Source organism: Athene cunicularia (genome assembly GCF_003259725.1).
Source record: "Athene cunicularia isolate RWA chromosome 13 unlocalized genomic scaffold, athCun1 chr13_part1, whole genome shotgun sequence".
NCBI lineage: Eukaryota > Metazoa > Chordata > Aves > Strigiformes > Strigidae > Athene > Athene cunicularia.
In genome coordinates this window covers 3,679,106-3,751,194 of record NW_020799117.1, presented here as the reverse complement: position 1 = coordinate 3,751,194, position 72,089 = coordinate 3,679,106, and the positions used below count along the sequence as shown (strand labels likewise).

The window sequence follows — 72,089 nt, the reverse complement described above, 5'->3', positions numbered from 1 at the left end:
GTCACTAAGAGACATTTCCAGTAGCACAGTTCCAGCTAAGCCTTAATCAGTCTAAAGCTCTACTGTTTAAATGCAATTTAAACTCCACCTGCTGGCTGAGCTCCTTAATGGCATCATGTCTTCACATAGAGATGGTAAAGGTGCTTAAGGATGCTTCCCTTTCAGTGGTAAAGGGCTTAAGAAAGGTCTCATGATACATCCCATTGAGAAGAATATTAAGCAAGACTTTCTAAAGTGATTAATGATCTCTATAGATATGTTTAATAGAAACGTGTCTAAAAGATCTGATTAGCAAAAATCACTAATCCCAGTTGAAAATGTTGGCCACAACAGCCCAGAAATATACTGGAATGCAAATGGGTCTAAGGAAAAGCAACAAATGTCCTCTCAGTTAAAAAGAAAAAAAAAAAGTTCATAAAGAAGGCTTGAGATAGTCGTTTGTGTGAACAGCTGTTGCTTTGTTTGCCAAATCCAGTTTCCACAGATATATTTCAAATAACTGTATAACAATGGACTTAACTAATTGTACATACACATGCAGAACACAACACATATGGGCGGTAACAGGGATAACTGGATTGGTGCAGAAAATGGACATTGACTTCTGTTGGGATTCCTGCATAGCTGCGTTTTTACTAAAGCGTATATTGAAAGAAAATTTGGATTTTGCTTTCTCTTCTTTGTTTTAGTACCTAAAAAGCAACTTCAGTGGAAAAACAATCTGTAGAGCAGCTTAAGAACATGAGGGTGCATTCAGGAGAAATGCTTGTGCGCTCGTAAATGCTTCCATGTGTGGTAAGGGTAATTTAGCATAAAACTACACATCACTTACTTTCTCAGAACTGGACAGACCTTAGAAAAATGTTATGATATTAATGAGACAGAAGCCTCTGAGAATTCGGTGCATAGCATATAGGGAAATCAAAAATTAATTTAAGAGGCATATTCCCAAGCTATGGGGGTCATTCACAATAATCAGTACACTCAGGAAGCCACCAAACACTATTTTCTTCTCAAAATAGGACACAGAAAGGTTTAGATTTTCATTTTGTTTCCTATTCATATTTCATAGTCATTTATTATCCAATAAACAGTTTATGTGACTGCAGTTCTATTGTATGAAATGTTTGGAAAGTATTCACCACAACTATCACCCAGAGAATGCTTTACCTTCCGTAGTTCAATTTGTGGGACAGGTCAACTCACACTCGAGACTAATTCCGCTTGCCAGGTTGATCCACAGGCTTCAGAATGACCCTCTAAGCACTTTCAAACAAATATCCTGGCATATTTCTCACTGATACTCACTGCAGTGCTTTCCATAAGACATTTTTTATGGACAAAAATGTCATCAGGTGAATTAGTGAGAAGCAAGTAGAAGGGAATAACGTATCCCAGAATGAATTGTAGGACACTATGTAAACAGAGCACCAAGGAATATTTGTCCGCAAATAAAAAAGTATCTATGTTACAGACACCTGCCTATTCTTATTGTGCAAAGTGGCATAATCTGAAGATGACAGAAAAAAAGTCTGTCTCACATCTCTAGGCTTTTGTTTGGGTTCAGCACAGTGACTTCTTCCTCCCTCTGTAATGGGTTCCTTCTTCTTCCAGGGACTATGCAGAAGGGTTGGACTGTCAAAGCACAGAAGGATGGGCCTGTTTGCCTGCTGGTATACAGTTAGCTGCGTGCTGGTTACCCCCTCAAAAGCAGCATGTCAGCACAATCATATTGCAAAGCCCGTTAAGGGAAAAAAAAAAAAAAAAAGGCAAAACCCAGCAATAATCATTGAGTTTCTCATTAACACGTGTAAACCCTTTAAAAACACAAGTTCTCAGTGGCTGTCGAGAAACCAAGGCTTTAGTTAGAAATAGTTATGGTTCATTCCCTCAGGATCTGTCTGCTGTCAGCCCACACAGCCCGTCTGGAATCGCAGGGGCGGCTGGCGAGGCTTGGCCCAGCCGCCAGGTCCTGAGCGCTGCAGGAGACTTCAGCAGCCAAGAGCCTGGGGCTGTAGTACCCGCAGAGGGAGATGTTGCTTTGTTTCTTCCTTCTTTGAAAGTTTTTATCTGTCTATGCCACGGGGAAAACTTCATGTGCTCCAGTCATCGCTCAGACACTCCCCAACACGTACATTTTTAAGATGGGCAATTGTCGTTCATGTCTATTACTGAATTAATTTTTTGCCATGATCCTGACTTTTCTTCAGACTACTACTCTACAAAGAGCTAAAAGACAGATTGTCGCAGAGTAACAGGAGTGACTTGGCTGTTGTTGAGCCAGCATTACTAAATTTACAATTCATGACTGTTTTCTTAACCTCTCCTTATAACATTTCCCAAAGAGGGATGGAGATGGAAACTCTTCTTACAAAGCAATCGGGCAGCTACTGCCTTCCCAGCACTCCTCGGGTCCCTCAGCAAAGCCCAGGGTGACCATGTCACCGGGCGCTACTTTTGACAAGAACATGCAGGCACAATTTGTACTTCTGTGTCCACCACAAATAAACCTCCAGCACCATTGTTTCTTCATTCTGTACCCCTCTCTCCACAGAGAGAACACAAACAAGAAATAATGGTCTCTCTGATAGGAGAAGCTGAATTTAAGAAGTTCTGTTTAAACTGAGAGCATGGGCCTCTCGTAAACTCTTGCTTGCTATAGCAGTTGGTGAACTTCGTATCTGTAAGAGAAGTTTTGTTTAATTTAAAGAATAGGGTTTGTCTCGTGAGACGGATACAAAAGCCCCTGATTTCATTGCTGCCTCGTATTATGGTGGACTCTAATTCTCTTGACTCCTTCACGAACTATATTCTATATAATGTCTGTTGTCCAGCACAGGACTTTTTAAATGAATATTCCTCAGAGAGGTGATCTGATTTTGCTTTTGCAGGCAAAGAAATGGGTACACTTTAAAAATAACCTCTTATTTGAAATGATGTATCATAGCGCTCTCATGCAGAACAGCAGTTAGTAAAGTATTCCATAGCAACAGCCACATCTTAATAGAAGATCATCTCCTGGACATCTCCCTCTGCATTTCTGCAATTACCAACTATGTCTCCTACCATCTGCAATTATATAAAATCCCTCTGGCAACTATAGCTCTTGCTTACATGGAAAATTAATGTTGGGGAAGCAATGGGATTTAATAAGTAAAAATAAGAAATATGAGTTATTACTACATGACTCTCCGCCAAGCTTTTCACCAGCTACCAGGAACCATTGAGCAGATCATCATGGGATGTAATTTTGAATCCTGACTTAATAATATAAATCATAGCTCTCAGATTTAATACTTTCTTTGCACAATAACACAGAACTTTCCCCAGCCACTTGACATTAAAAATGCAGCCATGCAAGAGGCCGTTCTGAATACCAGAAGAGAATGAACTGCTTTGCTTAATGCCCAACCTGGAATCAGGTTATGCTCGGAGCAGGAGGCTGACTACACGAGAGGCAGACAAGGGTGCCTGTTCTCTGGATGCTCCAGGCTGCTTCAGTCTTATTTTAGAGCACGCTTCTTCCATATTGCTGGGAAACAAGCATTTATGTTTCCTGATGTCACTGTGTCGTACTGCTGTTGGGCTACGGATTTTATAACTCAAAACAGCATTTAGCGTTTATTTGGAAGAAGCAGGTTTTGAAATGCATTACAGCGGAGGCTAATATTATCCCTAATCTAGAGAATAATTATGATTTTACAGACTTTGGCATTTTTTTGAGTCACAGCATTCATTAGCTGAATGAATGGTTTCACAACCTGGGTTAAAAACTGCAATTATCATAGTGGCTCTCATTTTCCAGATTTAAAATGAAAAAAGTTTGCCCAATTTAAGAAAAACAAAAATTATATTTAATTTAAATTATTTTCAAAGCAGTTGTGCATTTTTTTTGATAGGGGGCATAAGCATTGATAAAAATTTCCATAGTTGATATTTTTCTAGAAGAAAGCAATTCCTAAAACGGCGTACATCTTTGAAAAAGTTGGTTGGCACAAATTTCATTTTTGGAAAAAGTAAGAGGTAGCCTGCCTACAAAAATGTGGAACAAAAGAAGTAAATTATCTGTACTAACTTATCTCTGTCTACCAGCCTGGGAAATTAATCCCAGACATCCACTTCTTGTGCCCTGGAAGTATTAATCTCAGCGTAACATAGCACCAGTTGGCACTTCTGCTACAGAACAACACGCCTGACAATTAATATAGAGTTGACAGTGCCTTGAGAACATCGAGGCAGGAACAAAGAATTGTTTTCCATGTTCAGAAGAGGGGGAATAGCCTCACAATTGTCATGATTTGGATGTCAAAGTGAAGAGTGACTATCTGAAAATGGAATTAATTCTGTTCACCTGCAGTAGATAAAGGCTGAGTGTAAACCAGCAGCTCACTCTGACATCAGCTGCTGTTTTTTGAAATGTGCTGGAAACCAAACTGCAGTTCACTGTTTGTTTAGATAACGAAGATAAAAAGGGATTATTAAGATCAATGGTTTCAACGCTGCACAAAACAGATATCAAAACGCACTGTGGTTCCAGCATCAGTTTGTGGTTGACCTCACTTGCAGAAGCTCCTGATCTTAATGGGCTAATTTTGAATAACAGGGAAGCTGCATAACTTTATGGTGGCTGGAAACCAGAGCGAAGTGAAAGAAAAGTAAAGACCTGTCCCACACACATTCAAGTACTGTAGCACGTAATTTCTCAATACGGTAACAACCACGGTGGATTACAGCAATCTGCAGGAAGGACAGTGTCAGCCCTCTGGAAATCACAGTTAATACTCTGCTGGGACAGACACTCGGTCTGTGTGTTGCATTGAGTGTGATGAGCACTGACTAGATTTGGTATGAGGTCACTGTGTCCTTCTGATGGAGAATGCAAGAATATCAATAGCATTACACATGTACATAGAATCACAGAATCATTCAGGTTGGAGAAGACCCTTGGGATCATCGAGTCCAACCCTCAGCCCGACTCTACCCCACATCCCCCCCACAGCTCATCCAAACGACCCTTAAACACCCACAGGAATGGGGACTCCACCCCCTCCCTGGGCAGCCTGTTCCACTCTCTGACCACTCTTTCTTTTTTTCCTAATGTCCAGCCTGACCCTCCCCTGTGGCAGTTTCAAGCCGTTCCCTCTTCTGTCACTAATTCCCCCTGAGCAGAGCCCAGCCCCAGCCTCTCTGCGATGTCCTTTCAGGGAGCTGCAGAGTGATGAGGTCTCCCCTCAGCCTTCTCCTTCTCAAACTAAACAGTCCCATGTTACAGGTACATTTGTGATTGTAACCTGACCATCAGGAGTTAACTGAAGCATGATTAGTCATATAGTCTGCAAAAAGAGAGGAGTCGAAACAGCTGAAGGAAGTTCAAATAGCCCCTTCAGAGAAGCAGGTCATGCCTGACAAATCTGCACTTTCTTTTGACCATGTGAAGGTGGAAAGAAAAGAGCAGGGATCTGCTGTCTGGGCACACTATATCCTGAAGAGATACTTCAGCAAACTCAGGTGACCTGGGGCATGAATTCTCAATAACCAATAAACACACAATGAGAAATAAACACCAATGACAAATGAGGTGACGCATTCAGAATTAAGATAGCTATCCCAAAGTGAACGCTCTTATCTAAGTTTAAGAGGATTACCATCAGCCACAACCCTTCCCACGCTGCTCTGCCCCCTCGCAAGTAATATTTCCTTCTCCGCCACCTATGCTGCATAAACAAGTTACATGTTTATATTCTCAATCACTCAGAAATATCTTCTGCAAATAGTCCCTTGAGGTTGCTAAAATTGATTACAGAGCCAGGGTGTCAAAATGAAGTAAGAATACAAGAATGTAAGAATATGAACTGTTTATATTAATCATAAAGACGACAGAGCTCTGGAAAGGTGCTGTTTATCATTCTGTATATAAATAAATACATCACTAAACTGGCAAAGGGAAGAAAATCTAAGCCAAAGTTTGTTTTAGCGAGGTAGTTCATGTAGTTGTTTCACAAACTTTTGCAAGCAACACTCCCTTTTAGACATTTGTGACACACTGCATGCTCTCAAAATAGGTTCTCTTTGCAGACCCAGTAGATGTTCAGTATGATACATCTGTGTTTTGTGGGAGGCGAGCCAGTCAATAATATTAAAATGACCAACAGCAGTCTCCATGGTAGCATTCTATTCCATGGACAAATTGTTCAGGCCCTCTGCAAACTCAGGCAGCTCTCACTCCAGAAATTCTCACCAATTGTGTTTCGAAGGCTTTCTTCAAAAGCACAAAATCCAGAGACTCCCCTTAAAAAAAAAAAACAAACAAAAAAACAAAAAAAAAAAAAAACAAAAAAACAGACAAAATGAACAGTGGCAGATGAGCATGGGAAGCAAATTACACTGGTTTCCCAGAGAACTCCTTTTCTCTGCCCTTGTAGGGCATCTCCCTTCACCTTGTAGCCTTGTATCAAGCCCCCTAGATGATTGTTGTGGGTTCTTTAAATTCCACATGGGCCTTTGCAGCTCATCATGTCAACAGAGATATTTGGGGGTTGTTGTTTGGTTGGGTTTGTTTTTTTTTTTTTTTGAAAATATAACTTGTGTGGGTGACAGCAAAACGGAGTGGGAAGAGCCAAGCACTGGAGGACCAGTTCTGTTTGGTGCTCTGCACAGCGCACGGGAGGGGTTACTGTGTGGGCAGCACTACCCGCGAGGAAAAAGGGAGCGGAGCTCCGCTCTGCTGTGAACACGGAGGAGGAGGAGGTGGGAGGGAGGTGGTGTGTGTGGATGCGAACGGGGGGAATGCAGAGTGTGTCCTCGGCTGTGTAGGCAGATGGCCTAGTAAGTACTGTATCCATATCCTCGAGTTAAGGGCAATCAGGGCCTATAGGGTACTTTACTTAGCGGGGAGTCTTTGTTAGGCAAAACTGTGTGTCTCAGTAGCATTCAGGTTACAATTAGCACAGTCAGGCCAAGGCTGCATTTGACCGTGTGCTGCACAGAACCGTAATGAGAGATGTCTTGGGAGCTGCAGAGTTTAGCTGCGTTGAAAAACAGACCAAGCCTGGCCATTTATATGGATGAGAACACAATCATAATGCCCGAGCTCGGCTAATGGAATTGCGCACGACATTGCTTTTGCAGGCCACATGCGCTGCACACAGCCCTGTGCATCCTACGTCTTCTCACCCTTTATTTCAGAAACACTTTTTGAAGGGATATTTCTCAGCCCAGCCACACGTTTTACAAAGGCTGTCCTGTGTATAAGAGACAGCGGCTGGGGGTGTCGAGCCGCGGTTCCTCACGTCTCTCTGCCTTTATATGCCCGCACGGACTCCTTTTTCGTCTTTCCCACCTCGGGTCATCGGGCAAGAGAAGATAATCTAGAGAGACGGCAAAAAGTGCAGGTGCTAAGCAGCAGAATGTGTTTTCAGCGTGTTTCACTTTGGGATGAAGAAACGGTGGCATTAAAGTTACCTGCCACGTGTGAATGACTTAATTAAAACAAAGCCAAATGACATTTTTAAAACTGTGAGCAAAGGCTTCCAAGAGTGGTAAAAATAAATGTTCGGCTAGAAATGGGGCCTCTTATTCTTTTAGAACTGTCACTTCTCGTATCGCCTGCAATATGTCTGCCTGCAGGATTTGAGCAACCTATACGGACTGTCTCTGGGTGTGGGTGTTTCTCATAGGGGACTGCGAGTACTGCAAGACGCAGGTGAATGCAGGTTCTTCAGACGTGGCAGAAGGTATATCACAGGAGCTCCTGGATTTAGACCGATGACTGACATGTTTGTGCGTGTAGGAGACAGGGAAACAAACTGTTTTTGTAACTTACGTCTTCTTGTAATCCTTTTGTTTCCTCTGTAATCTTTAAAAGTAAGTTGCAGAAGGCCCTGTGAATTTGCATCTGAAGCTGGCAGTTGGAACCAGCTCATATCCAAGTAGGGTGGTGTGAAACGGAGGTTGCTTCATTTATGTTGATGGCAGGAGACTGGTTGGTGAAATAGATTTGGATGAGGCTTGTTATTTATCTCTTGACCATACAAACAAACTACCATTTTTTCCCCAGGACTGTGTGAGGCTGTCACTTAGCAACAGGTCTGTAGGGAACTTTGCAGATCCACTGCCTCCCGCATTCCTAAGAGCAGAAGAAATAAATGAGCTAAAGAGCAAGTGAGCAATTAATAAAAACAGAACCTGGGTTCCAAGGTAGAGCCCTGAGTTAAAAGATTTAAGTGGGAACAAGATAATTACAGTACCTTTGAAAAACATATTTTAATGCAATTGAGTATGAGAGATTTTGTATCAAGTGGTCACTAGAAAGCTATCCAAAGTGTTTGGGTTTTTGTTTGTTTTTGAAGTGTTCTGGAAGACAGGAATTACATTGTTACTCACCTAGTAATTGTTGCAGGTTATTTTGCTGTGCTGTGTATCATAACCTTTCACACTCAAATCTTCTAGGCCTTCTGGGTTCCTAAAGTAACTTTGTTTTGCTGTGTGCAAGGCATTCCCTTCTGATTGCCAGTAAAGCCAAGTGTTGACAGTGTAGACTAAGCCATAACTGATCTAAAAACTATTAGTAAGACTAGAATTTGGCCTAATGTCAGTAATGCAGGAAGAGTGATTAAACACTGCTTATTTTATAGATCAGCATTAGCAAAAAGAGAAGTCCACAACTGCAAACTTAGTCTTAAAAGAAATCAGCATGTTTAAATTTGTCCTTAGGAGTTGCCTGGTGCCGCAGGTAAAATTCCAATACACAGCAAATGAGCTTTGGTGGAAGATATTCTCTTGATAGGTGATATAATCACACTCTGGAAGAATGGTCAAAATCTTGCGCTCTCAAAGAAATTTCAAAGTATTTTTGTACAGTGCTGTCAACCAGGATCAAGGCCTGTTGTCTGTTCTGCATAAAAGGTAGTCCTGCCCCGGCAAGGTTATAAAGCAGAGATAAAGGAGCAGGAATCTGGAACACATGCCACAAGAGGAAAAAAGAGCCTCCACAGAGAGCTTTCCCTGAGAGAGGGAGTATTGACCCAGTGGGCAGTGCAGTGAGCATTAGGTTTTGTCAGCTTAGTGCTTCCTAGAGGTAAAATGGAAAAGAAAGAAAAGAAATATGCAGTGCTTGTGGAAAGAGTGCAGCGCTTGCTCGCCTGTTGGGGAAGGACACTATAAACACCTAAAGAAGCTATAGTTCCTTACCCAGACCCTTTCCAAAGGGAGGGTGGGCAGGATTCAGCTCATGGTCCTTGCTCCAGAAGGACTGGTGCTAGAATCACACCATTCCTGGTCTCCTCAGCAGGTCGAGTCCTTGTACTCCCTTCCCTCAGCAGTATAACGTCTATCTTAAATTTCATTCTACATCTGGATTTTGCCTTGGAAGTATCCACAAGAATTCTTTATTAAAGTTTTTGCTTTTTTCCAAAAATGTCAAAGGGCAAAGAAGTTTTAAAAATGTTCTCTAAAACGGTTTTTCTGAACATTGAATTCATAAATGGTCCAGTGATTTAAGGTCCTGTATCAAATTTTCTGCTTCCTACTTAGTATACAAAAAGCTGTAATGTACGAATGGGCTTGATTTCATGCTAGTACTCCCAGCAGTGGTCAGTGAAGACAATTGTATTTACGTTTTCCTGACTATTGGTGGCAGGATGCCCAGCTAAAACTCTTGTCACACTCCCAGTACTGTTCATACTGGAGGTTTATGCATTAAAGGGGTATTTGTTTCGGGGTTTCAGACCCATTGTGGGAGGGAGGGACTTTTGCCAGTTGAATACGATTGTGCAACAATATTTTGTTTTGCACACAGATTTTTGTGAAAATGTTATTCCTCTTTTTCCATCCTTTACATTATCGCTATGGTAATTTTAGTCTTGTTAATCTCCAGCAGAAAGTACACCTATTGGGCATTCCTGGATGCGGGATATTCTTTCAGTTTTCCACATGAAAATATATGTGTGTATGGTGCTGCCTTTTCAGATGGGAGATTAATGTAGTGGTGGAACAGCTGTCTTACAACCAGTTTCATTACTCTGTTTCAGACCACAAAGGGTTTCTGCTTTGATAAAGCACTTAAGGTAAAATTTGAAATCCCATCAGATCAAACGATAACTGAGTGATTAGCTCTGCTTTTATTACTGTCGTACCTAGAAACCACAGTCACAGACTGAGACACTGTTGTGCTAGGCAAGCATTATTAGAGACCATTTTATACCGATTCTATAAGCAGTACATTTTATAAATATGCCAGACTAGGCTCTGATTAGCCAAGAACAGAGCAAGTTAGTTGTCAAAGCAAATTCAAATGCACCTTTTCAAAAAGAGTTCAGCGAGCGGCTATTATTATAGTACATAAATAGATTTGAGAGAGAATGGCAGCACTTACGTTGTTAATCTTTTGAAACAATGGAGCAAAAATAGCATTGCAGTTAATCTCTTCTGATACAAAAATGAACTTTCCAGCTTAGTCTTTGTACTGGGAAGAAGAGAAAAATAATTACTAAATCTTAGTATTTTTCCTATTGTAGTGATGGTCTCCGGGATTCTGTTACACTTGCTGATGTGATCATGTAGATCTAAATTTAATCATCTGTTTGCTGAGTGCAGTTAATACACCAGTGTAAACCCATGATCACAACAGTCTCTGCCTGACCACAGTAGCATTCGTAGTAATTTAAGTAATTAAGAACCAGTACCTGGAAACTATTAATAGCAGGGAGTGTTTATTACTACTGTTTGATGAAAGTGTCAGATTGACTGAGCTAATGAAGTACTGGTATTTGGAAATTAGGAGTCACCTTACCAGGATGTACAGGCTGTACTTTGAGAATTATGTGATGTTAAACCTTTCAGAAAAAGAGATGCCTATGCGCATTTTAGGAAGATGGTATTTGAAAGTCTGGTGTAGTGGAGTAGCTATCTTTGCATAGACAAACATGGCCAACCAGCATTACTACAGCCAATTTCAAACAGAAAAATTTTAATTATGTTGATTTTGTTGCTACACCTTAATATTATTTTGTTTCTCAGAAGATTTATTTCTGGCTTGCAAAGATGTGACAGCAGAGGAGCCTTATAGCTTGAATCTGTAGGCCAAATTAATATACCATCAAATTCTCATTTGTGTGAATTTTGAGATCTTAGCAAGCAGTATAAACCTTGCTACTGTTTTTCAAAAAGCTATGAATCAGGTGCTAAATTCTGCAACTAGGACAATCTGTGTCCAAGCACAGTGGAGCCACTGAAGAATATAACATTCAATCTGATTTGAAGTCAAATGTGGACTTAGATAAATTGACTTCTCAGTGATATCCCCTGGTTATCACAGTGATCATTTTGTGAACTGTCACACTGAAATGAAATTACTTTATTGTCAGATCTTTGAAGACACTGTGTATTTGGCAAAGTTGCTCAGTAATTGCGTTGCAAAGGCAAGAGAGAGGAAAGGAGGGAAAGGACTGGTCCACTGGCTGTCATTGACTGTGATTTTTTTTTTTTTTTTCCCCTTATTGTAAGTGATCCTGCTCAAATCTTGTCTGAACTATGGCCCATGTGATAAGGTTCCCTTTGGTTGCCTCCTTCATCTGCTGGCTAGCAGTGACTCAGCAAACCGCTCTGGTTCATTAACATTGGCAGCCTTCCAGAGTTTCTGGTGTTACAAAGATAAACCATTTGAGAACATGTAAGGCACACAGTTTTCTTTGGTTTTTGATCTGTTGCCATGCTCTTTACATTTAACTTTAATAATATTTTTTTTTGGTGTTTGTTCCAAGTGAAATCTCTTTTCCCTTTTCTTTTGCTGTGGCGAGCCACAACTAGAGAAGAGACTTTGAGAGCTCCTTGGGCCATCCCTCAGCTCAAGGGCAGGACAAACAGGTTCTGCAAAGTGTAATGATCCTGAATCCATAATTATGCCCGGAAACATCTTCCATGCCAGGCGCTCTCTTTCCCCTTCCAAATTACATGATTGGCAAAATTAAAAGTGGTACTTGAAACTTAATTGGAATTTCCCTCCCTCCACCCCAACATCTAAAGATACAGTGATTCATTATGTGCTGTAGGAGTGGGATCCTTGAGACAGGATGCTCTGAAAATTCTCTTTATCGTGTTTCACATTTAATACTAAAAGTTCCAGAAGTTCTTGCTTTTTTTAGTGTGAAAGTCCCCCACCTTTCTGGTTCAGGCGAAGTTTTTTCCTCACAAAAAAACTTGCAGCTAGAAAACGCTTTAATGTACGATATGAGAGGATCAAGTTAATGGTCAAGAGAGGTCTAGGGTTATCCTAAATATTAACAGGAGAAATGTCAGCATGAGTATAAAATAAAGGGGGAAAATAACTTCTAGAGTTTGCAGAAGAGATAAAATAAGCTTATTGTAATAGAAAAGTACACCGTTTTATATATGGGTAGGGATTAGCTGCAGATGACAGGAGGCTTGAAGGTATTAAAGAAAAAAATAGTATGTTAAAGGGAAGAACATCTTCAGAACACCAGATGAAAGAGGTTGGAAACTACCAGTAAAGTGTTTTGCTCAAGGTTGATATAGGGGAGGTTGGTTTAGGGTGACAGATGACAGTTGACAGTGTGTAACAACAAACTTAGCATCACTATGGATAGATGATATGTATCCAGAGACAGTGATAGACAGTACCTATTTGTTTCAACATCTGAAGGCACCACTTCCCTTCCCTCTGAATAGTCATTCTTTTGGAACTGAAAATGAGGAAGGCAATGCTCTTTCATCTCTTTCTGTTATCAGCTACAGCATGGCCATCCATGTGTGTCTTCTGTTTGGATTTTTAGATGAGGTGAGCTGTATCTACTCCAGCTCCTTCAAAGCCTCTTTGGCAGTAATTCTGTATTGCTACATACTTTACTCATACTTTGATCCAAATGCAGCTGATGGCTAGATGACACTCTCCCAAAGAAAAAAACCCAGCATCAGGAAGTAAGGATTTCCATATTCTCTTCCAGCTATTCTGTCTATCTCAAACTCATAAGCCAAATGGTTAATAGAAGTTTACTGCTTAAGGCTTGCAGGTTTTACCTAGAAAAATTGTGGTTTTCATCGTTGACCTATCAGTTACAAATGAAACGAATTATGGGGGAAGCTAGAAGCACAGCTCTTTCTCATGCCTGCTTTCCCTGGTGTTTGATTCAATGAATTTCTTAACATTTCTGAGATTAAACATCTGTAGTATTGATGAAAATGCATTATGAACTATGAAAATAATTTCTGGCAGAAAGTCCACAGCCAACTCAAAGCCACACCCAGCCTTCTTCCTAACAAAGAGAGCTAACTAGATGAGAAAATGCAATCAAACGGAAGGTTTTTGAAATCGGTTGTAAGCTCTGGTTAGGCAGTTTCTCAAGGCAAGAAAATTGGCTTTTGTCCTCTTCCTCACAGAATAATAGTTGTTACAGAGCTGAGTTCACAGCAGAGGAAAGGAGAAGGAGCCCTTTTGATGGCTTCCCCCTTCCAAAGTTTCCTGTCTGCTTTTTTACATCACTTTCCTGAATGTGGTGATGTAGTATAGTATCATCTGAGCTAATAAAATGGGATTATTTCATTTACCTTTAACAGGAAGTAAACTCATTGCATTTATTTTACTCAATGTGCTGCATGAGTATAGACTGATGAATGGAGTGTGGAAGTGGAAAGAAAATGTTTGATACTTGTGTTTCTTTAGTTATCCTGAGTGATCTTCATTTGATACTCACGTAGTCTGAATCTCAGTGACTCGCCGAGATTTAAAAGACTGCAGGACATGTCAGCACAGAACAGAAGTTGCAAAACTTAAAGTGGGGTTGGTGAACCTGTTTTGCCTAATTCTGAGCTCACTCAATCGCTGTGGATTCCGACAATACAGTTAGGTTCATGAGGACAAGGACAGAACTCAGAGTAAATGAGAGGAAGACAAAAAGCCAAGCAGAGAACTGGTGCGATGGGAAGGCAGGCTTAAAGGGGTTTTATTGTGGAGTATATAAACACACCAGTGAATTTGCATTTGTATTAAGTAGGATTTGCGCAGCAAGGAGAGAACTGGGATGTACAGAGAAATGGGTATCACTGATGCATACCGCTGGTTTGCCTAGAGTTCAGACACAGGAGGGAGGGTGGGGACAGCCTCCTTTCCTCTGGGTTAAATTCAAAACCCAGTGTGTTGCCTAAACCTTCAAAGATACCCCGAGAGGCTGTAAACCCTTCACCTCTTTGGATTTGTCAGATTCTATTTACAGCCTGAGCAGAAATCAAAGAGAAAACAAGTATGTTTGACAGCTGTATCAGCAGTAGATTTCTTCACCAACATAAACCCAGATAGAGTTGTCAGATATCTTCTGGGTGTTTAGACCACTGTTAAATTAAGGAAAGGTGCCAGATTAAAGTTCATCAGATTCCCAGAGGGCACGTTGAAGCGCTGCAGTCTTCGGTGTGGAGATAGCTGGTTTCTGTTAGGTTCAAATCTCAAGGGGGTTCATTTCAGATCTTTCTAAAAATAGAACATTTAGCATATGGGAGATTGTATTTTGCCATACATAGGTCTTTGTTCTGTAAACTCACACATGCTTGAAAATCTAGTGCTTTAAGGAAGGTGAATACACTTCGTAAAACCTTTAGTGGATGCAGTTTTTCCTCGTTAGCAACTGAGTGTAACAGTTCTACCACAGTTGTTGAAATGCACAATCGACTTTTTCCCAGAGACCAGAGGGTTGTGTCAGTCTCCTTGCAGAAACCATCCTCTGCTTTAATGCAGAAGCTCTATTTTATGTTGGGTAGTTACCACACTTTGCTCCAGTGATGGTACCAGGTTTAATCCGTTAGGAATTTCAGAAAAGTAATTTCAAAGCAGATTTAAATGAAATAATTTCTCTGGTTTATATATTTACTGCATAAAATTATGCCAAGATTACAATGTAAAGTAATTCTGTGTAAAATTATTTTAGGTTCTTGTTGTATATACTATAAAAAGGCAATGTGTCTGTGTGTTTTAGGCACCCTAATGCCCTGTCTACATGAGAACACTGGTCTGTCTTGAAATTCAGTGTGTGATATTACAGCATCAGTCCTTACTGATAACCTTTTATTTTTATTTTTTTCCCCTTCCTAATATAGAGAGTGCTGTTCCAGACCCAATACAGACAAAATGTCCAGCAGGGGTGGAAAGAAGAAGTCAACCAAGACTTCCCGTTCCGCAAAGGCTGGGGTCATATTCCCTGTTGGAAGAATGCTACGTTACATTAAGAAAGGCCACCCGAAGTACAGAATTGGTGTTGGTGCTCCAGTGTACATGGCTGCTGTACTGGAATATCTGACTGGTAGGTTTTGCTGAACAATGGAAAATAGCAGCAGTGAAAGTAATAATATAGAGTTGCACAGAACAAAATGAAAAAGATCCTCTGATTTATAGATGACTAAAAAAGTTACAGCTGAAGTATGATCAGCACAGTACTTACATCTAAGCCAAAATCAAGGTACCTGCTTCAGAGCTTTGATGCCTTTTGTGCATTCCAGCACTGGATTTGCTTTGACCTGTTGTAAACACTCTTCTTCCACATAGGCAGTCAGGAGGATTCCTGCTAACATCAATGCATATGGACTGGGCCTGCAGTGTTGCAGTCCCTCCTGCTCTGATTTTGTGCCTGATGGCTCTGTTTGGGTTATAATTGTCTGCTAAGCCTATATGTTCCTTTTCAACAGAGAGCCTCTCAGTGTTTACAGAAGGCCAGGATTGCTTACAGCATTGTTTAAACATTTTTGTTCAATTTACAGATTATTTTTGAGACTACATATGCTGTTTGCAATTTGTTTGATTGATTCTGTGTATAAATGCAGACTCTGATCTGGGGCAGATGAACAATGTAGCTTATTTGCTTTCGCTTGTAGTCCTTTCTCTGTTCCTCTCATCACATCAGAATGAGAACACCTGAAATAATTATCTCATCCTTACAGTACCTACTTGGAGGACAAAAATATTATTTTTCCTCCATTTAGAAAGAGACTTCAAAGGAGGAAAATGCTTTGCCCAAAGACATACACAACTAGACATGCAAGTAAGGGTCTTTACACTGCAGTTCTCCTCTCAAATGAGACTCAAAACGTTGCAGATTTACCCCACAAACAACATTGCAAAAGTTGTCTTCTAACAGAAAATTAACCCCAACTGCAAGAGCATCAGCATACAGGCTTTTCGGAATATTGGTTTGTTTAAAATAAATTTTAAAGAATGGATAAGAATAAACCATCAGTTCAGTCACATTCATGTGGCCAGATTGACTTACAAGCCAATACCTGTAGGCTTGGGTTCTAGCAAAAAGCACAAGTGCTAGATGGATTAGTGTTTGGAGACAGATTCCATTAGCCTGACTAAAGAAAAGCTTGGATTGGATCTTATCTGTTACAGTAGTGTTTCTTTTTACAGTGCATCTCCTTATGTCAATATTCTGGTTGCAGCAGGTTCAAGCATTTTAAGGGACAGCGGTCTCTAAACTCTAATGGTGTGCTGAGCCTCTGAGGAAGAGGTACAGGTCATGGTTTCTTTGACTTAAGTACAAAGTAGCACTTTGCTGGGAGTGTTTAAAACTGAGGTGACCTGACTCTTAAGACAGTTTTAGATACACCCTACAATGGATATTAACACTGAAGAACAGAAATAGGCTGATTTTTTTTTTGGTGTAGAGTTTCTTCTTTCACTAAAGATGAAGATTGGTAACATTAGAGAATAATTAGTAGAGTGCTTGTTTTCTGTAAGGTATTAATATTAAATGATTTAATTTTCTCAGCTGTCAAATATCCTTCTTTTCATTTGTTCATGTTCATAGTTTTCTTTATTTGGGCCTTTTCTTTAAATGAATGCTTTTAAACTTCATAGATGGCCTTAAAAATAAACATTTCCTTCAGTTAGGTTCCTACTTACAGCAATAACAACTCAAATAAAATGCTTTTTAGCATGAAGGGTTCTTTGAATGCTGCCCTGTTAAAGAAACAGAACAATACAGGTGAGCTTAAGGCACTGCTAATGAGCAGCACATGTTATTGGTTAGCTGTTTGATTTAAAATGTTTACTGAGGCAGGGATGGTTTAGGCAGCTAAGAATAGGCTGGGGAAATAAAGGTGTTTCTTTAACTGCTGTGCATCCTGGGAAACTGTCTGAGGAGATTTTAAAAAAAAAAAAAAGCCAAAAAAAAGTTGCATACATTGCTTCTTTAGGAAGAAGAAAAAAGGGAGGGGGGGATGGAGGTCTAAGGGGAAAAGTACCTTCTTTTTTTCTCACTTTAAATATTTTTAGGCTGGGTTTTGGGTTGTTTTTTCTCCTCTGATGACTAGGTAGATAGTCCTGGTATCCTGCATCGCAGGATTTTCTTTCATTCTTATACATAGATGCAGCTCAAAAGCACAGATACTCTTTCTTTACTGAGTTAGGAATGGTTTTATGTTTTATGACTGCTTCAGTCTGGTGGGTTTTTTTCCCCTTCCTCTTTCTGTAAGTTTTTCATATTCTGTATAGTGTAATTTTTCTAGCCTTTAATGCTCAGTATGTTTTCTGAACTTCAGGTCATTCATCTTTTTCAATATAGTTCAGAAACAACTCCCTTGAAATGGGATGCTTGGAGGTTTTTGGTTTGTGTTCTTTTTACCTCTTGGCAGTTATTACTTCACAAAACCAGGGAAATCCTGACTTTTCTCCAGGAGAGTTTTTAAAGATGCTCATGTCAGCACATGATCTGAGACAAAATCAAAGCATTTCAACCATTTAAAAATAAAAGCAGGAACGTGACCTAATAGGAAGGAGACCATGTGAAGTGGCATGCTAATAAATTGGCTTAATCAAAAAAGTAATCCTATGCATCCAGGAAAGAGAGGAGAAATGTAAAATATCAAAAGCAGTTGTAGGAAAGAACTTCAGAGAAGACTAGGAAGGGAAATGAGAGACGTGACCTAGTAGAAAGGAACCTACTAAGGTTTGAAAACTAGTTCATGTGTGTGCAGAATACGGCACTGACTTTAATCCTTTAGAAGATGAGGTGCTAAATTTTACTGGCCCTTGCTTAAGTTTAACTCTGATGTAAATCTGAAATTAGCCCGTAAAGTGCTCAGATCTGAGATTTTTGGTTTGGTTCAATTTGAGATTTGAACTTCCGTAATGTTTCCAGCTGTTGAGACTTGGAATTCAGACTCTGGATCCATCTGTAGTTACGACTTTATCCACTTGGTACTTTGAAGGCAGTTTACTATGTATGCACAGCTACTCATCACAAAGTTAAAATACACATTCTATAATTTCTTGGTGTGTGGGGGCCTATTTGTCATTTAAGGCCTTCTTCAGTCTGTGCCCAACAAAGTGCTTTTTCAGACTACGTTTATGTTGTTCTTGTGCGTTTGTATCAGCACGTTTATGCACAGCTCTGCTAGCAGGAGCAGGCACTGGTTTAGCACACAAAAATTAGGCTGGCTGCTTCAGTTGCTGTGAACTAAAAACTCTGTGTCTTTGCTGTACTGCGTTTCAGCCTCTTGGCTTCTGACAACTTCTGCAGGTGCTGGCTGAAGTACATCCTCCCTGTGTTGTCTGTTGGAGTAACTTTAAAAATAAGAATAATAAAACTAGTATATTATTAGAGGTACAATTTGTCTTCTGGTCTTCAGCTGATAATGTGTTTTTCCTTACCTTACATTTCAATACGCTTGACATACAAGCAGGTTGCACACTGAGTATTCTCTTCCTTATTCACTAAAGGTTCTTGTTACCTACAAGTAATGTTAGAAAACAATTCACTTCTCAGCACACCCAGTGTATGCAGTTTGGTTTCTTAAGCATGCCACGTGCTTATTCTTTCCTGCTTTTCATTTAAGGAAAGAATCTGTAATGTCCACTGTAAATAGGATGCAAGTGTGTGTTTGTAGGTGAATGTCCAGCAGGTACCTTTGAGTTTTATCAATGCTGAAGCAAGTGGATATCCTTCCTTTCTTTACCCTGGAGAAATAGTGTGGATGCTGACGAATTATAATGCATGGTTCTTATTTCTTTTCCTTCTTTGTAGTAGCAGATCACGCAAGGCTGCCTATCTTGTCGGGAGTAGTCAGAATATTTGATTAATTTCTGCTCATGCTGCAGAACTAATTTTAAGCATTATCAACTGCTTTAAGCTGGCAAGAAGTTCAGGGTTAGTAATTCCTTTTGTCTTCTTTCCTTATTGTAGCACTTGTTTTACAATCATTCATTGCCTATTTATCTTCCCTAACATGTACTTCAGAAAACTGCAATCCACTCCTTATTTTCTCTGCAAAGTAGTGCATCAGTGTCAGTTTATGTCAAAAAAAATTACTAGGTCAGTCAAGAGGACGGCCACAGGCTTAATTTGGGGCACTGCAGCCACTCAGATGAAGTTGTACGGTTTTTATTTGTCAGAACTGGTCCAGCCATACATGTAATCAGATATGGTCCCTTCAGATGTATAGCTTGCACAAGTTGCAATACAGTCCAAACTTCCTTACCAACTGGAAAATATACCTCTTTGCCCTTAAAAACCAGAAATCTCTTGAGCATATTTAAAGGCAGCAAGAACCAGGCCTGCAAGTGATTTCTGCTCCCCCTTGCCCCCCCATGGTCCTCTCTACACTGTAAATAATTTTCAATTGCCAAAATGTCATAGCAAATGAGGAGAAGGAGAAGTTTATAAAACAGCAGGAGAACAGGAATACAGAAGAAATGAGACTTTGATTTATATTTGTTCTGTACATACTGAAGTAAGGTAGGAGAAAATGTTAAATGTCTGTTTTCTCCATTAGACTTTTTTCTCAACTGGCTTTTTATTGCCCATTGCATACTGTTGATCATGTATTTTGTTAAAATGTAAAATAAGCACCTTTTGAATCCCACGGTTAGAATTGTATCTGAGGCATTCTGGTGCTTACCTGAGTTTTTGTTTTCAGGCTTTCTGATGTCACCAGAATCCCTTAATGGAGGTTCATGTGCTGGAGCTCAGTTCGTTGCATTTTCATCTTGATTAATTTTCGATGTGGAAAACTTTCTTAAGCCAGCTGCTGATTGGCTGCAAAATGAAAGTCCTTCCTGAATGCAGTAAGTTTAACTGCTCGCTTCAGATGCTCACTTTCCGATGTGCAAGCTGATCAACTTGAACTGCTGTTCACCTCTTGTGTTCTACTTGCTGCTGAAAATTTTTACAGGGTTACAGAGGAATACAATGATTTGCCCTGTTTGTCAAAGCAGATGTACTGCTGAACTTCTGCTTGGAAGCAGAGGGGAGCTCAGAGGTCCACAGTAAAAAAGCATAAGGTTAAAAGCAGATTCAAGTTCCAGGCATTCTGAGACTACCATAAATAATGGTCCTTAGGGAGTAATGAAATTTAAGAGGAGAATTAATTGACAGTATCTTTTTGATACCGTTGAAACATGCATTCACTACCAAGATACATTTCTTCTATTTAAATAGGCAGCTTCAGAAACACTAATCCCTGTTACGCTGTTATGCCACAAACCGTGTCCCAAAAGAGGTTTAAAATTAATTAGGGGCTTGTAGGACCTGTGCCTCACTTGAGCAAGCATGTAACTACCTCTTCAGATCCAGTGTGGTTATAATATGGATTAATACTGGACCTAAAATACAGCAGGGTTGTTTATGGCAATAGCCTCACAAGCAGAGACCTTTCGAAAATATCAGCATAGCAAAGCAGCTTTGTAACATTCCTCTTTTACATAAGGCTTGTGTCATGCTCTTAAGAGAAGTGAGTCTGTCACAATTTAAAATTGCTGTACTTGTAAGAAGTGTCTCTTTAGATATAAAACTTTGCATTGTTACCAGTTGAATGACCAACTTTCTGAACTTAGAAATGCATGAATCAGTCTGCTTCAAATGTGTATAAATGAAGAGTTTTCTTTCACTGATACGCCCTTCCTTGGCTCCAACCCCGTAAACACTTACGTATGTGGCTCTCTTATCTTGTAGCCCCATAAACTTGAGTGGATCTCGAGTTACAAAACCTAAGTCAATACAAAATTACTTACCCAGTTAGGGTCCTAATGTATTCTCCAAGCTACACAGATGAGGTTTGATGAAAAACACTAACAGTCAAAGCATTTTCTCGTAATAAAAGCCTTAACAGTGCATACTGTTGTTAATAGAGACACTTATTTCAGGTAAATATGCATCAGAATTTGCATTGTGACTTGTGTCATGTTGTGATCATGTACTAATTGCTGGACTGTTAAAATGTTAAAATTTAGTTATATTTTAATATCCTTAGATCTAGAAGGAAATACTTTTTATTCTGGTAACAGTCATTACATCTATTTATTTGACTAAGTTGCAACAAAGTAATGGCTTCTACTAGAAATTGCTGTTCAATTTAATATCGGTATCACCCTTTGTTTTGAAGTTTAAGTGGTGTTAAAAAAAATATAGCTCATTTTGCTACATATTCTTTGGCTACCCTTACCTTTGTCTTCATTTATATCTCTTGTTGAAGGGCAAAAGAATATATGAGGCTTAAGTCTTCACCCTTGGGACTGACATTTGCAGCACAAATAGCTAGAAAGAAGGAAGACATCCTGACTTTCTAGAGTAGCATGCAGTATTTAGCAAGCAGTTTCTTTCCTCAGATTTTCTCAAAATTTAGAAATTCTTACATCAAGTATTGTAAGCATGTTTTTTTTTCCCCTTTTGACAATAAGGATTATTTAAGAATGCCTGAGTTCAGATCATGCTATGCATTTGGTCTTTTAGGTTTTTTTTTTTTTCCCCAGTACATTTATCCCTGAATTTCTTTTAGTGATGAAATTCCATGTGGATTCTTAGGTGCAGTCAGATGAAATGCTCCATCCTCAATATAAATTCATTGGGGAAAAATAAATTTAAGGGGTGTACAGCGAAATACAATATTTTTAAAACAAACAGGAACTACTTATCCTCCAGATTACAAAAATGTCTGTAAAGATGTAGTGAGCCTAGTTATCACAAGATGTTATGGATACCAAAAATGGGTACCAAACCATGCTGAATGTTTCAGAAATCAATCAGACACACCCACAGAAAGAAAAACATTGGGGGACTGAACACAAAGATGGCATTTTGAAGTTGGGAAACCACTCAGCTTGCGCATGGCTAAAATCAGAGGGATTGTTCTGGAAAAATAGCATTTTTAGTTTGCCTGCTCCTTTAATCCTCCTGAGCATCTGCTCTTGGGCGCTGGCTGGGGACAGGATGTCAGGCTAGATGTTATTTTTTGCTCAGATGAAGTTATAGCTAGTGGATATGTTCGCCTACCACAGAACACCCGAAGTAATAGATTTTTTTTTTTACATGATTTGTTCTCGAGACTTTTTTTAATAAAAAATTTTTGAATATGCTCATATAGTCACTCCTATACTGCATCTGTAAAGTAATGCGGAAAAATATTTGTAAATATTTTTCTAAATATTTACTAAATAATAACTGTGTATTTCTCTACAGATACTTGTATTTATTATGGCTTCCATTGCTATCTTGATACAAAAAGATTTGATGCGGGGGAAAGACTTTGAGACAACAGCAATTTAATGAGTCATAATATTTTCAGTAATAAACATTGAATCCCACTTCCCTCACTGTCAGAGGCAGTTATCTAATAAAGCCATTATCACCATCTGCCAGATCACGTTGAAATGACTACACCACAAAGTGAGAGCACAGCATATAAGGATTGCATCAGCTTTGGTCATTGTTCAGCAGAATCTTTGACACTGACTTGCATGTCTTGCTCCTCTTTGTAGGGGCATGGGTATGCACACCCTTGATACACATAATCCATTTCCTCTTTCGAGCCTCGGGCTTGAAGTCGCTTCAGTAAAATGCAGAACTACAGTATGAACTTCTCTCTTTTTCTTTTGTTAATAACATTATTAATGTTTACTGTGTTTCAGTAGATGATTGGTATCTGCCACTTGACTACTTTAATGTTTGGAAATCCATGTTCCTAACGTGTGGCTGTAAAGGTCATAGACTAAGCTAGGACCAAGTCTTAAGACTTGAGTAGTCTCCTGTACTCTGTAACAGCCAGGCCAAAGCATAGATGCTGCACTGGATCAAATAACGTCTGGCAGCAGTTACATTAATCATGTTTGAGTGCATTTCTAAAACATATGTAAACTGTTAGGAGTAACAGCAAAGTGTAAACTGCTAGGTAGAGGAAGCTCCAGTGAAAAAGAAAAAAGGGTTAATTTGAGTTAGATCAGGATTCTTGAAGTCAGTGGAGAAGAAATAAGCTGTCTCTTTAAATTAGTACTCATGGGGTGACTGTTGAGATTAATTTTTGAGATTAAACTCACTTTCAGGTTTCCCTGAAAAGTGAACTCTCATTCCTTTTACAGAGCAAATCAGGAAGTTAAATAACATTGGATATCTACCAAAAAATAATGAACGGTATTGAAGTGTAGAAAAGAGCTGAAAAGTGTGAGTCAGATCAGAAGGCTCTAAGTGGAAGTGGCTTTTGTGGCCTGAACTTGAGTTTTGTGTAAACAGCAGTCTGTCATCTGCCTCACAAAAATGCAAAACTTACAATAACTTGGCAAAGTTAACAGTTTCTCCTTTAAGGGGCTTAGTTTTGATACAGCTCAGACACTAAAGACTGAAGGGTTTGGGTTTTTTATCGTGTCCTAAGAGAATGATTGCCCTGTTGAGAGTTGAGGTTTCATCAGGGCTTGTTCAAAGCAGTAAAATTTCTTGAATTGATTTTCACTGCATCAAATTTCCATGACTTTGAACCAGGGCTGAGAACTGTTTTATTGGAATGCATGAGAGGGAAAGTGTTGTGAGAGTGAAGGTAGAATCATTTAAAAACTGCAGATTCCAGGGGGATTGGGTGGAATACACAGAGAGAAGAATGCAGGAAACTTTTAACAGTCTTGGTTGATTGGGGTTGATTGGGTTAAAACCTTCCAGAATCATGTAAAATGATTCTGAAGTCAATAAAATGCTGATGGAAGGATGATTAATTTAAACTACAATAAACAGACTCCGTGTCATGTAGTTGGCTTTGTAGCAAATACATATTTTCTCAGTGGAATTGTATCAACATTCATTTTTCTTTGATTTCTGGATATTGTTCTCAATTTTCTTTTGAGGAGAGGCTTCAGAATTTTTTAGAACCCCTGACTTGTTCCTGTTGAAACTTGCGTGTTCAGAAACTGGCCTTGTGTCAACACATCACCTGCTAGTTGTTAAGGGTTTAATTTTCAAAGCTATGATTTCATCTCCCTGAAGAGAAGGTGGACAGAGGGATTAAAAAAAAAAAAAAAAAAAAAAAAAAGGAAAAACATTTTGGGGATGAACTCAGACCAGATTGAATTGAGTATTCACATTAAGAAAGTATTACAGCCCAGAATGCATGATAAGCTAAAGACCTTGTCATTTAGGCTTTAAAGGAGTTTTATTCAGTAATGACCAGTAATATCTTGTTTGACAATGAGGATAAATTAACTAGAGCATTCTCCAGGAGTGGGAGAAGAATGCATTTGGTTTTGTTTCCATGCAGGTCTGCATTTGCTACTGTGCCTGCTTTGTTTAGGTCTGATAGCAATTTGTTTCATTTTAACTTCATTTAACTTGTGTGGAGGTTTGATTTGAAAAGTTGTGTTGTGAAATACCAAAGCAACAGCATTCGAGGCAGAGAGTGGTATCACTGTGAAACGGGGAAAGGCGAATAATAAAATTGAGAACTTAGTAGGATGGCCAAGAGATGACCAGAGATCAGTCTCTGCAAGTAAAGGATGAGGAACTCACTCTGAAAAATTCAGGGTGAGGTTTCTGTGGAGACTTCTAAAACTTTTTCGTTGTTTGAGTAGGAAATGCCTCGAGAACAGGTTTTCCTGTGGTCTTGTCTCAGGCTTAAGTACAAAGATATACAACCTGTTTTCTTTTCTCCTTTAAAAATATTTAACTGTACTTTTTAAAATCTCAGGAGAAAAAAAAAAAGGGGGGGTTTTGGTTCAAGAGTTGAAAACAGGCTTAGACCAGTTTGCACTGTCCATATCCATCTGCCTAGTTTTAAACATTGCAGAGGATTTTTTTTTTTTTATTTGCTATAAATGAGAGCTACATTTAGGCTAATTTTTAAAAGAAAATTTCTGAAGCTTCTCTTCCCACTTTTTAAAGATGACTGAAAAGAAAAAAAATCTACTGATCACAACTGTGTCTTTGAAATCAAACTGATGTTCGTATTATAGTCAGACTCCTAAGGCATCCATCCCCTTTCGTGCTACCCAACAGCTGTCCATACATGAATATATCGCCTGCTGACATGGCATTCCTACTTAATTTTTTCTCTCCTAATTATATACTTCTCACAGCTTTTTTTCCCTGTTTTATATCTGCAGTTTAAGCAATACATGCTGGTTTGCTTTCTTTGTTTGAAATTATTTAAAAGCACAGAAAAAAGCCGTTTGTGCAAATACAAAGGATATCTCTTCATATTAACCTAAGATTTCAATGTGTGGTAATTGAAAGATTATACCTTCAGGAGTTTATGATATTGAATTAAGTTGTATATTTTCCTCATTTGGGGGGAAAAAAAAAAAAGCAACAGAGATTTTGGCATTCAGTACCTCTGTAAAGTGTGTCTCATAGTTGCCTTTTGCCTGAGTGGTGGTGGTGGTGTAATTATTCTCCAGGGGGGAAATGCCTTGAGTAAATATATGAAAGGAATGGAATAGACATTATGCAACTTACATCCTTTCTGTGAGGCCTCATTTTTGTAAAATGTTTCTTGTTTTGGTCTTCTGTCTGGATAAATGCAAGCTGACTGAATCCTGATGTCATGGAAGCTCTTAACACTTTCCTCAACACTTACAACAAAGCTTTGTCTCTTGACCACATTTGGTTGTAGGCGTTGATTTTTGAATGTCTATTTTTTTTCCTCCTGTTGGAAGATTAATGAAAGAGAACTCTTTAGTGACTCAAATCTTTGAGCCTGATAGAATAGCACTTCCAAAGATGGGTCTGACCTAAGAATTCGGATCCAATCTCAGTTGTCAATACTTTTTCTCACCCACTACTCTTTCCAGCTCCACATCTAAATCCAGAGTGATAATTCTGGAAATTTGAGTCAGCTCCCTTACGGAGAGAGCTAGATTTTCATCTACTTTTAAAATTTATTTAAAACATGGTTGAAACACCATTTAAATCTTTAGAATTAAAGTAGCATAAAACAGATGTGAGCAGGCTGCAAGCAAAATCCAGGCAAGTAGTCCAGATCCCATCCGGGTCCAGGAAGTCTTCATTTCTAGCATTTGTAAGTGCTCTGATCTGTTGGGTTTGGATTAGGTTTGTCTCCATCAGTGCATCAGTTGGGTTTGGATTAGGTTTGTCTCCATCAAAAAATTGTTGCCTATATTGTCTTCAGCTTGAATACTTCCTAATTTTCTGGTTTGAAATAGGGGACGGTCCCCCGTTGACCGGACTTGTGTGCAGGGCTGTGTTTTGCTGTTCTCTGTGCTGTGGGGGTCTCTGCTTGCACTTGAGCAACACTTGATTGTTATTGAAGAGCTGAGGAGAAGGCCAGAAGAAAAAAATCCACCCTCTGTGCTCTCCTCCTCCTCTCTCCCTCTCCCCAAGCTCCTCTTTTGTGGTCCTCAACGCCAGTGCAAAGCGTTCTGTTCCTGAAAAGGAAGTGGGGTACCTCAACTTCCCTAAAGGACCATTAGAAAACTGTAATTTCAAAACGAGTTTCCTGTCCAAGGAAGAGGGCTTAGCACTTACAAGAACAGTTCTCCACTGTACGAGGCAGACATTTCAGTTTTATGAGGAACAAATAAAACATTCCTCTGTGCTTTACAGGCATAACACTTTCTTAGACTCTTTAGTTACAAAATGACCTGTCTGCATAGTTATGCTGATCAGTTGCAGAGAATAACACGGCCCAACTGTTTAGCAGTGCCTGATGCAGCAAAGAAGTGGAGGTGGGGGGAAACGGAGGCAAATGAAAAAGTAGTTTGCTGTTTGGGGCAAATCCTCCCCGTGCTTTTCAGCCGGTATTAAAGGCTGAGATACAAACCAAACAACTCCTGATCTAGAGAGGTGGAGATGCTGGCGTTATTACAGCACCACAGAATCTTACTGAGGGCAGTGGCGACGGCGTGGGGGTGTAACCGAGAGCACAGCTTGTCCTTTGGAAGGTGATACAGGTCTCGTGTCACTACAGGCGCTATATGCAGTGCGGAATGCAAGCTAACCCTCCCCTGTCTGAGCTGCAGCTTTTGAGAAGTATGTGAAAAGGATTATGTCAGCTTAATTGAGTTCTTTGGAGGTGTGGAAAGCATAGTCAGGTTGACCTTACCCTGCTAATCCTTCTTTAAAAATAAATTAAAGCAATTGTCAGCATGAAATGCTGAGTTACTTTGGGGGGCTTAGACTTAATATTTTATCTCGCCCCATAATAAAGTTAATTGTGCACTTTGAAGAACACAAAAACCAGTGAAAGCCTACCAAAATCCTCGACGAAGTTTAACTGTAGAACATCCAGAAGCAGCTGGAAGTTTTCCAGTAGGTGTCATAACTAGTTTATTATGGGACTTACGATGAAAAATAATTGGAGAATCATGTTAAATTCAGTCTAATGAAAATCCATAGTCTGTGCTATATAGTATTACTTAAGATTTACTATGTGTTATGGCAAAGGCATGTGGTCATGTGGGCTTTGATTTTAGTCTTTCATTTCCAGATTAATGTCTTAATTCAGTTCTATTTGCTCTAAAGCAAGCTTATGGGAGAGCTGTCATGGTATAATCAGTTCTTAAATGGGAAATCAATCTCATGCCCTTTTCTAATGTTAAATTTTAATATATTAGTGTGTGATAGATGTAAAAAAGATGTTTTCATTTTCTTTTTTTTCTCTTTTTCTCCAAATGTTACCAGGTTTGCAGAGGAAATGTAGCAAAAGCAACAGTGAAACACAGTCTGTGCAGAGGGAGATGAAAGGTTATGTATAATGGAGACAGCAATAGCACATAATTGCAAAGTCAGATAAACATGTTATGTCATTTTTTTTAATTGTTCCCCAGACTTTCCTGTAATAATTGCATTCTTTGACTAAGGTTTGTTGAGTTGAAGACAGATAAGTCAGCAGGTAACACTCTAGACTTTCACTTCCTAGATCCTTGCAGGGGAGCAAGTTAATGTTTCCTAATTCCAATACAAGCTATCCTATGTGCACAGCTATTAAATGTATTTTGTCAGGACTGGAGATTTCTTCTAAGGAGATAATTTACTAGGAGCAAACAAAAATGATGCATCAATTACTTTTTCTGGACAGAAGCTTTTTCTCCGATAGAGAAAAAAAATTCGTTAGGTCAACGTAGCAGCAGAGTTTATATTTTTAGTGTACTAACTTGGGGGTGTGCTTGCATGCTTCCATAATGTTAAAAATGAGAAACTAGGAATAGCATCTTTTGCAGTAATAGAAAAGTAGAGGCGATGCAAGCCAGAACTCGCATTTATGACAGGTTTGAGAAAAAAGCTATAACATTTGCACATCTAGTACTCCGTCACCTGATGGGAACAGAATTATAGGAGATAAACACACAGTACCCTAGAGAAGAACACTGAAAAGTCAAGAATCTAGGGAAACTCCTTTAAAATGATAAAAAAGTAAAAATTGTTTAGACCACGGGACTTGAAGTGTACATTTGCCTTTCGATGATTAGACATATAAAAAGAAAATTATAATTTTAGAGGTAGCTGTCTATTGAGGGTACTCTACAGCCGTTAGGAATAACATGATATAATTCAGGTATCTTTTTGCATGGATGCTAAATAACATTGATTTTTCTTAATGATCACAGTGTAATTAAAAAGGGGCTTACTTTTTCCCCAGCGGAAATTCTTGAATTGGCTGGAAATGCAGCAAGGGACAACAAGAAGGGTCGAGTCACTCCTAGACACATCCTGTTGGCTGTAGCAAACGATGAAGAATTAAATCAGGTAAGAAAAAACTCCGCCGTGTGAGGGCCAGAATTTCCTTTAGGGCTTTTTAAATTGTCTTTCCATATAGCTGAATTGTAACTCAAGACCTCTGCTTATTGAGTAGCCCACCAGGAAACAGCTCATTCACTCCCTAGCACACTGCCTGTGTACCTAACTACAGCACTCAGCTTAGTTATGTATTTCAGGACTATTATAATGTGTAAAAATGCAGTGGAAATGAAACATGACATTTCCTCACACTATTACAACCACTTTTGTTAGAGTGGGACGTTGTCATAAACTTCATAGAGACACAGAGAAAATCTTGTAGATGCTTTTTTTTTGTTTGTTTTCCCTTTACATAGCATAGGACTCAGTGGGACCTATCCTCTTCCCATTGAAGTCTGTCATTGTGACCACGGAATTAAGAGCTCTGGAACGCTTGCAAGTCTGAGTCCTTTGTGGATTTCAAGATGCCTTTAACGTAGCCAGAAAAAAAATTGGGCATGATTATTACAGTGTTGGGGTGTCAGCCAGAGGCACTGGCGAGGATTAATGTACGTTAGCGTGAGGTGCTGTAAAAACACGTCTGAAAAGACACTTTTTCCAAATCTATGTATTGTCATGGGGCAGGGAAAAAAAAAAATCCCCAAACCAACCTCCCCCTGGCTTTGTCTGAAATTTGATAATACTTTCCATTCATCATCCCTTTGTGAGCTTGGAGTCTCACTGAGTTGTGGTTGGGGAGCAGTAAACACGCATCAGAAGGTGGGAGTACCTGAGGGACTTTTGATGTCACTGTTTGTATTCTCCTCAATAGTGAATTAGACCCAGTTAGATGTATAAAAACTGAATTAAAGTGGTTTTAAATACAGAACGTGATATATTTCACCTCTGCTTTTAAAGGCTTGAATGAACTGCACACTTTTGAATATTGATCTGCTTTTCTTCAACTACATAAAGATTTTTTTGAAGAAAGACTTCCAGGTATAGAGATTTGTATAAACCCTCCATTTGAAGTTTCCTTTTTCTGAGAAAAAAATGTTTTTAAAATGCACTTTCAAGAAAATTCATCAATTGGGACCTGTATGAGGTTCTCCACAGCATGGTACCCATTGCAGTCTGGAACTGTGGACTTTGGGGTCTCATCTTCCTCACACAGGCTGCCCCGCAGAGCCCCTGTGGCTGGGGCTGTCTGGTTTTCTAGTAGTTGGGTAACAGTCTTCATCTCATGGCCTCATAGAAACAGATCTTGTGTGAGCCCGAGAGATGCTGACAGTAGCAAGCATATGTGCAAGAAGAATACATATTCCCTTTATAGTTAAAATCTAGTACGTGATCAGCTTCATTTTATACATCTCACACTTCTCTTCTCCAAGGATAATGTGTAAAGAAACATGCAAGTACCAATTAAAACTCGAGGCAGTGTACAAAGTTTGCAGTAAATGCTATTTTCTATTTATTGGTGAGTAAAGGCTGGAATTTGTCATCTACAACTTTTTAAAATGTTTTTTTTATTAGCTATTGAAAGGAGTCACCATAGCCAGTGGTGGAGTGTTACCCAATATTCACCCAGAGCTGTTGGCAAAGAAGCGGGGATCAAAAGGAAAACTGGAAGCCATCATCACTCCACCTCCAGCAAAGAAGGCAAAGTCTCCATCACAGAAAAAAACGGTATCAAAGAAAACAGGTGGCAAGAAAGGAGCAAGGAAATCCAAGGTAGAGTAATTATTTTAAACCCAAACAAGCTTGCTTAGTAGAAGCTGTAGGGACTTTCTGTTCCGTGCGTTGTTAACAGCAGTGATTTCAATAGCAGTGTAAGCAAATGCTGAAGGAGGAGTGTTGCCCTCTCCCCAGCCTGGCTGGAAGTCTGAAAAACCTCAGAAGTGGCTCAGGTGTACAGGACCGGTCAGCAAGTTGTAAATACTCTGTTCCGTGTGTGAAACAGTTGTCAGGTGGGCACAGGCTGGAGGCACCAAGAGCCAGAAGAAGAGGACGTATGGGGGCTGTACTAGTGTCTTACTGGTGAGCAAACGAGACCTTACGCAGCAGCTGTAGGGGCAGCTTTGCTGGGACTGCGCAGGTGCCTGCGCTGGGCTGGGCAGAGTAAACTTGCTTGGACTTTGTTCAAGTATTTATATGTGTCTGCAAAAAACAGGGAATCTGGGTGGGTTTTTTTTCAAAAGTAAAGTCACGCTAAAGTAGCGTTTTGCAGTTTTAAATACTGAAGAAAACAACAGCCCGAGTCGCATTGTAAGAATGTCCTCAGCCCTTAGCAGTCCTGTTTTCGAGTGTTCTAGTTTTCTGGTGTTTGTGGGGTTTTTTAATGGGTTTTGTTTTGTCCCAGTATAGTATAAGATGGCTCTTAGTTGATTTGATGAAATCCAAGGAGTGTGAAGTACTCCTCCTGAAGCAGGATGCAATTCTGGTAGATCAGGTAGCCAAGTCTTTTGAGCATCAGAGAAACTGTATTGTGGCTGCACAGAATTCCTTTGTCTGAGCTAAAGACCCACAAATGTCCTCCTCTGTTGTTACTAGTATGTTATAGATGAGATTCTTCCATGTTTAGACTTGGGGTTTTTAAATTTTTAGTAATGAAACTAATTCAAAACAAAGTATGGAGGTGAGAGGAAGAACATGAGGACCAAAATGTGATTTTTCTTATGCTAGGAAACAAGATCTTTTTTCAAGCTATGGAGAACATTCCTTTATTCTTTTGTTTTGTTTTGTTTCAGTTTGTAGGAGTAGGGAATCTTTTTTTTTTTTTCTTTTTCCAAAACATCTATTGTCAAGTAATAGATGATGAAAGTAGGGAGAAAAGTACACAAATTTCACATGGAATGGACAGTGCCTTCCAGGTTGAACAAAGCTTCTGTGTTCATCCTGCATATCTGTTGTTGTTACTTGGTCACTCTTCTGATTGTTTCACCCTTTTGTTTTTCAAACTGTTGAATTTAGTTTTCTCTCTCAGAACACCTAGTAGCTGACATTTCAAGTGTCGTGCTTCTAATAACCATGCACTAATAATTTCTCTAAATCTGGAATTTTTTTTCTCCTACTTGATTACAAAAGCAGGAAGTCTGTTGTGGGGTTCTGTTTTTCTTCTACACAATAAACTGTATTGTCTGCTTACGATATTGGTATTTGGCTAACAGTAAACTCCTGGGGAATTGAAATAGGACTCATGAAAATCTAATTTTCAAAACATTTGTGTAAAATAAAGCCTGGTTACAGCTTCTAGAAGCACCAACATACCCTTGCATCAAAGTCCTTGTGGTTGCTCAGCCACAGATTTAGTTTATATACTTTGGAAAGGGACGATAGGAGAACAAGGGCTTGCTTAGTATTTCAGGTGTGCTTTTTAGCTTCAGCACAGATACTGCTAAGTCACCAAAGGTTCATATGAAATTATAAGTAGTAATTTTATTGAAAATATGAAATTATTTTTGGCACCAACCGAGTTTATAACCTCAGCAGTCAATTCACTATCTTCATGAAACTTTTCAAAATGTTCCTAATTCTCCTTTTTATGCAGTACATCGATTCATTCGTGAAACCCATTATTTTACTTCAGTAATACAGTTGAAAAAAGGAATGGTGGTTGAGGGGAACTCCTTCTCCCCTTACAGTTTTACTGGAGATAAAGGAAGGTGATGATATTAAACAGGACAGAGAAGATTGTTCAGCCCATTTGCTACTACTGGGCAGGTAGAAAGTAGATGTATTATTCTGACACTGGCTCTAAGGATGGCCAGATTTCAAAGCAGTATTTCTAAAAATAAATTTGTGAAATCTGGGAGCACTTCCTGTCACGGAGAGAGAAACTTTGAGCTCTGACAAGTTAGTTTTTACCTTAAAACGAACGTCTGCCCACACATATAAATAGAGACATTATCTTTTTCCACACAAGCCATTAGAAAGCTGTTAAAAGTTTGGGGCTGTTTATATCTCTTCCTAGAAAATTTAAGACAACTGTCATCTGAGTTGTGCGCTGTCGTAAGCAAGAAAAGGGTTGTGTAGATATGCAGATGTTTAGGTCGGTTTTCCTATTGATTCCTTCAGCTGTAATCAGTCACTTCAGTTAGACTAAAGGATAAAATCCAAACGCCACTGTACTAGCATTTTATTGCCTGGTAAGCATTTATGGCTTGTCGTATATCTTAGTGTTATTAAACTGGTTTTCTCTCAGCCTTGAGTTAACTAATTAACCCTATTTTCGGAAGAAGAAGCAGGGAGAAGTGAGCAAATCAGCCAGTGCTGACAGTACAACAGAGGGAACTCCTGCAGATGGTTTCACGGTCCTGTCCACCAAAAGTCTGTTTCTTGGCCAGAAGGTATGCTCCTGCATTTTTATAAATGAATACTTATTTTTTCAGTGCTGCTTAGGGAATACCCCTTCCCACCACCCCCCTTTCCTCAAAACGTCTAGGTACAATGGACATTTCCCCACTGAGCACTTGAGGAGGTGTATGGTGTTAGTTTTTGAACAAAGAAATTCTCTGAAACAACTTTTAGAACATTAAAAAAAATATCTAAATGAGTCTTCATATGGCTACATAATTAAAAACGCAAATAGAAGGAAAGCCTGTGTGCTTGTAATCTGTCTCGCCTTATTCATAAACAGCATAATTGTTACAGCTAAACTTCTGCTAAAAATGAGATTATTCTAAGAATAAAATGTCTTTTTCCAATGGGCAGCCCACTTCATTGCTGATGTAAACGATTTTCAGGTTTTTATCAAAAACCTATTTTAGACATTTGTTCATAATAGTGGTTTTCTGTTTTGTTCTGCTTTGTTATTTACAAAAGTTAATGCTGTGTAATAATGAATGATGCTTTTATGAAAAGCTAGAAGTCAACAATCCTTTTTTCCTTGTGAATATGCTTTGGGACATGGGGTGGTTTAATACAAATACATGTCTGCTCAAAGAGAGGATCCATTTAAAGAGACAATTCATTAAATTAATTCGGTCTTGAAACCTGCCTTTAGTTCGTGATACAAAATTTTGTTAAGTAAAACTGCATCTTTCTTTTATCATTCAGTAATCAGATCATTGTGTTGTAAGCCATAAAAGATGAGCCATTGTCCATTGTGGAATGTATCTCCTCTGACTCATTTTTATTTCATACTGAGGTTGTTCATTTATACTGCCACAGTTTGTTTGCCAAGTTTAACGTGCATGAGAGTAATGTTATTTTTTGCAAGACTTCTGATTTTCCACATTTAATTTTACTGCTAGAGCTAGGTTGCTGCTTTGGTAGGGTTTTTTTTGTTATTTGACTACTACTAGGGGGGTGGTTTCGAACATATTTTAAAAAACATTTTGATGACTAAATTAGAACCCAAAATTTATAAACTACACTACTGTTTCAAGAAAGCGAGTAATGTCAGACTTCTGGACCTGATTTTAAACTCCTTTTAGTTACCGTAGGAAACCTGTAGTAAGACTTGGCATTGTGTTCCAGCAAGACTGACCCAGCAAATCAGCAGGGCTTTGCTGTTGGGCTCAGTGGAGGAGAATCAGCAACTCCAGGACCGCTTTAAGCTGTGGTGAGCAAAGCCAGTGTCTGTTAGAGCTCTCCAGTGAGCACCTTGTGCTGGGAAATGGACGTTCTGGCTTTCTCATTCACTTGGAGTGCAGCCCCTTGAAAAAATTACTGGTATGACACATCCATCCTCGTACTGGTTTGCTGTCAGTTAGCCCTATGTGTGAGAGGGGCCAGGTAGCCTTTATTTGTAACAGAGCACACATAATTAAAAGAAAAAATGAAAAGGAAAATGAAAACCCATTTGTCTCCTGTGAGGGAGCACTCCAAATGAAATGGATTATTTTCTGAGGGGTAGGGAATGCATAGGTGCTGCTGAGATGTGTCTAGCACAGATTATATTTTGCTTTTGGTTCCCTGTGTGAAACTACCTTCAGAGGCAGTAAATGGTTAGTGAAAAATCTAAGAAGAGTAGGCTATGTCTAACAAATATATAAGAATTTTCTGTATCCTATTACGTGTGAGTTAAAAATTAAATGCTCACCTTGTTTGAGCTGATAAATAATGTATTAATGTATTTGTTTTGATTTTACCCCCAAAATAGAACATTTAGACCATTCTTTTAACACTGAAAATGTGGAAAACTTAAAATGCTGAAACATTTGCACTGTAGTGATCAAAGAGATTTTATTTAGCATAAAAAAAACAAACAAAAAAATTAGTGTCTTATTCCTAGAAATATTTTCAGACATTTCCCCAGAAATTATTTTTAAAACATGCATTTCAGAATTATCAAAATAATTTTGATTTTCTTGTGATAAAAAAGGCAAAGATAAAACTTTCAATTGTGGAATAAGTGGGAGTTGAATGCATCCTCCTCCTCCTTAAATTTGAGGTGTGTTTTGCAGTGGGCCAGGAGGCTCCTGGGTGTGCCAGGATGTCTGCTGCTTTGTGCAGGTTTAACAGACTGCAACCTCATTGATGGTGGTGGTTGTTTTAATTATTTAAATGACACATGGAAGTCTCAAATAATTTATTTATTTTGAAAATTCACAAGTTAAGTATAACATTTATGAAAACTCTAGTGACTTTGAATCAGGTAAAATGCTTCTGCTTAGCCCCTTTTACATGCAATTGCTGTTTAAAAAGATAATATTTAAAATATTTGTTTAAGTCTGCTTAACAGAAAAAAAAGTTCGCTTTTATTATAGTTGTCTTAAATTAGTGCCACCCAGTATTCATAAACATAATGAACTATGGATTTTCTTCAGTAGCTGTTCTGGACAGTAGCGTTGCAGTTCAGTTCCTTAGACTTGTGCATGTTATTTTTTTTCCAAAGCGTGTGAGGGCAGAAGGTGTTTGCCTGTGTGGAGGAGCTTTCAGCATAGCCCCTCACTCTCCTTAAACAGCGTTTTAAGGGAAGGAAAACTCTGGTAGTCTCTTGGTTAGGGAGGACAGCATGTCTAGGTTGTTCAGCTGGAGGCCGGGAAACCAAGAGTTTTGGCTGATTGAGAGATGCTGTAGATCACCTTTTTTTTCTGTTGCCTTCCCCATTAGTGAAATGGAGATACAATTACACTCTTCACATGGATGGTAGGAAAGCTTAATATGTTAAAACCTTTTGAGCTTTTCCATTTGAAAAGCAAAAATATTTGTATTAATCACAGTTATTTGATATTTTTTTTTTAATTTGTACATACAGATTTTCAGTATACTTTCACATTCTGTGTGTTTTTTAATAAACTGCAGTGCAAACACAGAAACCTGAAACTGAAAAAACCCCAAACAATCAGTGTCTTTCAAACCTCCTGTGACATCCTTGAACACATTTACAGCCTGTCTCTTTGATCTGCAGAACCACTATCTGCTAGATCAGGAAATAATTTACAAGGTGCAGAGAAGGAAGAAAATAACCCTGTTCTTCGTATCACGTCATTCATAAGTGTTTAATGGAAAAATCTCTTTCTTAGCTCCATGTTTGCAGAAGGGAAAGGGAAGGGGTTTATTTGCAAGAATGGCTCTTCATCCTTCCAATATCTCCAGATTTAATTACTGAAAACACAGATTAGGAAGTTACAAACCTGGGTACTGTTCTGATTTTTTAAAAGTACTGTTACTGCTTTAAATCTTTAGGTAACTGCAGACACTGAGCTAGAAATTCTTAGAGGTCAGGAAATGGCGAAGAACCCTTCAGTTATACCTGTAAAAGTGTATTAGTGCTACACTAATTAAGTATTAAAATCTAGTTAATAGGTAAACGATTGTACATCCTACAAGTGACATCCCAATGGAAACATGGTATTCTGCACGTTAACTAGTTTGTTTTTTCTGAGACAATTACGGAGTAGAGGCAGAGTTGTAAGACCTCAAGTCTAAGCGTTAGGGTTTGGACTTTCAGAGAGACCTCAGCTTGTTGTCTGCAACAGGCATCTTCAGTTTTCTCTATGAAAATCATACCAGAAAAAGTTCCGAGACTTTAAAGGTAATTTTGTCTGAAATAAGAAATGCAAGGCTTGGCTCAGAAAGTACTCATGGATGTGCTAAGTGCCATCTGCATTTTATCTAACTAACATTTGATTTAAATGTTACCTGAAGTTATGTCCATTCTTTGTTGCACATTTATATCCAAGTTGTGCCTATTTATTTTTTTTTTTAAAAGTGGTCCTTCATGCTTCACACTATTGGGTAGTAAAATTGAGCAACTACGCATTGGAGGATTTAATTCTATGGGAAAGCATCTGATTTTTTTTTTAATTGTTTTTGGCAATCGGAGAGCTAACAGTGCATTGAACAGTAAATGCAAAAATTAGCAAAATAATACTCAGCTGCCAACACGTGCTGTCAATGATGGGCAGCTTTTTAAGCATTTTGTTGTTGCTGTTAAATTAAAACTTTAATGAGCTGGTTGCTACGTAAATCCCATATATGAGTAGGCACAGAGGTAGATTAAAGGTCTGAAACCAAAATGGTCTGCGGCCAATAGATCTGGGGCAAAAGCTTGCAGAACACAGAATTAAGGATCAAAGAGACGCACCTATAAAATGAACAAAATCTGCTTAGGAACATACTAAAACCTCCACAAAACAGTCTTTTGGTGTGTGCATGTGTTTTGTTGTTTTTTTTTTTTTTAATTTCAAAATTCATAAAGTTTCTTTAACATTTTGGTTTGGTTTGATTTGACTTTTTTTTAAACAGCAGTTGCTTGTAGTCAAACTCAAGACTCAAACTCAAGTATGAATAAGTCACCACATGTGAAGTATTAAAGGACTCTAAGCTATTTGGAAAGCAAGCTTTCTTGGGTTTTATTACAAATTCCTGAACAGACCCATACTTAAACCAGGGCTGAATTACACTCATTTTTAGCCAAAATCACCCTCTTTTGAGGGAACGTAGTTTACTCAAGCAACATATGCAAATTACACGAAATTGCTGGCTTTTAAAAAGAGAAAGAAGGTCAATTCATATAATCACATGAATGAAATGGAAATCATTTTTTCATAAAACTTAAATATATGGATGTTGGCCTCCTTAAATGACCCGTTCACTTGTATTAGTTACATGAACTGGCTCGTGTTCCCTGTTCATAAACTCACATACACAAGCAGAAGATTGGAAGAGTTAAGTTTACAGAATGTGGATTACAAATCAAGAGACAAAATTCAGTTATTGATGAGATTAATTGCCATGCCTGAATGTATATGTTACGCTTCATTGGTTGAACCCAGCAGGCTTTGTATTAGAAGGAAAGCCTGGCTTAACTGCAGCTGGCTTCAGGACTTGCATAAATGAATGAGAACTGTCTGTTTCATAGTTACTTTCCCTATTCCCTAATCAGCTACTGAAACAATCACCTTAATGCACGTTCGTAGACAGAAGCATAATTTATGATGTAGATAATATATCTCCCCATATGAAAGAGTCGAGGAAAAATTTTTGTGCTTTAGAGTGTTCTAAGTTTTGACAATAGTAAACTTGGTGCACGTGAAATCAAACTTCCCAACGCTGGCTGTGAAGCAGTGTCACAAACCCCTGTCACAAAGCTTCCTCACGTACCTGTCAGCTACTGCAGGTTTCACCTTTGCCAAGTTTGGCATCAAATTGCCTCAAATTACAGAGTTGTTTCTGTGGTGGAGGGGGTCACACCCTATGATGCAACCCCTGAACTGTCAGTAGTAAGTAAATTGTGCTCTTACTTTACACCTCTAAACACTTCCAAAGAAACATCCTCGCTAGTATGGCATGGCAGGATCAGTTTGTTACCATTGCTGGTCTTTTCCTTGACTTCTTATTTTATACACTAGTTTGGAAGTCTTGCTCAAAATGTGTTGCTGGAAGATGAAATCTGCACTTCCTCCTATTCTATTAATTCTTTTTATTCTTTTAAGAACGCAGAGTGCGGATGCGAGGTTAATCTCTAGATATCTGTGCTGCTCCCTCACCTTACTGTAGGGCCAGAAGGAATCCTGCTTTGGTAATGATTCAGACAGCAATTGAGAAGCATGCTGTAAATACAGGGGTGTTAATGAGAGGAGTTAATGGCCGCTAGTGGGTGGGGTTAAAATCTCTGTTTTCATCAACGACAAAAGGAAGTAAAGCAAATAAAACAAAAACTAGAAGCAGTAAGTACATAGTAGTGCTGCTTACAGTACTTCAGCAGCCATTCACAAAGGCAGCAGAACTGTGCAAATGAAAACTGAAGTGCCTGCGGTACAGAATACAGTGACCACTAGTTAGGAAAGAAAAAGAATTGTGTCCCCTTGTTAGGGCGGAGGAATTGCTGGAGACCAACGTGTGCTTTCTCAAAGAGACGCTCGTGTTTGCTGGCTTAAAGGAAGAGGAGCAGCACCTTTTATCCAGCGTCAGTGCTGAGTGGTCATGGCACATTCCCGTAATTGACGTGTAAGAAATGATTAGGGTGTCCTTCATCTGTAATTTGAGGAGAAGCAAATAAGCAAATACCCTCTGATAATGCCAAAATAAGAATCCCAAACAGCGGCCAACATAAAGCCAGACCAGAGCTTGTTAGTAGGTGCATTCACATCCTCCCAGTGTGACCAGTGTTTGAGTCTTGTGTTTGCATTTTTTTTTGGATAATAACCCTCCTTTATGACCTGCCTTTTATTTTGCATATTTGTTTGCAGTGATGCTATCTCCATCTGTGTTGCAAAGCTCACTTTTCTGCAGCTTCTCTGTGATTTCCCAGCTGTCCTGTTATTTCCCACCTCATGCTTTTCTTTTCAGCTGAACCTTATTCACAGTGAAATCAGTAATTTAGCCGGCTTCGAGGTGGAGGCCATTATCAATCCTACCAATGCTGACATTGACCTTAAAGATGACCTAGGTAAATGGGGCATGGGTTGACACAACTAACGGTCACATGGAAATTATGGAACCCAGAATTTACTCTCTAGGGCTTCAAACATCTAATAAGAGCAGAAATTCAAATCTTCCAGGTTCCGTTTGGTCGAAGAACTATATTCAAAAGACTTTTTCACCAAATCTGAATATGTTCAGCTATTGCTAGTCTTCAAGTTGATTTCAGTTAAAACAAATCATTTAAATTCTTTTCCATAATGATCATATGTGACTGTTAGCTATTTTGGGGGGTTTCTTATTTGGATACTTTGAGGACTAAAATACTTTTTTTGTCAGGTTGTTTTCAAAATAAGCAGTTTCTCCATTCTAATGGCAGTCTTGTTTTTTTTTTCTGATACTCAGTAGGCATACATTTTTTTAAAGAGGAATGATTAGATAATTACCCGTCCCAAATCTTTCCTACCTTGATTTCATGTTTAATTCAGTCAAATAATTTGTTTCCATTATCCTTCAATTACTCCCTGTCACTTTCACGTTCATCTGAAAACAAATACAGACATTATACCAACACTGAACTTGTAGATACTGTCATAGTTGGTGCATTACTTTTAAAGCTTGTCTTGTTCCAGACTGGAAAAAAAAAAAAAAATCCCCCTTCAACAAAAGTCTGTTCTTCAGCAAAAGAAAAATTAACTTTTATGCATTATGTACTGCCTTCCCTTATTTCATTGTACCTGCTGCTCTGTTTTTTTTTAAAACTTCCTTAATGGAATACAACCCATAATTCTTGTAGTACTGCATTTCCTATGGGAATGTACACAAGTAATTTAACAAGAAAAAGATTTAAGAAGGCTAATTTTTAAATCAGCCTTTCTCAGAAATATGTATATTTTTACAAGTGTCTCAGCCGTTCCAACACATAATTAGAAAATATGCCTTACCTTTAAAATACAAGATCGATCATTTATATTTTTTTAAGCAAATTCAGAACAGTGCTGTTTGCAAATACATGGTTTCCTCCAGATGAAGGAGACTGTCAGCTTTAGAAACAAAATGATGAATTGCCATACATATGAGGATTAGTGCCTGTCAGCTTATTGGTGCTGACAAAATGGAGAAACTAGTTATTTTGTTTGGTTTGATGATCCTGAATTTCTTTTTTTAAACAGATTCCATATTTTAGTGTCATGCTCTGTGGGGAACTGGTTGTTCTAGGTTTCTGCAAAGTGAAATGGGGTATTAGCTGATTTTAAAACTTTGGAAATGGTCTCATGTGATTGCTCTGACTTGTCATTTTAACATTTATTTGATCATGTCATACTCAATATTCCTCCTCCTGTTCCCTACACCCCTTTCTCTACACACACCTGCACACACAACTCAGCATATTCCTTTGGCGCAAGGTTTGGAGATGTAAAGGTAGGAAAATATGGACGTTGGTACATGTGTAAATGTAGAGCCTGTGCTGGGTCTCTGTCCAACGTGGTTGATATACATCTGTTTACCTGTTGTAGTTGCAAGTTGTACAGGCTGACATTGCCACGATCGACAGTGATGCTGTCGTTCACCCGACAAACTCTGACTTCTACACCGGTGGTGAAGTAGGTAATGGAAAGTTCAGTGCTGCGGAGTTTGTATGTGTGTGCATGGTCAATCAGCAGCCACAAGCTTGTTGTAGCTATGCAGATTTGCATTCATTTCTCACTTCCAGCAGTCCTGACTGATGATAAAATGAATAATTGTGAACTCAGTAGGCATTTTTGACGTTTATCTCCAAATCAGACTTTCAGAAGTTAGACTAGAACACACCGCCAAAATTTGAAGTACAGGAACAGTACGTTCAACGCAGGCATGTGACCAAGGAAAATGAATTACTGCATTGTTTGTTTGACATGCTAAATGCCTGTCTTGAATGTGGTTTGAGGCTTGATCTTTAGATTTCTAACCAGTTCCAGTACACCTTCTCCACGCCAAGTTTCAGATGTTCACATCTGTCATGCCGGATCTAGCCCGTCTATATTTTCTGAACTCTTAAGATTGGTTAGGGGTTTTCTTTTCATGTTTCATCTTGTGGACCGATTACCTTCCTGGCCCTGCTCAACGGTCCTCATGCCCACAAGCACACGGCTCGTGATGCCACGGATGTTTTTCAGGCAGTCAGTCATGTAAGCTACACCGATGAGAGAAGGCATGATGGAAAACATGACAGACATCTGAATTCAGTGTCTTAAGTGTTCCCTGAGTAACTCTTAACTTAGTAATTCCCCTCTCTTCGTACAGTATTTTGAAGGATTTGCTGAAAGGGTAGCAGTACTTTAACTGAACTGCCTTGGTAATTTGAGAAGGCAAATCAGAATTTGGGCAGAATGCAGAAGTTGCTGGTAAGGGTGATCACCCACCATGCTTAAAAAAAAGTCACCTGCTCCCAGCCTCTGTTCTATGTCTCCTCTTAACCCCATCGTCGCTGTGCAGATGGTCTCCCTCCATGCCTGACACCCCATTTTGGTGCTGGCTTGGGGGGACACACATCCAGCTGTGGAGCTGGCGTTTCTACAACACCCGCTCTTTCTGAAGGGGCTCCTTGCTGAGTAACACACAGACAAATGTAGCTCTGCAGAGCCTGTGGGGCAGGAACAGCTGTGACTTGGCTGGCTAAACATTATGCAGAGCCGTTAAAATAAATGTGTCATAATACCCTGTATCTGAGGAATAGGCTTCTAAAGTCTGTCAGACCCATTTAGTTAATGTGCTTGTCTCCTACCCTTTGACAAAGAAATGTTTTGCTACCCTACAAAGAAAATTGTGTCTCGAAGCTGTACTGCTCGTTCCTTAGTGTAGGTTCCTGTTGCCTCTGACTGCTGTAAGAAAGAATAGAAGTGCACAAATGCTTAGCTTCCAATGATTAACTTTTACCCATCTAAATTTAATTTTTTTTTTTAATTTTTGTTGTTTTTTTCCCTAACAATTTAAATGTACTGGGGGCTTATTCTGAGAATTTTAGAGCCTAAATTTCTGCTAACGCTGTTTTCAACACTGATACCAATGCCTGCTTGGAAAGCATGAGATAATGATCTTATTCTCATGGGAGTGACACATATTTATGCCTGTGATCAAATAAGCTACTAACCTTGAAGCTGTGAAGCAAGACTTCCATCAAGAAACTTGCTAATGTAGTGGAAAATGGTTAAATACAGTATGTCCTTTCCGAGATGACGCTAATTTACAACATAGTTCTGAAATACAATTTCAATATAAACCCTCACTGTTAATCAGAAGAACATAATTGAGGAGTAAATGCAGAAAACCTTACTGATTCATACCAAATACTACTTCTGCTCTTCTTTGTACCAGATCTGCAAGGAGAGCTCAGTGAAATAAACTGACAGGGTTGTTCATTGCTTTTAATTATAAATTAATTCCCAGTAGAAGGGAAAAAGCTGATCCTTCTGGATTGAATTAAACCAAACTAGGCTAAATTCCATTAAATGTACAACAGCTTTGCAATGGCAAAGAAATGACCTACTTAATAGATCTTTTCTGTTCCTAGGTTCTGCACGAGGCTTAATTACGTTTCTCCTTGAAACAAGAGAAATTAAGGATTATGAATGTCATGGGTTTTAGGACTGATCTGAGTTCATGGACTCAAGGGGAATATAACTGGAATATATACAAATATAAATAGGACTGATATGGAAATACGTACAAGACAACTCTAACTAGAATGGAAGTCTGTTTCTCTCCCTCCCCATCCCTCCTCTGTCGGAGTTCTAAGATGTTTTCAGACCCTGGTGTCAGCCACGGGTGCAGCACAGGGTGCTGGCAGCACCTTTCCCAGCACCTCCGTTCTGGGGTGGATCTCCTTTCCTAGCACACTCTCCTAAGACACCTTGCTGCTACAAATAAAGCCATTACTCTCTTTTTCCGGGAGATTTGTAAGATGGTGCCCTCCCTCAATTGCACAGGGAAAGGTAGCTTTGAGTTTCTGAAAATTCTTAGTCGGGAGTTTGTCTGAATAAAGCTAGACCAGAGTATTTATATAAAAAAACTTAAATGAGCACAAAGAGTGAATTACGCTCTGACCTACACAGTCTGACCTTGTAGCCCTGCTTTTGGCAAACACCCATTGTGAATTGGTTATGAAAAAAAGCAAAAGAAAAGGCATACATTTTTTTTTTTTAATTGTGCTCAGCTTTTGTACCCCAAAAGCAATAAACTGCCAACAGCATAATAGAGGCAAGGTCACAGAGTCAGTTTTTGAATGAACAAACAAATGCATTGTTTTCAACTTTTAATCTTCATTTTGGAAGAAATTTAACAATGGTGTCAAAAGAAAAGCATCTTGCAGTCCTCTTAGTTCTTAAGGCTATAATCCTGTTTAGTAAACTGAATCTTGGAGGAGGGACTCTGCTTCCTCGAGCATATATTATGTGCACTTCCATCAGAAAATGCATTTTTTTCTTTCTTCATCAGTGAAAGTAAGGGGTTTCACCAAATAAATGTCTAGATCTTTAGAGATCATAGTTCTGAATTTTTGGAAATCAGTTTTCAAAGTAATAAATCAGAGCCTTTATGATATCACTGCTTTTTACTTATTACCTTTATAATTAATATGCACAGTGCAAAATTACGTGGGTTGCTTATGTAGTTAGGAAAATGCTTTCTTGGGCTGTTGTTTTTTGGTTTGTTTTTTTTTTTAAATATATTAATATTTAAAACTAGAGCTGCAAAATAAGATCTAAACCATTTAGTGATGGACTGCCTTTGTAAACAGCATACCTTTTGGTTGCCCTGAAACACTGCACAGCTCTTCTCCTCCCAGAATGACTTTGTCCAGCTCCTTAGCTGTAGTTAGAGAAGTTCATTGGAGGAATATGTTCCTTAGAGATTCTCCTTATTTCTGAGGCTCTTCCTCTTGGTTAAAGGTGGCTCAACAAGCTGGGCAGTTACCAAGTAAAGCAGCCCGCTGCACTCACGAGACTGTTTCATTCCTGGTGCCACCTGTTGGGGTCAGGGACCAAGATCAGGTGAGTTTCAAATTCTTATTGTGGCAAATGGCTCTTTAAAACAATTTGTAAGAGAGAGGGGAAATGAATCTTAGGGGAAGGAGTGATGAACCTTCAACCACTCTTGAGCTAGCACATTCTTCTGGAACATTTCACACTAAGAGATGCTCATGATAAGGAAGGAGGTAGGGATGTCATGTCAGATGTTTTGACATTAAAATCAGAGTCTGAGAATGTTAGCGAGGGATACCGATGTGAGGTTTTTGGGTTGTTAGGGTTGTCTTTTTTGGTTTATTCTTTCTGTTGTTGTTGTTGTTGTTTTTAATGACTAGCTAATTCTGAAGTCCCAAAAGGTTTAGATCTTACTTTGCAGTCCCCAAAAAAACGTTTGGGCAGAAAACTCTAGAGTGATGTAATAAAAAATAAATGATGAGTCGCATGTCTGCTGTGGAAACCTGGGATCAGAGGAGTAAAATAACAATTCTCTGTTCAGGGAGCACTTTGGAAAAGAAAGGCGGCAAGGAGTTTGTGGAAGCTGTCATTGAGCTTCGCAAAAAGAACGGGCCGTTGGACATAGCTGGAGGTGAGGTTCTGCGCTTCGGAAACCTGCGAGCAAAGCGCGGCGGGCGCTGGCCTCGGGCTGCCCGGGGTGCCCTCAGCCAGCCAGGCTCCTTCCAGTGCCAGGCGGGGGCTCGCGCTCTCTCCAGACAACTTTTACGGGTTACGTGATACTTGTATTCTCCAGAGTTCAAGTACGCACGTTGCGTTTTAAGTAACTTTTACCAAAGCATCTGGGAAACGGTGCAGTGATGTCATGTTACGAGTAAAAGCAGGGCTATTGACAGGTACACGCGTACACAACGAACCTTGATTATTAAGGGCACAGTTCGGAAAAGCAATTAATGAGATGCTTATTTTTCAGAAGAGTTGAGCCCAGCTCTTTTCAACATCTGCTTTGCTGAAATGCCACTGACTTTCACTGAACTTAAGCACGTGCTTGAAGTTAAGCATCTGCTTGGGTACTTTGTTTAATCAGTGCCAAAATCATCACTGTAAAAGCTTACGACTTTTTGATGCCTAGTTATCAAAATTTATGTAATATCTGAAAAAAATCTACTATATGAGTAATAAAGTTTGGTAATGGCGATACATAATTTTACACCATCTGTGAAATTGCTGATACATGTTGTTCATATAGAAGGCTGATTCTGCCATCTGTGTTTATGCTATAAAAATAAATACAGTGTGCGCGGTTTTGTAAACGAATTCTAACTAAAGCTGAAGGGGAGATGTAAGACTTCAGCTCTGACAGGAAAAATTACAACTGTTTACTTCTAGTGCTTAATACGTTGGGTTTTTTTTTCCTTGCTTTTTAAAATTTTTAATAAGTTTTTCTGGGAATTCTTGTTCTGCGAAAATATGAAGAATCAATTTTTTTTTTTTTTTTTCCCCTCTTACTCTGTACAGTATTCCTTATTGGCCCAGACCAAACTGCTCACAGGTAGTTTGTGAGTTGGAAAGATTTTTTTTTAAAATTTTTATTTTTTTTTCTCAGCCATCAGTGCATCCCTCAGATGTGAGGGCTGTTGGGCAGTCTTACCCCGCGGGGAGCGCTGCGCCACACCAGGAGAAACTGGCTGTCAGGGACTTGGTGGAGGACTCTAGAGAAGGATCAGTGTGCATCACACGGATATCCAGTGTTCAGATTTCTCACTTCTATGGGTATCCTTTTAACCTACCAATAACCAGGATCCTTACCTGGAATATAATTGTCACTACCATAGAATGTGTCCTTGATTCTCTTTCTGTTTCTACAACAAAACCATAACTTACTTCCCCTTTTGGAGCATTTGCATTTGAAGTAAATGGAAGTAAATTCAAATTTGAAGGGCTCTTGGTAATTAACAGTTGTCCTCAACAGAATCCTAATGAGTTAATTAATGATTACCCTAGAAAACACTCCCTGAGAAATATTAAAGTTGATGATGTGTATCAATACAGTATTTTATTCTTTCAGGATGAAGTTATTATCCACATTTCACATCTGACTAGAGATTTGTCAGCTACTTTTAATGGATTTTTCTTGGATTTATGATGTATTCTGGATCTGCCAACATTTTAGTTGCACATTATGACAAATTAACGTTGCCTAACGCTGAGGCTATTCAACACGTTGAGAATCTTCAAACCCCTAAGCACATAAATGCTTGTGCTTCCATTGTCCTTCAAAATGTACTATTCTGATTCACCTCCAGTCACAGTGCCATATGGCAAAGTCGATTTTCTCTTTCCTGCAGCAGCTACAGGATAGTATCCATATGTGACGACTGTGCTCCAAGAGTTATTTCTACTATAGTTAAGTAACAAAATGCCTCATAAACATTCCAGAATGGAATAGAGGATTTCTGGCCTCTAAGCACCTGATTTTTTTTTTTTTAAACATTTTTTCAAATTATTGGTATTTTTATTATTGTTTTTCAAGACATAAGCTGCCATTTTATACCTACACTTTTGTGGCCATGTATGATTATATCCCAAAGTGTGCGTGTTAGGAGGGGGCTGACTCTCTGTGAAGGTTCAGTGTATGCTCTTGTGAGGTTTCAGCTAGGTGTTTTTCTTCCCTCAGGTTGTGATTAGGGTGTTTTTCTTCCTTTTTTTTTTTTTTTTTTTTTTTTTGTTAACAAATCGCAGTTACAAGTTTTTAATTGCAACCACAGAGCTGTGAGTTCAGAAATGGCAGTGATCCTCTTACCCTGTTTTCTGGCAGGCTGAGCAGAGTCTGTTGTTCTGGGATGGGAACTGGTGAACCCAGAATGTGTTCTGCTGAGACGAGGCCTCTCGTCTGGAGAAGCCCTGACTGTCAGTAGTTTGTGGGCAGGTTCTGCTGCATCCTCTTAGTCCCCACATGTCCATGGGTAGTGTTGTGGTGATAATATACAATTAGCATGGTAAAAATTCTTCTTTATTTCTTTGTACATGCAAGGCCTTGCCTGTGATACATAAATAGTGTGAATTAAACACTGTAAATCTATAAATGTATCCTCTCCAAACATCTGTCAAGAATATGATGAAAGAGATAAAGTAAAACCAGTTTTAAGTGGTCGTGGATGACCCATACACAAAAAAACCTCTAACGAGACCAGGCCCAAACTCGAAATCTCACAAAACGTTTTCTTTACAGTTACTCAGAAACAAAGCTGGAAATTAAGCAAAAATCTAAATTCACCTATTTTCCAGCCTTGCTGACCAGTTTGCAGAGCACTGGTAGCTCCGAACGGCTCCAGTCTGCCTGCAGTGTGATCAGAAACCAACTAAACAAACTGTGTTTAGCAGGAGTAGCTGAAGGTCACAGAGGTTATAACTCTGTGCGACTGTCCAGCATCCTGATATTTACTGTAGCTCTGCAATAAGCTGAACCAAAGCGAGGTCATCCCTTGAACGGGTTTGTGCTCTGACAGAGTACTGCCTTTTGCCTTACACGTTACACAAGTTTGCACAATCCCCAATAAATGTGTTTTCTTTGATGTCAGCCATGAATTTTTGCTCTCTCTAAAATAAGCTCGATTATAGCTATGATTTATAAATTACCATAGCAAAGTGCAGCTGGAAATGGAAAATACAAAGTCTCTGTAATCATGTTGTTATATTTTCAGGCTCTGTGATTTGTAATCTAAAACATTCACAGGGGCTAAAGGAATGTCTGTCAGTTGTTTGCTATTGTAATCACATATGTACTCTTTTAATCCTAAAGAGAGAAGAACAATGACGTTTCACTTTCGTTTCTTACTAGCTGTTGTCAGTGCTGGCCATGGATTGCCTGCGAAATTTGTGATCCACTGTAATAGCCCAGGTTGGGGCTCAGACAAATGTGAGGAGCTGCTGGAAAAGACAGTGAAGAACTGCTTGGCTCTGGCTGATGAAAAGAAGCTGAAATCAATTGCGTTTCCTTCAATTGGCAGCGGCAGGTAAGGCTGTTACACAGACCTGATGCCAAATAGGTCACGTTTTCTAAACGCTGCATTATGTGTTCCAGTCCCTTCTCATGTACAGAACCCATTGCTACAGTGCTGACTTTATTCTTGTTCGTTTAGATCAGTTCCCTAAATGAAAAGTTTCTTCTAGGTCTGTTCAAGCTGTGCACGGACCCTGCAGTATTCTGAATACTAGTTCAGCTTTGGCAGGTCTAGCTGTGATCCCTGCGGAGTCTTAAAGCATACAAATAAGTTAAAGAGCATAAAATGAACTTTTAAAGAGGATATTAAAAGAGTTTTTTTCAGACTGTCAGTTTGTTCAGATAAATTGGGGATGTGGAGGTGAACATGAAGAAACGGGGTCGATTTTACCTAATTTTAGTGAATAAACTAACTTACTGCAATCTGTGTCTTAGGATGGCCAGAAGTCATAGCCCAATGTTCATATAAGCAGCAAACCCAAAGTGCCCTGATTCCCGAGATTTGCGGAGTCACTTCAAGCTGAATTCAGTGCAGTTCGCATCACAGGCCTCGCTCAGAGGCAAAAGGCCTCAGAAGACTTTGCCAAGGTCTTTGAAAGCCAAAGTCTAAAGTTAAGGTCCTCTGGCTTCGTACAGGGTGCTCAGTGCCTTCGAAGGTTGGATCACGTTCTGAAGAGTCTGAACGTGGACTACACCTTTTAATCTGAGGCTCTCAGGTTTGGGGTGGGGAGGGAGGTTTGGAACACTTTGCCCATAATGATGGCTTGGTATGAAGACCGAGGGCCAAATCTAGGCTGAATTTACAGTTCTCTGTTTAACCTGAACAACTGCCCCTTTTGAATTTGCCAGACGTTGGCTGATGTACAGCAAGAATATTCTTCCCATTGTGCCGTGTTGCAACACTAGATTAATTCCTGCCTATTCTGTGGGTTAGGGCAGGAAGTGCTGTTTGAAAGACAATAAAGAAATAGAAGTTTCACTAAAATAGTAAGTTTAAGTGACTTGCATCAGACGAAGCTCCAAATAAGGGTAGCTTGCATGGGTGTCATTTTAAGGAGGTAACATGAGCCTACTCTATGGAATGGTAGAGAAATATAGTGGAGGGTTCATAGAGAGCTGTTGAATTAGCTGTCAGATTCACGGGCTAGGCCATACAAAGAGCGGCTCTGAACTGCTCTTTGGGAGGAACCAAATTCCTCCACGGACTGTGGAGTGACTGTAGAATTGGTTATGTAGGTGCCTAAAGCGAGACCATGTCAAGGCTCTTCCACAGAGCCCTTTCTTTTCTGAATAGCTCCCAGCAAAGAACCATTCCCAACCCTGGTTGTGAAGCAGTTGATTGGTGTTGGAAGATGATGAAACCCTTGAATAATCATGAGATTCACATCCTGTTATGAAATGTGGTTACTGACAGGCAAGGTCTGTGGCCAAGTTCTCCACTTGGCATATGCACATCGTTCCCACTCAAGCCAGTTGAAGTGGTGCTTTAAAAAGGTGGAGAGAGATCAACAGGCTTTGAGAAATATATGAGGTTGTGTATTTTCCCTTTTTTCTCTTAATTGGAGATATTCAAGCATAAATTAATTTTGGAGAGAAGAGAATACATTCTGACAATACTCTTTACTTGTTTTTATGATGTCAGAAGCGTTAAAAAAAATAAAAGTAAAGCTTTTAAAGACAGCAAATGCCAAAGACACCACATGTATGCAGCTGTTCTGGTACAGACATCTGTCAAGCAGACATCACCCAATAAACCCACATAAACAGTTTCATTCTCTTTTATAGTTGAGGAATGGGATTACATGAGGGCAGTTCAAATAAATCACGGGGGGAAATAAAATAGCAGACTTGTAGATTCAGTGGGCCAGATGCTCAGCCACAGCCAACTTGTGGAAAGCACAAGTTGGGTGCTGTACAGAGGTAGCCTGGAGTTCAGTCTGGTAGGGCCAGCAGGAGAACAGGGAAAGGAGAGTTGGGGATTGAACGTAAAATCATCCTCGGAGTAGGGATTTCATCCTGAGGCTCTGACTTTGATCTGAATTGACACTAGCTTGGCTAAAGTCTCCAACTGCCTTTTCACAAGAATTTAACTCAGACTGGTAGATCAACACAAGAGGCTTCTGTTTCTTCTTGCAGCCCACACATGGCCGTTGGGTCAGCACCTTTCTGCTGATTTTTCTGCTCTGTCTCTTTCCTTTCTTTTGAGACAGTGGTCCTAAACAATTTCCTTTAGTCAGCTTCCCTGCACACATGCCTCCCTTTGACCAGGCTGCTCTTTCCTTTGCCCCATTGCGACTGCGTTGCTGGAACACAACTGAAGTGGAAGTCGTAGGGCTTCAGAGTCGCCTGCGAGCAATTCAGAAACGGCCTATACCCTGATTTTGATGCTGGCCTGCGTGACAATTCCTGCTGAGGAGCAAAATTCCTCAAAGATCTGCTCAATGTATGCCAGGATGCAGCATTCCTAAGTAACTAGCAAGCGATCCGATGTGGAGGCCTGCTGAGTCTGTGTCTTTTTCTCTATGTAAGCCAACAGTAGGAAGTAACTCATGTCAAAACTATGCTCTCAGTTGATTAACTTGTCACACAGCTAATTCTCCCTGACCAGCTCAGTTGGCTTTGGAAGAGTACAAGGTTTTCTCACAATGCTTTTTCCTTTTTGTCTTCTTAAGTAAAAGAAAAAAAAATTGGGCATTTTCAGAAAAGAAAGAAACAGCATGAGCTATTTCATGTCATCATTTTTGAAATATCACAAGCATTATCTTCAGGCAGCGTGTATGATATCACATTACAGGCAGCACTACCACAGAATTGCTCTCAGAGTGTATTTTATGGTAAAGCAATGTGCAGTAAGCGGGCCATGACACAGGCAGTTGCCTTTCTCATTTTGTGTCCTGCAGCATGTAACGAGAGGGAGAGTACAACAGCGTTTTATTACCAGAGTCTGGTGCTTCAGTGAGCACGTGCTAAGTGATGCTGCACCTGTTAGTGCCAGAGGTGAATTTAGCCCAGTTTCTTCGAACTGCTGAGGAAACTCCGAGAGACTCAGCCGTCTGTGTAATCTGTAAATTATTAGTAGTATTAATAGTACATATCGGGGAGTTTTGACCATCGTACATCTGCAAATGCGTGTCAAGGAACAGGTGATGTTCCACAGGCTCTCTCAAATTCTGTCTGGGTTCTACTCGTAGCAGCATGCTCAGGCTGCGGCCGAGGCGAAACCCCGGGCTGGGAGTTTGCCAGGACCTCTAAAACTCACAGTTCAGGTCACGGCTTTGTTCAGATCATTCTACTTGTGCTTGACCTGTTTTGAGATTAGATGAAACTTTCAGACAAGGGCTGCTAAATAAAAACGTGAAAAAAGCTTGTAAGAAGAGTTCCCGGATTAGGCGCTGAGCTTTGAAATTCAGTCATGCAGTTTTTGTCATTTGAGAAAGCAGCAAGGGTTGTTCTGTTTGTCTTGGCTTCCCCAGAAGAAGGGGGCAGGAGCCTCATCTTTAGGCATTGCTAGAGGAGTAGAAAGGCCTCTGGTGCTCGGATCTCTCCAGCTGATACCAAGCAGATGTCTTTCAAGATACTTTTCTCAGGCCTATGCTTACTTTGAGTGAGCTTGTAATTAAAAAGAATGGAAGGAGTGGTGGAAGTGTTGCCGAGGTTGGCTTAGAAAAGCCTTCAAGTCCCTTAAGTCTGTCCTCAGCCCTGACACAGCTACTTTGGCTTCCCAAGCTCGGCAAAGTTAGTCTGAGCCCATCTGGGCAAGGCTCACTGTGCCCCAGGAGAGCAGCCTTGCTCAGTGTCCTTTTCCTGTCACACCTGAAATGGTAAGGGTGTTGCCAGGGGTGGTTCTCACCACCAGACTACTACAACTTGTTCTCTCTTCAGTCTGCTGCAAGGCTGTACAAGTAATTTCTTTAATTTTGTGCTGTAGTATTAACCATTAATAGCAGTAAAACTGTTTTGTACTTTGTGTTTATTCATGCTTCATTTTCTACATCAAGTTCTCTGGTCCTTTTTATGTTTCTGGAACAGTTGGTTTGCTTTCGGGACAGGTTTGACTCTGCAACTCTTAACGTACATGCTGCTTTCCTGAACACTCCAGGTTGTTGGTTTACTTGTCTGTTAAATAATTGACCCATTGGGTTTGTAAGGTTCAATCCATTAATGTGCGAGAGCTCTGTATTCATATTTTGGGAATGTTGGTTTTTTTTTTCCTGTTTGAACATTTTTAGTCTTGCCTAAACAAACAATTTTGTAATTCAGACTGTAAACACCAGCTTTGTAGCTTTATTTACCATGCTGCAATAGAGAAAAGACAGGGCCTTCCCTGCGAGGTTACACCATCAAAAGCTTGTTTTTTTTTTTTTGTCTCTCCTCCTAGAAATGGCTTCCCAAAGCAAACGGCTGCTCAGCTGATCCTGAAAGCCATCTCCAGCTATTTTGTGTCAACAATGTCCTCTTCAATCAAGACAGTGTACTTCGTGCTCTTCGACAGCGAGAGTATAGGGATATACGTGCAGGAAATGGCCAAACTAGATGCCAACTAAGCCTAGAAAGCAACAGTACCAGCCCCCCCTTCTACCCATCGTCCTCAACTCATTGTGAAGCAGAGCATCCCTTATTTTAAATTTTGCTCATCTAGGGGAATAAAGGTGGATTTTTTTTCTGTTGATTTTTGTTTTGTTTTGAGTTTGTTTTGTTTTGTTTTTACTTTCTAAAATGTTTTATGTTGGCACTGATAGTTGGCATTACTGCTGTTAATGCACTGTATACCAGGCATCGTCTGAACTTAGTGTAATCTAGGAGATTTTATAGTTTTATTTTAATGAAGTATGGATTAAAGCAGAAAGCTGGTAGGAGTATGTAGTCTTTTACTTGTGAAAGAAACGGGCCGACCCTATTTTGTAACTGTGTTGTGGTGCTTTATCAATACATGGAGTGGCGTTCCTTTCATTTTTTAAAAGAACAGATGCTATAAACCTAATTTGTGTTTGTTTATTGTCTTAATGATAAATCTGGAAGAAAAAAAATACAGAAACCCTGTTGTCCTTAATTATATTTACAATTTTGAAATTGTGTGAATTGATTTAGTAAAATGTTTGAACTGTTGCTGTTGGTGTACTTGAATTAATTTTTCACTTAAACCTTCATTTTCTAAATTCTGAAAAGTGAGCTATGAGAGGGATGAGAAAATAGAGGATCTGAAGCAGGGGCCTGGACAGGTGTGTGCCCAGCACCCCTCACAGTCAGGGAGCTTTCGGACTTTCCAGTTGGTGCTTCAGCTCCTCCTGGTTAGAATCTGGTTCTTCAGTTGGGGAGGTTGAAGCCTTTTAGATCAATAAGGATGAGGATTTTTTTTGGAACTAGTTCCAGTATTTAACATTGGCCTGTTTGAAGCCATTTTGTATTTTTTTCCAGAAATTTATGAGTCTGGTTCGTATGGGTTGCCATATCATTTGCAGCTGAAATCCATACCAACATAAGCCTTTATGGGTTTGTACTTTGAGGAAGAAGAGGTTACATGTTCAAAAGCTGTTGCATACAAATGCTCTGAAGAGAAAGCTCTTCCTTTGAAGCCTTTAGCCCACCGTCTAGAGGAGGCACACGCTTTCCATCACTGTTGAAAACTTCAGTTCCTGCTAAAACAGGGCTTTACAGCCACTCTGGATTGATCCAGAGCAACAAGGGGACCAAATCTGACTGACTTCTCAATAATATATAAATATTATATAAATATACTCAGTATATTTATTCTGAATATCAAATATTCAAAATGTGTAGCTTAAGCTCCTGCAAGAGTTTGGGTTTTTGTGTAGAAGTCTAGATAGTTGCAGCTTTTGAGGGGACTGCTGTAGAGGAACAACAGCAGCAACAATAGAAGACAATTTTAAATAATTCTAAACACATACCCAAAGTCAAGTGCAACACATAAGGTGTTTGACCATAGTACAGGCTCAAGTTAAAATTGTTTTAAATGGCCAAAATGCATCTGGTGTCATTCTCCAGAAACAGCAGTTCAAGGGGCAATAAACGAAATAAAATGCAGTACTTCGGCATTTCATTGTGAAATGCGTGTTTGTAAAGAAAACTGAAACTGCACTTTCCACAAGTTTCACTAGGTGTCACTAAAAGGATTGAAAAATAGAGAAAAAGCACAAATGAGCAAGTACTGGAGGAGACACTCGGTGTAAGCAGGGACCTAATATTTTTCAGCAGAGAAGGGAATTTTTTAACACAGAAGGCACATGCACATCAAAGTGAGCGTCCTGATTACAGCCTCCTTGGTCTGTTTGCACTGTAGCATGTACTATAATATATAAAGTCTTGGGGTTTTATCAAAATTTTAGCAAAAAGAAAAAAATGTGTTTGTCCACAAGTATTTTCAAAGTGGATAAAACTACAGTCTCCCATGGCAGTTAATAAATCTTTTACTCTGCTACACCGTGCTAGGAGGGTCAACTTTTGACTTTTATCTCAGAAAAAATCTCAAAGCAAACCGTACTGCAGTTCAAATCACACAGACTTGCTGCTTCTGGCCTCCAATCTCCCTCTTGCTTGCTTAGGCACCAGACCTGGAAGAGCTCTGCTGATTTCCTTGGGACTGCTGGCAATGTGCCTTGTTAAAAAAAAAAAAAAAAAAAAGGCCCTCAACAGCTCCCACCTGATGAGAGTCTCTCAGCACCACGTCCCAGTGCGACCAAAACCAGTTGTCAAGGATTTTTTACGTTGCCTTGGCCATGGAAAATGCAGGGAGGGCCCAGGAGCTTTCAGACATTCTCTTCTAATTCTAGCTCCGACCCACAGACTGTGTGCGGTGTCGGAGCTGGTCTCACGGGGGCATCGCTGTATTCCCCTCTCTTCCAATACCAGCACATCCTCTTTTTTCTCAGCATTCATTCAACCGCCCCTAGACCCTCCGTGTGTTCCCGATTCCGTGACCCAGCGAGTGACCTCGAAGCACAGCGCAGCTCCCAGCCCGGAGGAGGAGGAGGAGGGAGCCGACCTCCGATGCCTCTCCACCAGCGTTCCCCCATGGCTCCACTGCCTGGAGAATACTGCTCAGGAAAAAAAAAAAAAAAAAAAAAAAAGCCAGAGATCCCAGAACAACCTTGAACTTGGCCACATGGGGCAGCCCGAGTAGATTATGGCTTATATTCAAGAACCTAAAAAGTAACATATCAAGTTACATGCATAACAAGAAAAACAGAAGAAATTCCTGTTAACATGTGCACTGCGGCCAGGCCAGCATTACTTTGGGAATCTCCCTAGCATTTTGCTTGTTATAGCTGAATGTGCAAGCTCCATTTGCAAAAAAAAACCAAAAAACCACCAATAAAAATAATCACGTTTTGGGAAGGCCACGTATGGAAAAATCTCAGTGAAAGCACCTCTACAGCTTGTTCTCTTATAAGCAAGTCCATTATGGGTTATTTTGCTGAAAACAATGGTTAAAATAGATATTCTCTCTTTAACTGTTTCAAAGGTTAAAAGCATTTTGTGGCCAATAGCATTTTTATTTCACCATTTCAAGTCCTGCTCCCCACTACTTGCTTTGCTACTCCTGGTCGACTGACTTCTTCCACAGTAGACAACTCATTGTAAAACTGTCCTTAGGGTGCGCCAAATTGTGTAACTTTAGAAGTTCCCTCAGATTTTACAGCCTATCATCCTCCTGAAGCTTTCCTCATTCTAAGTTGTCAGCCCGCATGATTTGTTGAGCTGGTATAATTACCCTGCCCCATTCCTGGCCAGGTTGCCAGGCTGGGTTGGAGCTGCAATTAGCTCTTGACAGGTTACTCTGCCCCAGAGAGGAAAGAAACAAAAATGAAAGTTTGGGGTCATTTTTCCCTGCTCAAAGAAGAGTTCATAACCACACTCATCCGCCTTTTTGAGTCCTTGTTTCCTGAAATCCATTTTTTGAAACCCCCCCAAAAACGTGAGCAATGGATAACAACGTTTGTGTAATCTTTACTTTTTGAAAACAATTTGGGAGGGACAGTAATGCGGATGCGTCTTCTGGATGGTTAATGTGCTGATGGACAGGTTAAACTTTCAGTGTCGTGTTAATTCCACTGAAGTCAGCCCTCCATACTTCACAGATAATTTAAGATTCGGTAACAAATGCTGCTGCGTTTCCTTCAGCTCCTTTCTGGATGTCAACTTTTTCGGAAGTTTAGATTTAGAGTTTTGGCAAATTCAGAGGTGCAGCCCCCTGCAGCAGCGACTGGGGCATCAGTCAAGGTAAGATGGCCAAGCAAGGACCAGCCCTGATGGGAGGTGTGGAAATTCGGTGCAGATTTCCCCCCGTTGCTATTCCAGTTCACAGCCTGGGGACCCCACTGCCCCCCGCTTTCAGCCAAGCAGGATCACGCTGCGGTCCTTGCCTTCAGCTCACATTTTAATCATCAGCATTTAGACTTCCAGATTAATTAAGAACAAATAATTGTTCTAATTGTTTAAGACTAATAAATTATGGATTTATTTTAAAATAACACCTGATTTTTAGATTAATAACTCTTAAACTGTCCAGAAACCAACCACTAACCAGCTGCCTGCATATAAATACTCTCTCCCCTTAGGGGCAGTGCTGGTTGCTGGTGAGTACCGAGTCCAACCCAGTTCTTTGACCTAAAGAGTCAAGAGCCTCGCTGGCTCCGCCACATCCCTGCCCCAAAAGTGGTTTCCACCTTCACACCTCACTGTTGCAACCCTGCTCTGAAACTCATCCCCCAGGTGAAGCAAGCCCTGCTGGTGAGGTCGCGCTGGGAGAGGTTCCCATTTTCTGGCCGTTAGGACATGCCAACATTTTAGAGCACTTCACAAAGAGAGGTCTGACATCTGGTGAGAGCGGTGGGCTTCCTCGTAATGCTCCATTTAGCTAGTTATTTCCACATTATGTTGGATTTCCATTTGCTACACGTACATTTTCAAAGAAATGCCTGCAGCTAGTATCTTTAAGTGCCATTATAACCTCAAACATCAGCTACAAGACACAGGATATTACTTTCCAAACCCACATTCCGTTGTTCCTGCACTGTTTTTTCCCCAGGTATTGATCCTTCTTCCCACAGACCAATTAGCACTCTGATCATCTATTCAATGATTTCCCTCTCTCCTCTGCTACAAAATGAGAGGGCCCTGCATAGGCTCCCTCTTAACTGTCACATCACAGAAATACAGTGTGTGGCACGGTAATGAATGCACTGATGGGACAGCATCAGAACATCTGTTCTCCAGAGATTTGTCATGAACAAATGCTCCCATGTACAAGATTTCATCATAATTATAAAGTGTCATTCAAGGGCTCATTAGGAGCAGCATCAACATAATCATAAGCATAATAAAAAAAAATATAAAAAGATAGGTATTGATAGCTAGATAGGAGAGTTGGTAATCTTTCAGCCTCCAAATGTGCTAAGGAAGAGTCAGTACAATGGCTGTGGTTTTGTACAGGTGCAAGAAAGACTAGAATCAGACTCACTAGGTGTGATCAAAGCACTTTTAGAAATGCTTTTTTCAGCAAAAAAGGGAATTAGGAACATTTCTATTTGTAAAGTCTCAAAAAAAACACAGTACATACATCCAATAACCCGAGAGATTAACAAATCAGAGAAAGTACCCCTAAAGGGAAAATAACACGCAGACAAAACGCAGGTACCATATGCAGGCTGAAACAGCATTAGCCAAAGAGGCAAAAGTTTGCAGAAAAATAAGGCTCTGGTTTTCCAGCATTCATTAACACCAAGTTTTTGTGAGCTCCCTTCCCCTTGATCCTAGCTAAAATTGGGGTTTCTAACCTGAAAAATAGTACTGACAGGAACTGCAGGTGCCTGGGTACTTGAAGATCAGGTCTGTAGCCTGTGGCAACTAGTCACATACTCTGCTCTACGATGGTTTTACAGAGGACAGTAATACCTAAAGTTGTAACAGCAACTCGGAGGGAGCAGAATAATTGATAGGCCTGAAGAGTGCAGGTAAGTAGAAGGATTGTATTTATATCCCTGGCGTGAAACCCAATGGGAACCAGGCTATTGCACTCTGGCTAAAGTGCTTGAAAATTGCCACCGATTCCTTTTTGTGTCGAGTTCTTCAGAGATTTAGTTCATTCCTCCATAGAATCCTACTTAATGCCTCCACAACTCATGTTTAACCATTATCACTAGCAACCCGCTCGTAAATGCTTCTTCCTTGTCAGATTCCACGAGCAGGAATCAAGGGGAGATGATACTGCTGTTTCCTAACACAAAGGAAGGAGCGACAACGTTTCACAGCACAGCCTACGAAATCCCAACTCTTCCGCACTTTTTCACTAGCCTGGTTAACGGAAGAAATTTGATATTTTTGTACCTTGAAATGACTAGCCTTCTTAGGCTTAGGAGAATAAATTAAAGTTGAGCCAAAGTATGCCTCAGCTGCAGCGATGGGCAGATTGATTTGCTTTCCATCTGGGAGATTAAATTCCACTGCCAAAAAAATGGCACCAGCATAATTAGCTGTCAGTCAAGTTGCAAAGAGACAGACTATATGGGATAATTGAAAGCCCTGCAGCTTCTCATTACATACTACAGTAGCCCTATTTGCAAATTTCCACCTTGAGGAGGTTCTCCGAACATGGTCAGGATTGCGCGTATTCCTCCTGGCACATTCTTCTGTAGCGGGAGTATTGTGCAGGGGTGGATTAATTTTAAGTAAGTTTCGCTTAACCTAAGTTGGTTATAATATATTTGTCAACAGCCCCTGACAGCTCCACTAGGCTTTAATTGCAAGCAAATCCAAACAGCTAGAAGGAAATGGTAGGTCTTCAACTCCAGTTATGCCCAGGAGACACCTTTATAGGCATAAAAATCACCTCCCTCCTTTTTGCTTTCTCTTCTCTCCCTGCACCAGCCCTCCCTCGTGAATTCTCTCATTCAGCAAACTGTAATTCATAATGAACCCATCAGTATGCGAGATTGGCTAAACCACAACAATTACAAACACGTATGTTTTATAAAACAATCAACTCTTTCTTTCCTCCCCCATTTCATGAGGCTTGAGCATGCTTGAGCTGAGTGTACAGGAACGTTTGGGAGAAACAAGTAGCTCTGATGATGGGCTCAAGCCTTGCTGGAGGCTGTGGGGATGTCCTGGCAATGGGGCAAGAGGCAAAAAGGGCCCTAAGAGTAAAATACGTCACAGCTTTCATCCTAACACCATAGGGATTATTTAAAACAGATTTTTCTTCTGAGTATAATGGGAGCCAGCACCAACTGCACTCTGAGGACAAGATGCACTTTCAGCCACTCTTCCTCAGTATCTTCCTTACAGACAAAACAGAGAATTAGGTCCATCACACACACCAATTCCCCTTTTTTTAACAAGAAACAATTACTGCCAGCTCTGGCTGAACGCCTCGGCCATCCTTCACTGCCCAGGGGAGGAGGCAACTGTGCCACTTGCCTTACAGCTGGGCGTTATCTGATCCCATCGGCACTAATTGGGCTTTTCTGTATCCGAGGTGGGAGGGGATGGGGGAGATTTTGTGGACTTCGCCTGCTTTTGACGGCTTCAAAGTTCTCCAAACCAGAAAAGTTACTGCTTCCCACAGAAGAGGGAGCCAGTGTCACACCTCCCACATGGCTCCGAAACCTCTGAGCTAATAAAGCCCAGCCTAATACACTAATAACTCTTCTTAAACCAGAGCTTTCATTATAAAGTGTAATTTATGTTCACCTTTAAGAGCACCACAAACCTGAGCCCTCTTACAGGCACAGATTTGCCTCTTGCCTCCCTGCAGCACTTCCTCAAAGCTGGGAGTGTTTCCAGACCTGACAGGACTCACTGGTGTGAACTGGGAGCCAAACTGGGAACAGAACAGGTGGTTCACAAAATGACTAAAGCTGAAGTAACTAGCTTGCTGTTGTGATGTGGTAGAAGACCGGCTTGGCACAAAAAAAAAATAAAGCAAGGGAGAAACTGTAGAAAATGGTGTGAAACGATTTCTGATTATTCAGGCTCCATCAGAAATATAAACATGCCAATCTACTCCTACGTCTAGAGGGAGCAAGTCAGGATTTAGTACACAGCCAGGTCTCACGCTGGCTTATCCTCACGTATGTTAGGAAAGGGAAAATTGCCCCTCTTGTCTGTGCACAATGCCCCTTTATGATTTATTAGACAGTCCTCCTTTTTTGCCTCAATTACTCACTTCAAAAGGGGGTGGAAATGGGACATTCCTAGCCCTAATACTAAATGCATGTAGTCAATAAAAAAGAAAAAACGCTGAAAAATGTTTAAAGGGAGGGTGCTTAAGTTATTGCAGCCCTTGGGAGCATTAATGTATGTGCCAACAAGTTACTGTATGTGGCTTTAACATGCTTATTTATTCTGCTGCGCAATAAAACTCTGTCTTAAATAGTGCCAAAACCTGTTTGCCATGGCAACCCCTCATCACACATGTGTTCCAGTAGTACTTACAAGCACCTTCTTAAAGAGAAATACACAGCAGGATGAATGGCTTGTGACCTTCAGGGCATTTTACAAAGTTTTAAGCACCCAAGTAAATATTACTTTGGACTGAAATATTTCTTCCAGGTATTTTTTTTTTTTTTTTCCCCTTTTTGAGTAACTCTTTAAGCAGTGAAGCAAAGCTTGTTCCTTGCTCACTTCTTTCCAAGTGGGGCTCTAATGACTTGGACAAAGCACAGAGCCTGGTTTTTACCTGGCAGGTCTCAGGTGTTGCCAGTTGGCTGGGGAAGCATGGCAGGAATCAGCTGGGCTTCTATAGTTTCAAGTGCACTGCAGCTGTTCCTGGTGTAATTAGTCATCCTTTGTACTGGCACAAGAAAATAGATGTTTTCCCTCCTCCCATCTGCACTAAATGTTTGCTCAGTCTAGCCACTGGCCTTTAAATCCAAGTGTGCACGTGTCCATAATAAAGCCACATAATGCTAATGTTACACTTCGGAGTTCTGCAAGCACCCAGCCTGGGAAAGGGTTTGATGCTGGGTTCTTTTTCCACTCCCTAATTTACTGCTGTGCCTTAATGAAACTAAAGAGACAAGCTCATTTCCCACAGCACGGGGAGATGCATTCCTGGATCCAAACAGCAAATTGCATTAAGTGGAGTAGGTACAGGGTCACCTGCTAAACTATCCTCCAGCTACAGGACTCGGCAGTGTGGGATCCCCGTCGGACCCCAGGTTCCTCGACTGCTCCCCTCTCAGTTGTCTGACCATGATATCCCCGCCAGACACAGCACTAAGGGGAGAACCAGTTCCACCACCTTTCCAGATACAAATTCCCAGTGGCTCAACAAGCCCAGACTGGTCCGTACTGGCCATCTTTTATCATCATTAGCTGTTTGTTCTGCCAATGCATCTGTTGTAGACAAGCAGCAGCAGTGGAAGGAGCAGGCAGGCAGGTTCTGCCCAGGGAGCGGAGGGAAGATTTTGGAATAATTGGATCCTCAGTGGGGTTGCCTCAGGAAGGCTTAATTGCCAGGAGTTACCCCATCTGCCCTTCCCTCCTGCCTTCCTTCTCACCCACTTCATCATGTGGGGTTCACACTACTTCCCTTCCCCTTCCAAAGCGTTACATCCTATTTCCCAAACTCTTCGCAGGTCTGGGCACCTTTACTGCCTGGGTTTGGAGAGGGCAGGGCTGGGTCTGCAGCCCAGCACTCCACAAGCTCAGGTGGCCAAGGCCATCAGGTATTGCTGGAGAAGCCTCTTCAAGCAGCTGCTCAGACCCCACACATCAGCACAGCCTGAAAAGCCCTCTCCTCCCCTGGGGAGGATTCCCAGGAGATCCCCACCATCGCTGGAGGCACTGCCTAGGTGTGAGCCCACACAGGGACACCCCCGAGGACATGCCCACCTCACTGGACTCTATTAATAAGATTGCTGGGGGAAACAAGAGGTATTATTTTAGTCCTCTGGCATCATGTCACAAATTTGTGCTCAGCAAAGTTCAGTTTAATCTTTACAAAAAGAAATCTCTGGATGTTATCAGCCTCTCCCGGGCCATGTACTTTCCCTAGAGCTGACCAACTCCCCTCACTCCATCGCCCACCTAAATCCCTGTCCCAGGCCCTGCTGCAGCCTGCGGTGGGAGGGCGAGGGCTGGTCCCAGCAAGGCACAGGGAACATTACCAGAAATGGTTGTAGAGACATCCCTTCTTATAGCCAGGTCCAGGGAAAAAGTTCTCTCCAGCAGCTGGGAGAGAAATCCTAGAAAGCACCAACACACAGTTGTTTTAAAAATAAATAGATGTATATAAAGCAAGAAAAGAAAACAGTGTATTCTTAATGCTCCATTATTAACGGTGCTCAGTAAGGGATTTTCTGCTTTGCTGGAGCATGTAACAGGCTTAAATAAGAATCCCTATCAGAATATAACTTTGTAATTATGCAGATAACTTCTTGTTCTTGTAATGACAACATAAAAGCTCACAAACTGCATCAGTTACACATTTCTATAAATAACAGAGATGTCTCAGCTCGCACTTCAATAAAGACCACGAGCGTGTCACCTTGACAAACTACCAACCATTTAAGACTCCAGGCATTTAATAGTGTCGTCCTGTTGTTTTAGTGAGGCTTGCAGCTACTGATTCCTGGCACCATTCCTGAAGCAGTTGTGCCAGGGATGGATTCTGATTTCCTAGCCCTGTGCTATTCGTTAACCCCTTCCAGCCTGCAGCCTTCACAAATATCAGCACTAGCTCAGGTGCACCCTTCTACAGTGAAGCCTGTAGGGCACAAGCTATCCTAAGGACTCTTTTCAGACACTTCAGCTTTGCTCTTCGTCTCCCAAAACAATACCACTGCTAGAAGAACACACAGAGAAAATATCCTGCTTTTTTTTTTTTCTTCTTCTTCTTCTTTTTCTCAGTTACCAATCATGTTTGAGATCTCAGTGACCAACATGGAATATAAACACAGCACTTGCATGCCTGCAATTGTAAGTGACAGGACATAACTTGAAATTTCCATAAATTTTCCAAAAATAAAATGCAACAGCTCTACACAGTAAATGATTCCTTCTGGTAAACTGTGACCGGCTTCTGTGCTATTGCAGCAAATGTGTGTTTTACTACTCTGGCAGTGGGATCGATCCCTTCCACAGTAAGTGTTGTAAACAGATATATTCCTTGCTGGAGAGCTGATTTTTGGATCAACTCCGTGCAAGTTGAAATTTGTGCTGAAATGTCCTATTATGAACACTGTCTATTCATGTCTTACAGCTTCCAAAATCCCAACTGGAAAACATTTTGATGTTATACTGGTGTCATCAGTTTAGAAGAACGTATAAAGTTAAGTTTATTGAGCTGCAATTTTGCAGCACATTTGAAGAATTCAGAAAATATGTTAATGTGTTTTTTCTCAAACACAAGCAGGCACTGAAAACACACTGATCTACTTGTGCATGTGTTTACAATTATTTCTGTACATTACTGTGTCCAAATAGCTGCTAGAAAAATTTCCAAGCTAGTGTGTATATGTTTAGTTTTACTGAAATTCCCATAAATGCATAAGAAAACTCTGCTGCCTAGAGACTTTTGAAAACGCAGTTTTAACTGGAATCAAGTATCATGAGTGATACCTATTACTGCATCTTACTCACCCATTCCATTATAACTTGGAGGCATCGCAATATTTTGTGTCATTACATAGTGCTGGAGGCATGAAAACTCTCCAGGCTGATTAGCATCTTAAAATTTCTCACACTAAAGCACCTAATCCATCGGAAAGGACTGTTAGGTCTCGGCTGATCATTCATTTGTCTCATTGAAACCCTATGACTCCATTTTAAGAGCTTTTTTATAGACTCGTATAAAGGAGAAAGTGAACTTTTTAACATGTTTGCACTCCACTAAGTCAATACACATAAAAAGAAGTACAACTGGGGTTCCTACATGGATATATGGCCCAGAAGTGCTAAGCTGGTAAAGAGATACAGCTACTAGTTAGGCAAGAGATTAACTTTTTTTTTTTTATTTCTTTTTCTTCACTCTAACTTATTCCTAGAGGCAAGGGACATCCAGGAATGTGATAGTAGGATGAGCCAGATCCCAGATTCTCCAGACAGATGTTTTACCCACTAAATTAATACGTGCATGTTTTTCCCTAAATTATTCTCTTGGAATAATCCATCTCACACTAGTTACTGTTTTGCTGTTGCTTATCTGTCCAAACCCAACAGCATTTAGCAGGATTCCCACAGCACTGTCATTACTGTCTCTGTAGGACTTTATTGTTCAAGAAAATATGCAACTTAAAAATATCAAGGCACATCTGTCCCAGCAAGTTTATACTGGAGTACTTTGTCCAGTTACCTGGCAGGCTGGTCACAGAGCAGGGGTGAGGATTTCTCCTCCGTGAAGGCCTGGTGCACTTGGCCATCCTGCCACCTACATACCTAATGATAGTTTGTAAAGCACGGTGGAGCATGTGGCCATCCCATCCATCGTGTGCATTAGAGAGCACCCTCTTCTCCCCAGCATCTCTGGTGCTTGTTCAGATCCTTCCCACAGCAATACAAAGAGCTGAGTCATGCGACAGAATAAAATCAAGTTCTCTCCAATGGTGGTGTTGAAGGCGCTTGGCCCCCCTCTCTGATGCCTGTGAGATGGTAGGAGAAACCTAGAGGAAGCAGGACAATCTCAGCAGCTGCATGATGCAGCAAACAAAAGGAACATGTTTTTAAATAGAAACCATCAGTAAAAATACAGCTGTCAACTGCATTTTGCCCAAAAAGTGAACTTTTATTAAGCTCTGTAAAAGCTTCTAAATCCGAAACTTTAAAAGCATTTTTCTGTTTAAAATGAAAGTTTAAGATGACAGAGCTTTATTGAAAACTAATGTTAAAGCAACAGTTTTGCCAAGAGAATCACTGAGATGAATACTGTTATTAATTATCATTTAAATGTCTACATCTTCAACAGTCATTCAAAAACTGTCTGAAGTAGTACAATCAGGATCTCCCAGCCAGATGGTTGATGAAATAGCATCAGCCAGTCTTTCCCACAGACAATTACCTCCTTCATAGTTTGTAACTTCCAAAACGTCCACATCACTGACAAAGTTTAAGGAAAAAAAAAAAAAAAGGTTTAATCTGAAGTTAATGACATTGGTATAGTACCAGTGATTGCTCAGCTTGCAGGAACCTGAGTGGCATTTGGAAAGTAATGAAAGAAATATGGAAAAGCTCAGAGGACAGCCTGAGGTCATTATCTCAGGCCACATAAATCAATGCAGTTCTTCACTGTCTTTGTGTCTGAAGAACATTTTACTTCCTAAAAATCCAGAGCTGATCTATGCAGCCAGGAAGTGGGAACTGAGGGGAGGTGACAGCGCAGTCAAGTGATGGATTTGTCAAGAAGAGTAATTTGGGCAGAAAAGGCAAAGAGGAAATCTCAGGACTTTAGCCATCCTTCACAACAGTTAATCCCACATCGCTACAAGTAGTTCCTGGTGGCTCTTGTCATCCACCAAAACCACAAGACCAGGTTTTGTGAGGTGTCCAGAAAGCAGGAGAGAAAGGAACACGGAGGATCTGGCACAAGGAAGAAGGCTCCTCCATTTCCAGCTTCCTCAGCAGAACAGTGACAGCATCCACAAGCCAGTAGGAATCAGCCAAAAACCTTCAAATACTCCTTGATAAGAACCTCTCTGGTACTGCCCAGTCACTTCCCCACCCCAGCTATGTTTTAAGAAAATTCAAATAAGAAAATCCAGGCCTTGAGCTGGTACATCCTACAAGTTCAAAGCATACAGACATTCTTGTTCTGTTTCTAGAAGATTTGAGACTTCATGGTTTTCTACATGGTTTCTTCCGGCTCCTACTCACACATCATCCTCCCTTGGCTGTTGATAGCCCTGTGGAAGTGACCCTGAACTAAAGCAGGGGTCCTGGGACTTTCCATGGCACACTTTACCAAGTTTTCCTGTCACTTTCTCTTCTCAGCCTTTCTAGAATGTTGTTCCTTTTAATCTAGGCACATTTGGGATGAGATGTGATCCCAACATTAGATCAAGAGCTGACTTTTGCCAGGACTGGTTGGAACAGTTCAAGACAAGGTAATTTTGAAGTGCAGAACTGGGAAGAGAAATAAAAAAAAACCCAAACCCCCCAAAAAAGTGGGAAGAACACACAGATAAATGGGAGAATGAATGAGCAGCAAGGAAGACAACAAAAAAATGAATTATGAAAAAATAAAGGAAATGATCTAGTGGGAGGTGTACAGAGATTCAGAAAATTGTTATATTCAAAAAAAAAAAAAAAAAAGATAAACACTCACATCAGCTAGCACAGTCAAAGGAAAAGTTGTCAGTTTTCTTGGATAGCATTTCAGCCAAAACCTTCAAGTTGTTCTTTTTGTTTGTTTGTTTTCTTGAAAAGTATACACATTAGCCAAGCCATCTGAAGGGCGGTGAAAGCCACAGAATCCCCAGTCACCACAAAGCATCATCTTTTCCTAAAAATACTCTTCTAGGCTGTTATTTATTTGACCAAAAAGTTCAGAACATTTAAACCAGAGGGAACCACAGGCTAGAGAAAATGCTTATTAAAACCAGCCTCAAATTATACATACAGTTTGATACTATGTTTTTAAAGCTATATCACAATAATTCAACTCCTTCAATACAGTCAGGTTATGCTGCCTGGCAAAACAGCCTGGACAAAGGCAATGAATGTTTCCATAGCGGAGATTTTCTGATCTTGTTCTTCTTGGACTCTTAACAACATACCACATGCTTTCTTTGGATCACCCTACACCTTCCTTACACCAGAAGACAGCAAGAATTGCCACATCCCATCCACACACCTGTGAAAAAATAAGAAAACTTATCCCAAGGAGGGATAGGGTTTAGTCTCCAAGCAATAGTTTCTGCCTACCCGTTGACTGCTTGAAGAGGGCTATCCCTACGGGCTTAGTTGAAAGGCTTTGCTTTCAAAATAAGGGTGCAAAACACACCAGCCATGATGATCTTCCTGGAAATGAGGGCAGAAATGTATGCTGTCCTCCGCTTTCTGACACTGCAGTGAGAAATACCCTAGAAACTCCTGTTTTATTACCGTGAATGAGAGTTCAAGGGAGGAGGTGTATCAAGGCAGGCACACCTGCAGTTGCCGGATCAAGATAAACATGTACACAGCAAGAGAAAAAATGTTCATTGGTAAGCCTAAAGGTTGAGGGAACCCAACTCCATTCTCTGCTCCACAGGTTTTATGCGAGTAATTATTATCATAACTGCTGATTAAATTAGCCCAGATAATTAGTTTGATACACTTGGACCTTAGCTTCATGATGGCAACGTTTCAGTTTTGTAAAATAGATATAAACACAGCTCTTGCCTCACAGAGCAAAACCCAAACCAACCACATTACTTATTCCCCTCTGCCTGAAGGGAGACCTGGGAGCCACCAAACCTCCTGCTGAGCTGTGCCAACCAACAGACAAGATTTCCAGTCATGGGCAAATTTGCTGTGGAAGATTAGAGGAGTCTTAGAAATTGAACAACAGACACTGTGAGAGCAACAGTAACATAGACACCCAGTGCCTGCTATGTCACGTTCGAACATACTGAAAATCAGCCGTCAGATATAAAAGGGGTTTGAGAGCATTGGCATGCAGAGCATGTTCTCCAACTCTACACCAAGATGAAGCTTTGCAGGAAAAACTTGATTTATGTATCCATATAGTGCTGAATTGGCCTTATCACCCAGGGATTAAGGGAATCTTGAAATAATTGAAAGCTTCTTATATAACTGGGGATTATTATGTTTTTAATTTCCTTCTACCCCCTTCCTCCCCACCAAAAAAAAAAAAAGTTTTGGAAGCTTCTGTTTCCACTGATCTGCAGACCCTTCCCAACAACAGGCTAATTAGCTTTTGATTCCCAAAGATGTCAAGAATAAAAGGATATCAAGGTCTTTAGGTGAATGAATACAGGGTGGCACGCCATATGTAAGCACAGTGTTTAAGTGTTCCTACTGTTACCCTAACTCCTAACGTGCTTTGGAAGACCAGGTGGAGCTTCAGTTATGATGGGAAATTTGACAACAATCTGAAATATGCCATATCCAAAATAAAAATCTGTGACACAACGAACAGTCTAGGCAGTAAATACAATGTTTGCCCACGTGTTATGAGTTCGAACACGTGGAGTAGCATAAAATGAGAATTTCAAATGCTTTAGAGTTTAACTTTATTACCTCATTCAGTGCCTTGTTAACCAGGCCTAATTTTAATCAGCCAACTGTCCTAATTTAGCAGAATTATCTTCTAGGGGATGGTGGGAACTACATGTCACTGCCACATTACATTTATTCAAGGAGCAGCATTCCTGGAGTGCTTGTCATTCTAAATGGCTTTGTTTCAGAAACAACAGGGTAGTGTAATTTTATCCAGCCCTGATGAGAGTCTCGAGATCCACCTCACCATATTTCTCACAACGACAGGATTCTGAGATCCAATTATAAGCTGTTCATTTCAGCAAGATCACCATGACGCTGCTTCCATCTTGCAGAAGGGTCAAGAGAAAACCATCCTGAAGGCAGTTCTTTGGCCAAAATACTTGGGCCTTTCCATACATCAAAAGATCTCTAACTTCCCTTAACTCTAAATGGCAAAGTTTCCAAGCAGCTCTTTTCCCCCCTTTATTAAGGCAACCTGTTTCTTTTTAATTAAGAAAGCCAGTGCCCCCCTGAGAGATAAACAAAAGGGAGGGGGAACCACAACCAAGTGAACAGGATCCACTCTGATATGCAGTTTGTGCATGGTTAATGGATGTTGGGCATTAATATTTCTTACCCTTTTGTCTGTGTTCACTGTAATAGAAACCCCTGTCTAGACTGAGTGGCTACTACAAGTAATCCCAGTAATATCCAGTAAAATCACTCTGAAATGCGATAGCTATAGTTATCAAGGAGCACCAGGATTAACTTGATTGATTGAACAATGGACTTCTGGTTTTTAACATGATCTATATGTGTCCCCAAAAAAAATCAAAAAAATATACATACGGTTGTAAACCCTTCAATGCAAGGCAACTTATCATAGTCTGCAAATGTACTGACACACCCTAAAAGGAGAGAGAGATTAGTGCTGCTCCAAAATGAAAGGATAAATGGCAATGGCCATAAAGAAATACTTTCACTTAGCCAGCTTCTGCAAGGACAGGACACATCAACCTCTCCACTCCACTGGCAGCCAGGGAACAAACAATACATACTTGGGACAATCTTTCCTTAAAAATCCTCTCCCAAAAATACATCACAAATGAAGATTTTTGCAGTAAATCCAACCAGAAGAGCCATCTTTTCTTCCTAGCATGGCTTCTGCAGGATCTCAGTACGTAACTGTTTCACTGAACAATGAGAGCAAGGTTCTACCAAGAAATATGAGATTATGTTGAATGCATTTGCTGAATTTAAATGTGTAAGAAGACTTCTCAGCCCAGGTGTAGAGCATCATCCCCTTCTGTTATGAGCACATGCTGGCTTTCTTGATGACCTAGGTTTGCAAGTATGCATCTGATACCTTTGCTTCAAGCTGAGATTATTGGTAGCATGTATAGCTGATCTTTCTGAAGACTGAATCACATCAGTGAATAATTAATTAGTCAAAGGTATAAGACCTAGAACTCCTGTATTCTTTTCCAGCTCTGCTTACAGTCCTCTTTATGAACTCGGTCAAACCTTTGAGTTCTTTGTATGGGCTAGCATGAGTTTGGAAATAAGAAAAATGCTTCTATCTGACACAAAAGAGTTAACATTCAGTAACAACATGCATAGTTAGATAGAAGATGAACTGCTTCTCAAACTAAGAAAGTATCAAGTTTTAGAAAAGTTACATGCTATCTCAGTTTCATCTAAGGAACCACCACCTAAAGAGTTGAATTTTATCCTTAGAGCTCATAATTCATTCCCACTAAATTGAAAAGGAACTATCTTGACCCTGAAGCATCACACAGCTATGAAAAAGTTGAGGAAAACATAAATAGTTGGTTGCCAAGAGTTTTAGTACAGTGACATTCTCTTTAGGAATGGTTTTTGGAAGGACCTGGTAGGAAGGTGGGGTTTTTTATCATCTATTGTGTATTAGTAGATAGCATGATTACAAAGGAATGAAAACTACTGACCTTAGCAAATTCTTCTCAGGTTTATGTTAGTTCTGCCCCAATTGTGCAATGACACAAAATAGCCAGTCACTGAATTTGCACACTCCATCTCACGCTGTAGTAAAGAGGCAAGCTTCCTTCTCAAACATCTCTGCCTTCCCTTTTATAATACACCTGTGAATCACAGTTCCTTTGGCTCCTACATTAAAATGGCAGAACAGGTGGTTCAAGTTTGTTTGAAAAAACAATTAAGAGAGCTCTCACTATATTGCTAATTGTTAAGTAGCTCACAATTACTCACCTGGGACTAGTCTACTGCAGCAAGGCTGCTGATTCCCTTTGTTTCTGTAAGTAATCTAATTTGAGCTGGAAAGTAAGCTCTACAGAAAGTTCCTTTTTTTTTTTTTTTTTTTTTTTTTTCTCCTGGTGGATATATATTTTTATTTCTGGAAGCTGGGGCTGTACCCACTGCCCGGTTTTCCTCAAATGCTGACCAAATCCAACATTTAAAATGAGCAAGAGGTGAATGGTTTAAATCACTTCCACTCCACCAGCTGCTATGGAGCTGTGACAATTTCTTAGGTAAAGACATGGTCCATGTCGAGCAAAATGTGGTTAAAGAGCTTGCTGTGCTGACCTGACACTGAACCTTTCGCTGAGCCATTCTCAGTGCAGGAAAATATTTATTTTATTACAGCCCTGCAGAACTCATCCCAGTCCAGGCACTCAGATTAAGACCAAATGTGTTGAGCTTGCATTAGGTGAAGTTATGAGAGATCTGTATTTGGGGTTTTATCTGCTCTTTTGTAGATGCTAGAGATGCTGAAATGGCACAAAATAAAAGACTCGCAATAATAATAATGCTCATGGCATCTTGCAGGTTCTGTTGGGGACTTCGTAAATCGGATAGCCCTATCCTGTATCAAATATTGTTTTCAAAGGATTATGTAACACAAGTCTCCCTGATTCCTAAGAAATTCCTTTTACAAGGAAATTCATGAGGCTCTCCTGGCTGGCTGATCAACGTTGAGCCTTCAAGTCTTGGCTTACGTCAGTTTCACGCGCATCACAGGGCCTGCGGACGTCTCTAGGCCTTGCTCAGTAACAGCCCCAACCATCCAACAGCAAGAGGTGGAGGAGCGAACCTCTGCCCAGACTGGAAAGATGTCAAGCTGTGGAGAGTTCATACTGGGTGCGTGTCTCTAGGCATAACCCGGGTCTGACCTTGGGAATCCTGAAATATGATAGAAGGGACCATGTGACCTGTACTGAGATCTAAGTCTGAGATGTA

At 40.1% G+C, this 72,089-nt stretch overlaps 1 protein-coding gene across 6 annotated transcripts; it reads left to right on the top strand.

The window, feature by feature from the left end:
• Positions 1–15,105: 15,105 nt before the first annotated feature.
• LOC113485096 (core histone macro-H2A.1) lies at positions 15,106–53,798 on the top strand. 6 transcript variants are annotated; one of them, XR_003399352.1, is made up of 9 exons: positions 15,106–15,302; positions 28,846–28,952; positions 30,456–30,653; positions 33,158–33,268; positions 39,663–39,762; positions 41,252–41,342; positions 45,234–45,323; positions 48,531–48,705; positions 53,071–53,798. XR_003399352.1 is itself a non-coding variant. In XM_026857991.1 (8 exons), the coding sequence occupies exons 1-8, from the start codon at positions 15,131–15,133 to the stop codon at positions 53,234–53,236; spliced, it is 1,107 nt and encodes a 368-aa protein (XP_026713792.1). In that variant the 5' UTR covers positions 15,106–15,130; the 3' UTR covers positions 53,237–53,798. The 6 variants fall into 6 exon arrangements, 5 of the variants coding, with proteins under 5 accessions (XP_026713792.1, XP_026713790.1, XP_026713791.1 ...); XM_026857991.1 differs by lacking the exon at positions 39,663–39,762 and having other exon boundaries at positions 33,161–33,268; XM_026857989.1 differs by lacking the exon at positions 41,252–41,342 and having other exon boundaries at positions 33,161–33,268.
• The last annotated feature ends 18,291 nt before the right edge of the window (positions 53,799–72,089 follow it).

Bases quoted from the DNA above. Each gene is read 5' to 3' on its own strand.
- LOC113485096 (XM_026857988.1), top strand. From the start codon at position 15,131: ATGTCCAGCAGGGGTGGAAAGAAGAAGTCAACCAAGACTTCCCGTTCC. The intron at 28,953-30,455 runs GTAAGAAAAAAC...TTTTTTTATTAG, and splicing joins ACGATGAAGAATTAAATCAG to CTATTGAAAGGAGTCACCAT. The intron at 30,654-33,157 runs GTAGAGTAATTA...TATTTTCGGAAG, and splicing joins AAGGAGCAAGGAAATCCAAG to AAGAAGCAGGGAGAAGTGAG.